The following is a 72,089-nucleotide window of genomic DNA, read 5'->3' on the forward strand; positions in this document are numbered from 1 at the left end:
GGATATTATCTTCCCTGATATCATTGATACTTGCAATTTGAGAGTTGTCCTAGTAGGATTCTAAATATTAATCCATTTTCGGTTACTGTGTGAGCGATGTGTACACTGGTTTTGAAGTGTACAATTTTACTCAGAGGAAGAGCAGATTGAACTGCTTCTAAGCGCATCGAAGAGCATGCCTGAGCGAGTATAGAACGAGAGCGATTTCCATGGAAACGCTTGGTCGTTGTCAACCACGCGGCTACTTCGCTCTTCGATGCGCCTTTGAGCCGCTCACGCGGAGATCTCGGATTCGTGCGCCGTTAAATACTGGCACATGTGCACCGACCGCGGTCAGTCATTGCACGAAGCTGAACGCGTTAGCACATTGCTCCGATTTGTTGCACGAGTACAAAAAAATTAAAAGCGAACATAATTTCCTGCAAAAAAAAAAAAAAAAACAGTTATTCAAACCCAGAACGAGGAAGTCGGAAAGTACAGCGACTTGCTTCCCGTATCACCTACAGGAGCGAGAGAAAGGTTCCTTATCAGTTGAGTGAAGAAATTCTGCGTGCATCGCGCTGTGTCCGTCGGTTGAACTCTTGACCGAAATCTAGACTAGACATTTGATATTGTGACGTGAAAGGGGGAAAGAAGTCGAAGGAATTGCAAGTTCTGATTGACGGGGATTATCAGCCTCGAATCTACATAAGTGTTTCTAATCGCGGCTGGAAGAACGAACTGAACTTGATCTACTAAGAAGAGTGGAGCACGCCGAGCACAAGACTACAGCAGCACAGTACATGTGTCCGAAGATTTGTGCAAGGAAGATTGAGGAAAGTGGTTTACTAGTTCAGTGGATGCTGGAAGATCAACCGGAAGGATGCATTTGGTGAACGGAACGGGGCTGCTGCTCCCAACGTTAATGCTGCTGTCGAACTATAACGAGGAGAGTTTGGTGACGCGATATCCGGACATCAACGAGGAGTATCGAGCAGGTGGGTTAATAATGTGTTCTTTTTAGTGTGTTGTGATAAGTGTGTTGGATATCCTTAGGATCAATCATGTACCTGGTCTCTGGTATAGATATCTGCCACTCTAAAACTTACCATAGAGGTTCTACTTAGAATTATATAACCCACTGGAATTCGTAAATTGCTGGAATCTCGAGAACCATTCCAATCAAACTATTTCGAAACATAGAACACCAGGTCTACACTTACAGCCTTTTTCACGATATTGTGCATCGTAAAATAAGCCATTATTCACTGAATCTCACTGAGGTTATATACTTTTGGGACATTCTGGTTCGTTTGAACTGTTCCGGATTTCATCATAGATTTCATCAATTGGAACTAAAATATGGCCATGCAACTGTGCATAACTTGTAGGATACATAAGCCGCTTAATGTTTCGTGGGCCATTGCGGTAATCAAACTACCTTGGAGCTCAGAACTTCAGGTCTACACCAATATGTAGTAGTAATCTTTTGCGCTACATTGAGTAACGTAACACATCCAACCATGTTCAATGAATTTTCTTAAAGATCTTTTGGCATTGGTTAATAGTTTAAAAATATTTCAAGTCGTTCAAACTTTCCTGAATTTCACTCATTGTAACTATAGCGGTAAAAGTGGCTGCTTTCGATATAAGTAGCAAGATTGCAATCTGGCATCTCTAAACCGTAAAAGCGAAAGCCATTCTAAGATCAGAGAAGAGAATTGTTGGATAAAAGAGGCACAAAACAAATGACAAAGGAGTCGCGGAGATCTTCTTTTGTTCCAACTTGTACAGATAATGACAAAATCTCGAAAACGTTTGTCTGTGATAAAATGGAAGCTAAATTTTATGCGCTCTTTTAAGCTTATGAATATGTAAATCCAATATCGAACCTGTTTGATGGTGGTCCCCAATAGTGATACAATGTTTATTAATTCGAATTAACCCTCGATATCCACAATGCAAGGCTTAAAAATCCCTAAAAACGCGGTGTACGATGTTTATCGCATTCTACTCAAGTTTGAACAAACCTATGTCGTATTGGGTGGATGGTCACAACAAATGCGACATTGTTAACCTTCCAGGACGCGCGCCATCAAGCAACCGAAACTGCACCGCGCTCGCGCTGTATATGAAAAGCGAGGTTTTTTGGTAGTGTTGTACTTTTTACAACAGCGCGCGCGCTGAAGGGTTAACATTGTTACGCGATATGACAGAAGCAAAGGCAAGAAGACTAGTAGACCAGAGGACAAGAAGTTCTGAAGACCAGAATACTAGAAGATACGAAGAGCAGGCGACCGAAAGACCGGACGACCAGCAGACAAGGATACAAAGAAGTTCAGAAGACTAGTAGATCAAAGGACAATATGATCAGAAGAGCAGATGATTAGACGATCAAAAAATCAGAAGTTCAGAAGCGCAGAAGATCAGATGATCAGAAGACCGGCAAATCAGAGGACGAGAAGAGCAGACGACAAAAGGACCAGACGATTAAAAGGCCAGACGACCCAGAGACAAAGGATACAAATAAAAACAGAGGATATGAAGTTTAGAAAACCAAAAGATCAGATGATCAGAAGGCTAGAAGATCATAATACCAGAAGAATAGAAGATAAGTAGATCAGAGGATCAGAAGACCTAAGGACCAAACGACCAAAAGACAAGAAGTTCAGAAATTCAGAAGACCAGAAGATCAGAGGACTAGAAGACCAGACGTCCAACCAATTGTCCAGAAAAATGTGACCCAGAAGATGAAAGAACAAGAAGATCTTAAGGCCAATATACCAGACGATCGAAAAATCAGACTTCTTTCACTATATAGAGGTACGTTACATAATCATCTACGGTTACTGAAGTATATAAAAAAAAATGCTGTCCTGTAATTTAGCACTCCAAGTTTCTAGGTTTAGAAAATATCAACAAATTCTTTTTCAATTTGGCAAAAAAACATTGGAAGCACAAATCTGACGAACGAAGAAGCATCGATTGAAGCTGCTTTTGTTTATCCTGGCTTTGCTCACTTACAGCTTTGCTTACGAATTTTCAAGATAAGTGCTCTTGAATACGAGAGTAGGGGTCGAAGTCGGCCATTGTGGCAGCTATATTTGAATTCTTTGATGTTTCGTCTTAACAGAAACTAGGGAATTCTTAAGCCATTCAAATATTATGGACGTTATAGGGGTTTCAAGGGGGAGTGGATTCAATGAATTTCAAGCGTGTTTCAGGCGAGTTGTGAAGGATTTTATGGCGGTTCAAGAAGGCTTTTTTGCCTTCTTTTGGGTTTCGGGGTTTCCAGAAGACTTTGAAGACCCCTCATTCCTGAAAACCTGGAACCCCATTGAAAATTACTGGAAACTGCTCTGATACACTAAACCTCTTTTTATGCAAGTAATAATGATGGTAACTTCCAGAGGACGGGGGTTCCAGAAGAGTTCCAGTGATTTTCAGGGGCGTTTCAGGAGGTTTCAGGGGGCATCAGGAGGTCTTAGAGGTGTTTAGGGGGTCTCAATGGCGTCTCAGGAAGTCTCAAAAGGGTGTCTCAGTGGTGCTGCAAAGGGTCTCAGGGGCGTTTTTAGAGTCCCATATACGTTCTGGGGGTCTGAGGGGCGTTCAGGGGATCCAAGAGATTTTTAGGGTGGCGATGGGAATGGTGTTTAAGGGGTTGGGAAAATTGTAGTCCTGGCTACTATTTTGGTTGTAGCTGATGGTACCCAAGGAACACACATGTCGCAAAAGAGTGTGGGTCCTTATCCCCACACTACTTGATCGTCCCTGTTCAGGTGTTCAGTTGAACAGATTATCTTTGCAATGCTTAAAAGGAAAGAAGCGGTTTCAAGGGTACCGATGTCTCATGAGCTTTTTAGAGGTTGCTGGGCCGCTTAAGGAGGCCTCAGAGACATTCCAGGGGCGTTATAGGGAGATTTTGGTACATTTTTCAGGAAGTTTCAGAGAATTTTCGGCGGGTTTCAGACAAACACCCTTGAAACGCATCTGAAATACTATTGAAATGCCCTTGAAATCTCCGTTATTTGTTTTGAAATGCTCTTGAAACTCCTTGAATTTAATGGTGTTTCTGAAACCTCCTGATACGAGCCTGACCTTACATGCCTCGAAACGCCCCTGAAATGCCTCTGAAACCTCCATAATCTCATTCAAACGCCCCTAAAATTATCATAATCTATTCGAAATGCCTCTGAAATCCCTTGGAAAGTCTATGAAAGGCTTCAGAAATCCCTTGAAACGCCCCTTAAAAAGCTAACAAACTCTCCCAAAACCTCTAGTAACGCCCTTAAAATGTTTCTGCAACCCCTTGGAATTATCTGAAATACTTCGGAAATTCCTTTTATCTCAAATGGAGGAGAACGTGCCTCTAGAGCGGACGTGAATCAATCCGTTTACTCTACTATTACTTTTCTGGGTGTTTGAAGGTTTTCAGCAGGCTACTTTACCGGGGCCGCGCTGCCTACATTGCACAGTGGTCCACGAACCAGATTTACGAGGAAAGGTGCACTCAACGCCTTCAAATGAGATTTTAGGCAAATATGGTCTTCTACAAAGTTGTCCCTAATAATAAGGCCCTCTTTCAAATGTGCATGAAAATTTGGGTGGTCCATATTTTCAAAGAAATTGGTAACCAATTTTTTTTATTTGCTAGAATAACTGTATACATTCTTCGGGAAAGTTGTTGATCTAGCAATTTTGAGCAAGTTTGCTGAACACACTTTTTATGTAGCTTTAAAATTGACCGATCTAGAGGTATTTTTCTGAATATGCTTAGGGTAGTTCAAGAAAATCCGGTTTTCTGGCGTTAACTTTTTCAGTTTCGGTTTTTCATCAAAGTCCAGCTATATATATACTTTTGGAAGCTCTAAAAGTGGTTCTTAGGCGACTTTGACGAGAAATTTGAAACAAAAAAGACGAAGCAATAAAACGATTTGTTCTAGCGTCACCCTATGACAACTATGGGAAAATGCTCCAAATTTGGTCAAAACAGTTTAAACGCTTTATCTTTTTTGATTCAAATTTCTCATCAAAGTCGCCTAAGAACCACTTTAGAGCTTTCAAAAACGTGCATTTTCGTGCGCTGCGAATGTTGCTACGATTTTCAAGAAAAAAATAGGCACTTTTCAAGTATTTTCACTTGAGTTACAAAAATAACACCCCTTTAATTTTTTGATATGTTTTGTAACAACATTTCTTCTTTTGAATGTGGGCAAAAGATATTTTTTTATGTTTGCCCCAACCCGTCATAGCACCTTTTTAAAAAACTATGATTTAAAAAAAACGCCTGTAACTTTTGAACCAAAATAGATAACGACCATCTCAGCGCACGAAACGACGCGTCTTCAAATGCTCTACAAGTGTTTCTTAGGCGACTTTGATGGAAAATCGAAACTGAAAAAGTTAACGCCAGAAAACCGCATTTTCTTGAACCACCCTAAGCTTATTTAGAAAAATACCTCTACATCGGTCAATTTTAAAGCTACATAAAAAGTGTCTTGAGCAAACTTGCTCAAAATTGATAGATCCACAACTTTCCCCAAGAATGTATACAGTTATTCTTGCAAATAGAAAAGTTTGGTTACCAATTTCTTTGAAAACCGGGACCACCCTAATTTTCATGAACATTTTAAAGAGGGCCTTTGTAGAAGACCATATTTGCCTAAAAACTCATTTGAAGGCGTTGAATGCATCTTTCCTCGTAAATCTGGTTCGTGGACCACTGTGCAGTGGCATTTAAGAGTGTTTCAGGGTCCTCTCAAAGGGGCTTCAGGCGATTCCATGGAGGTTTATGGGCGCTTCTGGGGGTCTCAGAGGGTTCCAAAGGTGTTTCAATAGGTCTCAGGGGCGTATCAGGAAATTTCAGAGGGTACCAGGAGGCCTCAGAGGTGTTTACGGGGGTCTCAATGGCATCTCAGGAGGTCTAAAAGGAGTTCCAAGGCAATTCATGGGGTGTTAGCGGTGCTTTAGGGGTGTTTTAGGGGATCCAAAAGGGTTCAAAATGGTAGTCCTCTGGCTTCTACATTAGTTGTAGAAGACGGTCCTTAACCCCACCCTACTTAGACCTACCTGCTCAGCTGCCAGTGGTGGGTTGAGGTTTCATGAGCAATTTTGGGGGTTCCAGCGGGTTTCTGGGGCACTTGAGGGTGTCTCAGGGGTCGTTCCAGAGGATCTCAGGTGCGTTTTTAGGGGAATTCTGGTGCAGTCTTTTGAGGAAGTTTCAGAGAATTTTCAGAGACTCCTTCACAAAAACCCTTCAAACCCCTTGAAACGCTCCTGAAATACTACGGAAATTACCTTGAAATCCTCGTTAATGGCATAAAAAGAGGTTCCAGTGTATTTCCTTCTAGTGTATACTTCTATTCGCCACTTTGACAACAGCTGTTAGCAGGAACACTTGGTTTCTTGTTTCAGGTCCTCGTTGTGAAGCTCTTGACATTTCTGGCACATCTTCGGTGATGGTCAATCTCTAGCGCACTTTTTTTCGGCTCGGTTGCAGTGGCATTAACCTTCACTCCGTTTTCCCTCGGTGGCACTTGGACATGTATCCATTTAGCCTTCATCAAGAATATCAAAAGGTGTTTTATATTCTGGGATGTTCTAGGTGTTCCAAACTGTCCTGTAGTAAAGTCCTTCAAATCTACAAGAATAATTTTATGTATTCTCGCCACAACTAATAGCACTGCATAAGATACTGGGATCCGTGAAGCTCTTGACATTTACAATGTCATTTATAGACGCTATAGGGATATTCCAGGTCAACCAAACTACCTTGGAGTTCAGGACTTCAGGTCTACACTCGTAACAGTATTTATATCTGTTATACTGAGAGACGCTACATAATCAATCGCAGTTACTGCAGCAATCTGAAGTCTAAGAGCTTATTATAAACCTTTAGGACATCTAGGGTCGTCCAAACTGTTCTATAATGAAGTCCTTCAAATCTACAAGAAAAATTTTATGCGTTTTCACCATATATAATAGTATTGTATAATCTACTGGGGTCCGCGAAGCTCTTGAAATCTCAGATGTCATTCAGAGACACTACAGGGATATTCCAGGTCAGCCAAACTTCCTTGGAGTTAAGGACTTCAGGTCTACACTCGTAACAATCCATATATGTTATACTGAGTAACGCTGCATAATCAACCGCAGTTACTGGAGCAATCTGAAGTCTACTCTTTTATTATAACCCTTTGGGACATTCACGGTCGTTCAAACTGTTCTATAATGAAGCCCTTCAAATCTATAAGAAAAATTTTATGTGTTTTCACCATAAATAATAGCACACGCTATGTCCAAAGGGAAGTATTATAAAAAGTGAATGTACCTTTAAATTTATTCGCTAGAACCGTATTTTTGGACCTCTAGATTCAGTATACGTGCGATTTAAAATAATCCATCTAGGGGTTTTTTTCCATACATTTTTATATGGGATGAAATTAACCTTAAAATAACTTTTTTCGCCATTTGTATGGAAAAATAGGAAAAAAATCAAAAAAGTCGAAAAACCCAAGATGAAATATTTTAAACCGCACAGATTCTGAAACTAGAGGTCCAAACCTACGATCTTATGGAATAACATTTGAGGTACATTCGATTTTCATAATACTTCCCTTTGGACATAGCGTGTAGCATAGCATATTCTGTTGAGATCCGTGAAGCTCTTGAAATCTCAAATATTATTTAGAGACACTACAGGGATATTCCAGGTCAGCCAAACTTCCTTGGAGTTCATGACTTCAGGTCTACACTCGTAACAGTATCTGTTATACTGAGTAACGCTGCATAATCAACCGCAGTTACTGGAACAATCTGAAGTCTAAGAGCCTATTATAAACCTTTGGAATATCTAGGGTCGTCCAAACTGTTCTATAATGAAGTCCTGCAAATCTACAAGAAAAATTTTTATGTGTTTTCGCCATAAATAATAGTATTGCATAACCTGCTGGGATTCGCGAAGCTCTTGAAATCTGAAATGACATTCAGAGCCACTACAGGGATATTCCAGGTCAGCCAAACTTCCTTGGAGTTCAGGACTTCAGGTCTACACTCGTAACAGTATCCATATCTGTTATACTGAGTAACGCTGCATAATCAACCGCAGTTACTGGAACAATCTGAAGTCTACTTTTTTTTAATTATAAACCTTTGGAGCATTCACGGTCGTCCAAACTGTTCTATAATGAAGCCCTTCAAATCTACAAGAAAAACTTTGTGTTTTCACCATGAATAATAGCATAGGATCTGCTGAGATCCGTGAAGCTCTTGAAATCTCAAATGTCATTTAGAGACACTATGGGAATGTTCCAGGTCAGCCAAACTATCCATGAGTTCAGAACTTCAGGTCTACACTCGTAACATCAGCTATATCTGACATAATCAATAGCGGTGACTGGACCAACCTAAAGTCTACTATATATTTTCATGAACCTTTGGGACATTGAGGGTCGTCCAAACTATCCTGAAGTTTAGCTCTTGATAGTATCAGTAGTTAGTCTCACAATGAACTTTAGGCTGTAATCTGTAATGATAGTTTTGAGATATTCCAGATCAACATCACTACTCCGGAGACCATAGCTTCAGGTCTACACTTGTGGTAATAGCTTGTGCCAATACGTTAAGGTGTAACATAATCCACTGTAGTTACTAAAGCAGTTAGAGGAACAATACGCGTTGTTATATATTTTTGGGATATTATGGGCGCCTTACTGTTATGAAGCTTAGTTGATAGAAACAATAACTGTAACTTTCAGAAGACTTGTTGGACATAATAGATTACAGATCATAGCTTTTAATGTAAGAAGTTACCGTTACACTCGTAAACTTTAGGATCTTAACTCAAGAACAGTTTGGATGACCTAAGATATCCCGACTGACCTGATATTGTCTATTTACCTTTCAGAAGACTTGCTGGACATGATAGATTACAAATCGCAGCTTTGTATAATGAAATCAGTTACCGTTACACCCGCAGACCTTAGGATCTAAACTCAAGAACAGTTTGGATGACCTATGATATCCCGACTGATCTGATATTGTCTATTTACTTTTCAGAAGACTTGCTGGACATGATAGATTACAAATCTCAGCTTTGTATGTAGCTTTGTATAATGAAAGAAGTTACCGTTACAGCCATAGACTTAAGGATCTAAACTCAAGAATAGTTTGGATGACCTAGGATGTCCAGAAAAAATGTTCCGCCTAATATTCTACCGTTTTTATACTATTGAATACCAAAACTACAGAAAAATATAGAAAAAAAACTCCAGAAGAACGCTTGAAAAAAATCCGGCTTCAAAGGGTTAATTCTAAATGAATTAGGTGGCAACAATGCTAAATAACCTCAAGGTATTCGTGTATGTGGATAGGGCTGAAGACCTTCGGGACATAAAATCCAGCAGCGACTTCCTTATTATCATCGAACCCAAATTCACTGCAGTAGCTGAAACTGGATTGCTTTGAACTGGTAACTGGAGTCGGAACGGCTGGAACAAAGATCTTAACATGTGGACACCGAGTTCTAGTTCACCAAAGACCTCGTTCAACAAGGTGTGCTGATTGTAGTGTACTGAGCTTCTGAGCATATGGTGCGGATACAAGTGTGGATATGCTCATCAAGCCGTTGAACAAAACTAAATTCACGAAGCATCGATCCACGGTGCACTCCCAAAGAAGGTTTGCTGGAAGGTTTTGGGGAGTGTACGAGTAAGGAATTCCAGGGGCTTCCAGGTGCGTTTAAAGTGGGTGGTATACATCACTGGGGAATCTAGGAGAGTTTCAGGCAGTTTCAGGGGGTTTTAGGGGCGTTTCAGGGGAAATCCATAGGGTTACAGACGGTTTCAGAGGCACTTCAAAGAGTTTTCCAGGGGGTTTTGAGGGAGTTTCAGGGGTAGTTTCAAGGGTTTCGTGTAGTTTCAGGGGCCTTGAATGAGCTTCTGGGGGGTTCCAGGGGTGTTACAGGAAGATCTCAAAGAGGTTCAGGCGCAGAACAGGAGCTTCGAGGTGTAACGAGGTTTAAGAGAATTTTTGGCACATTTCAGGGACGTTTACGTGGGTTTCGAAGGGTTTCAGAGACGTTACAGAAGGTCTGAGGGGACTTCAGGGAGTTCGAAAGGATTTCCAGAGCCATAAAGGGGATAGGGGTCTATAGGATTTTCATTTGAAGGAATTATTGGAGCTAGGGACGTTTTAGGGGCTAACATATGATTTCAGGGGCGTTACAGCGGATCTGACAGGTTTAAGGGAGTTTTTGGTGGTATTTCAGGAGTTTCAGAGGTGTTATAGGAGGTTTCAGAGGTGTTATAGGAGGTTTCAGATGTGTCTTTGGTGGTATGAGAGGGTTTGAAGGGCGTTACAGGGGACCTAAGGAAGTTTCTGACGTTATGGATGCATGTTTCGGAGAATTTTCAGTAAATTTCTGGGGAATTAGGATACTTTTGGGGAACCTTTACGGGTTTCAGAAGGTTGCAGGTACGTTACAGGGGGTCTGAGTTTATTTCAGGGTCTTCTCGGAGGCTTTCGAGGAGTTGCAGAGGATTTTTAGTGGGTTCAGAGGCATATAGATGATTTCAGGAGGGTTCAAGGATGTTTTAAGGTATTTCAGTGGTGTGACACTAACTTTCAGAAGGTTTTCGGAGTTAAATGCCTCCGAAGGGATCTCCGGGAGCTTAAGAGCATTTTCAGAGAATTTCAGAAGCATTTTCGTTTTTAAGGGTTTTAAGAGCACTACGGGAGGTTTATTGGAGTTTCCGGCATGTTCCGGGCCCTTCCTGAAACACCCTACAGTCCCTGAATTGTCGCTGAAACCCCGTTGAACGCCTCTGAAAATCCCCTGAAATCCCATGTAATGCCCGTTAATCCCACTAAAAATTTCTCTGAAACCCTCTGAATTACATCAGACAACCTCCTTAAAACCTGCTTAACATCCCTGAAAACACACCCCTCACCCGAGTGGCGCCCCTGAATTCTTCCAAAAATCACAAGAAACCCCTAAAACACCCATGAAACCCCTTGAAACCCCGTCCTACCTACAGAAGGCCGAACCCCCTGAAAACCTCTCTACAACGCTTTTACCTTTTCATATTAGTTCACTGGCTATAGCTGTGATACGTTATGTTTGTTACGTTAGTCAAGAAAGTGGAAAAGGCTACAGGCCTTCCTAAACGTTGACCTGCAGTTCTGAGATCCAGGCTAGTTTGGCTGTGTTGGAAGAGCCCGATGAAAATTATAAATGACAAAGTTACTCTTTGAATCGAAAACTGTTTGGAACAATTTTCTGAAGTTCAATCTACAGCATCCAACAATCTCTCTTTTCACAGACCCCAACAACCCGGTATGCTACGGAGTGTACGGATGCTTTCCCATCACGCCACCCTGGACGGATGAGCGTCGTCCGATCGCCCTCTATCCGGAAACGCCCGCCAAAATAGACGTCCGCTTCCCGGTGTTCAACCATAGGGCCCGACACTACCCGAAGTTCATCAATCTGGACGACCCGGACTACCTGCACGAGGTAGGAATCAACCCGGCCGGACGGATCTACATCATCACGCATGGGTTTCTGGAGTCGGGCAAGGCCAAATGGGTCGAACGGATGATCAACTTGATTCTGGATCAGGACGACGAGGGTACGGCGACGTGTATCGTCATCGATTGGGGCGGCGGCTCCAGCCCGCCGTATAACCAGGCCAGTGCCAACATTAGGCTGGTGGGAGCTGTGGCTGCCCACATGATCCATCTAATCGCAGTAAGTTTTCTTGGTTGCCCTGGGATATTTCAGATATCTAATCCCTATTTTTTTTGTAGGAAGAATATCGTTTGAAGAACCTGGACAACGTCCACATGATCGGTCACTCCCTTGGGGCGCATCTCGCCGGCTACACCGGATTCTACCTTCAGAAAGACTTCAATATGAAACTTGGACGAATCTCCGGTTTGGATCCCGCCGAGTTGGCGTTCACGGAAACGAATCCGATCGTACGGTTGGACGTTACGGATGCCAAATACGTGGACATCGTGCACAGCGATGCGACGCCCTTTGTTCCGAAGATCGGATTAGGTTTGTACGAGCCCATCGGGCACTTGGACTTCTACCCGAACGGAGGTTTCAACCAGCCCGGGTGCGATCAGACACTGAGGAAACGCAAGGACGGAATGTGGATCTCGAGCATGTTCCAGTTCTTCAGTTGTAGTCATGGTCGGGCGATACATCTGTTCACCGAGAGCATCCGTAGCAAGTGCCCGTTTACGGCCATCACTTGCGAAAGCTATGAGCAGTTTTTGGCCGGCGACTGCTTCGACTGCGATCAGGATGGTCACATGTGCTTCCGGTTTGGGTTCAATAGCCACAACAGCTACCGAAGTATGATGTCAGCGAACCAGATGATCGGCAGCCAGGAAATTCAGGCGTTCTTCATCACGGGTTCCGATGAGCCGTATTGCCGGACGCACTACAAGGTGCTGATCAAGATTTCCGATACGGAAGAGAGTGTCATCCACGGAGGAGAGATTGGAAGATTCCACTTGAGTATCTACGGAAGCAAGGGCGAACACTCGGATAAGATGGCGTTCACCGAAGATGCGGAGTAAGTTTCCAGGTTGGAAAATTCATAGATCAGTCTTATTAACCTTTCCTCGTTTTCTTCAGACTCTACGAACCGGGTCGGAATTACACCCGAGTTCTGGCCGGGACCAGTGTCGGTAAGCCTCGAAGGCTAACCGTAAGTTGGGAATACAACACCAGTTTCCTGAACCCGCTGACCTGGCGGATTCTGAACTCTCCGCGGGTCTACATCGAGTACATCATCCTGCAGTCTCTAGAGTACCGGAGTAAGATCCGGCTCTGTTCGAGCTACAATATGCCGGTGACGGACAATGTGGACAGTTTGTTCACGCAGGATAATTGCCGGTACTATCCGGTCCCACTGGAGCCCGTGGTCAGTTGAATGGAATCTCATGAGGAGGGGTCCGGTGGGTGACCCTTGCACCGCATCAATGCAAATCTACCAGTAAACTGTATTTAGTCTAATGCATAGCCATGTAAGCAACCATGTATTAATATTTTAAACATTGCAAACGTAAACCACGCGGTCCTCGTTCTGATTGCGAGAAGGAAAGAACGAATCCCTCGGCATTATCTCTCCTCATTCAGTGTGATCCTCGCTTCGGTTTCAAAGTTCTCTAGCGGTATTTTTTGTATGGACTTATGAAGTAGATTATCGGTTTCGTCATAACAGAACACTGATTGCGAACCGGAGGTTGATCTTGGGCCGTGAATATGCCGGGTACAAAGAACGCACAGATAAGCGTCACCGTTAAAGCTACGTATCTGACGTCAACCGGCGTAGAGAGAGGTTGTTTACGTTTGCGAATTACGATGTGAAGTCTATGGTTTTACCGGTTGGAGCAGCTAGATCTGGTTTACAGTCGTTTGGTACTGTAGGAGTGCGGATATAACCACACCCACTGACAGCCATTGATCTACTGCCCCTTGGGACCAACTTTGCGATAGGCCTCACCTGGAAGGTGTTTTCTTCGCGAAAGTTTAGCGGCTGCTGAGAGCCGTAAAAACTATTGCAACGAACAGTTAACAAGAGAGAAGTACAAATCGTATTGCTTTCGTAGGAATGACCTCAGCGAATAATAGGAAATCGCGTTTGGAAGCTTAGTACGTGCAACTGTCGTTCTCTCTACTTCATCGGGAGCACCCGCATACTTTAAACTTTAACCCTGATCGAAGTAAGGATCTATCGACGATAGTCAGTTATGATGCTAACTACCATCTGCCCTCGTTGGTTTGACCGCATCTAATCTGAACACTTTTTGATTTGACCCCCGTTAATCTGCACATCGTTCAAACTAAAAATGATTCAAACGTCATTCAACTCATGGAACGGGGTGAAACGGATCGCATAATCAAAACAAAACAGCAAAAAGGGTTACCGTCAGTGTGGTTTTTGATGCCAACAGGATTACTAGAAGTTCAAATTAGAAAATGAACCCCGTTGGTTTGCATGAGGTGTCGTTCAAACCAACGGGGGTAGACGGTATTGGAGTTGCAACGCAGTCCAATGATCATCTATGTCCTCATTGAAAGTTTATTGTCATTTGTCGCGTTTTACTGATCCGGTATTATTCACTTTCCTCGTATAAGTCAGGTTATGGGCCCAGCCACCCGAGATCGAGATTTTTTTTCTGCCAGATAAAGAAGTCATTTGCGATACTGAACGAGATTAACTACGATAATTGGAATTTTGGATAAAGAAAGGAAGTAGGTTGGGATTATTTAAGGTTCCCTGAAAACTTTCTCCACCATAAGGCATCGGATATACGCGCATATTTTGTGCGTTGGAATGAAATTCATGCTTGCATAGCCTCATGCATGCAATTATGTGCTGTCAAGTGGTGAGTTCAATGTTTGTTTGAGATTCTTCCAGAACTGCCTTGAGTATTGGCCATCCGATCCACACGCGCAATCAGACTGGAACCTGACACGCTTATTACACGCCTTAAAACGGCTCTGAAGCATCCTGAAGATGGGAACAGTACCTGTCAAAAACAATAGGCACCCTGCAATCTCCTCAAAACGCCCTGTAACGCTCCTGAGACCATTCGAAATTCCCTATAACGCCTCTGAGGTCACTGAAAATCCTCTAACATCACCGAAACCAGCTGAAAATCCTCTGAAACTTCTTGAAATAACTTCTGGAAACCCCCCGCAACCACGTCAAACTACTTCAGAAACCTCCAAAAACGCCCCTGTAACGCCTCCGAAATCCGCTGTAAATCCTCAGAATCTTCCTGAAACACCACCGAAAATTCCATGAAACTCCCTCAAACCCTCCGAAACACTTGAAAAAACCCCTGAAATTCCTCGAAACTCACTAAATATCCTCTGAAATTTCCTGAAATGCCTCCAAAAACCCCCTCGGACCCCCCACAATGCACTTGAGACCCTCCAAAACTCCCAAAAACGCCCAAGTAACGTCTCCGGTAAAACCATCATAAAACCAAAATAAAAAGTATAAGGTTTTATGACGGTTGTCAAAACTTCCACAAGACTTGGACGTAAAAATGTTACTTGAGACCCGTAACGCACCTGAGACCCTCTGATAGCCCTGAAAATGCCTCCGAATCAGCTGAAAATCCTCAGAATCTTTTTGAAACACCACGGAAAATTCCATGAAACTTCCTCGGACCCCCTGTAACGCACCTCAAATTCTCGAGAAAGTTCCTGAAAATACCTCGGACACCTCAGGGCCTTCTTCAGGGAGGTTATAGGGGTACCGCTATAACCTCCTGAAACACCACCGAAAATTCCATGAAACTCCCTCAAACCCTCCGAAACCCTTGAAAAAGCCCCTGAAATTCCTTCGAAACCCACTAAAAATCCTCTGAAATTTCCGAAAATGCCTCCGAAAACCCCCTCGGACCCCCCACAATGCGCTTGAGACCCTCCAAAGCTCCCCAAAACGCCCACGTAACGTCTCCAAAACCAACTGAAGATTCTCTGAAACTTCCTGAAACACCCTCAAAAACCTTCTGAAACCCCCTCGAATTACCTGTAACGCACCTGAGGCTCTCAGAAACCCCTGTAACGCCATTGAAACCCGCAGAAAATCATCTAAAACTTGGAAGATAATTTTATTGCGCTTTAGTGTGTAAGTGTTTGGTTTGTTAATTGGTTGTGTTGAAGGGATTTTGTATTTTTTTTTTATCCAATATATTTATTTGGTAGGCTCAATTGTGCATGACACTTTGCGGAACCGATAACTATAAATACAATTACAATAACAATTTTTAACCATGATACACTTCAATTTCATCTACACTAATATTGTACGCTGCTGCTAATCTTTGTCTGTCCGATTCTATCAGCTCCCGACGTTCGTTCTCATCGTCAAACCATTCGTACGTTGATACGCGACACCTTCTCTTCACGCAAGAAGAGTAGGGTACCGAGAAGGTCGCTGAATGGCTGCTATCTTCTTTGCTTGCCGACGAACTGATCGTGCTCGTTGTTTCGGCAGATCGTTGTGGCATAGTTTCAGATTTTTTCGCCTTTTGTTTTGATCTTTTGCTGCGCTGTGCAACCCAGCGGTGAGGATCAGCTTCCCCGCCACCAGCCGCTGCGGTTGCTTCTACGCTCTGAGGTTCTATTGTTGATTCCAAGTGAGATCCGTCCTTTTGCCGTCGTTCCTGTAGCACCGGGCATGATTTTTTCATGTGTGTTTCCGATTTACAAACGAAACATTTGGTTTTTCTTCCATCGTAGCAAACCCTAGCTTTTCTATGTTGGAAATAGATCACCTCAGGGATATCTCGCTCGATATCCATGTAGATTCCACGCACTCCGGTAAACATATCGAGCTGGAATTCAGCCGGGAACCGTTCACGCACGGTGCGCTTCACTTTCCCGTACTTCGCCATAACAGAGGTTATGTACTGGTCCGAAACCTCTGGAGGCAGGTCGAAACCCCTCACATAACGAATATTTCCTCCCGCAACGGACATGCGGTCCATCATCTTTGTTCCATTAGTGTAATGGAAGGGAATCACATTGGAGTTATTTTCCAATGAAAACTTCATCGCATCTTCATTCCGGTATCGAATAAAGACCGATTTCTCATCAGAGATTTTGTACGTGGTTTCCATCATTGCCACGTCTCCGGCAAGCGATTTGATGAAGCGGGCCATTTCAGCCAAACTTGGCTGAGCTGCATCGTCGGGAAAAACAAAAGCCAGTGTGTTTTTAACTGTAGCTTCACTGCACATTTCGACCGTGAGTACGAATACCGTGCGCGATGAAACAGAGCAACGAAAACAAGCCTACGAGAGAATAAACACGTCTATTCTGATCGAAATGTGATCGTACACTGGATTTTGTATTTGTATGTGCGGAAATGTGTTAAGGACAGGTAGATTTTGTGTTGGATATTCAGGTTTTTCCCTAGCTGACCCACCTGGCATACGAGTAGGGCACTAGTAGGCGAAACCACCCTGGCTACTACCACCTACCAGCTTAAGAAACCCACCACCAGAGGTCTGCAAGCGACCCATTCAGGCGGCCATTAGGAGGGCGAAATAGGGGCCATTACAACAAGCTCGTATGAAAGGGTAATGACCGATGGCTCAGTATGCCAATACTGAAATTCCACTTGCTCACTTGCCTAAAGACAGTTCCAGAGATTAGAAGACACGTTTAAAGCTGTGAGCAAATTTAGTAAGACAGAAGTTATAGTGGAAAGAGTGGAAAGAGAGGAGGAAGAAGTGAGCTGAAAGTGGACATCAGGACCTCGCCGTTTTTGGTATAGAATCCACTATATTTCTATTACCGCCCGACACTGTCCTAGTACCCCATTCCGGGTGAATCCGGCATCGTTGTTGGCCGAAGACCGATCTGCCATTATCGGTAGTCTAGGACGTGTAGGAGGGTCCCGGAAAGCTGTAGCGGGAACCTCTAGAGCCATCGCGGAAGCTGAAAGCCGTGAAACACGCGAGAAAGACATCGGCGGCCATTGACAGGCTGCAAGGAAAGCGTGGTCAGGTGGTTGGTGAGGAGCAGAGGGGCCCCGACGAAGAAAAGAAAAAGGTCAGATTAGTACATAAGAAAGTGGGAGAAAATGAAAGATAAGGAGTAGGCCAAACTTGTGTCAGAATAAAGGTTAAGAAAGATAGAATGAAGTGAGAGTTTTGACTAGTGAAGTGCTTGAGGTTTTCCTGGGTCTAGTATGAAATTTCCCTGTCCCACGATAAATCAACGGTAAGCGTGCCGACCCTGAGGCAGTTGAGTCGGGGAGCCTCTTGGACGCTCCCGATTGGCTTACCCGATACTTACAAGTGGTTGTACCAGTCAGCTAGTTTGTCTGAAATAGACGAAAAACACTCGTTTTTTAAAGACACAGTGTGTGTTTTATTGACAAATTGAGAATCCATCTGAAACTTCTTTAAGTACCTCTGGAATCCCCATGAAACCTAGTCGAACAACCCGTGACGCATAAGAGGCCCCTGTAACATCTCCGGAATCTACTGAAAATCCTTTGATTCTTCCTGAAACGCCACCTCAAACCCTCCGAAACCCTCGAAAACACTTTGGAACACTTTCGAAACCTGCTGAAAATGCTTTGAAACTTCTTGAAATACATCTGGAAACCCCCTGAAACCTTGTCTGACAACCTCAAGCAACATTTTTTTAGTCAAATAGACTAGAAGAGGTGCGTAAAACTATCATAAATTAAAAAAAAAGTATGAGGTTTTATGACGGTTTTCTAAACTTCTACAAGACTAATTGGTCATAAACATGTTACTTGGGACCCGTAACGCACCTGAGACTCTCTGATAGCCTCGAAAATACCCCTGTAATGAATCCGAATTAGCTGTAAACCCTCTGAATCTTCTGAAACACCACGGAAATCCCCCTGAAACTGCCTCGGACCCCCTTGTAACGCTCCTCAAACCCTCCAAAATCTTCGAGAAACCCCCTTAAACCACCTCGGAGAACCCATAATGCACCTGAGACCCTCCAAAACGCCTCAAAACATCCAAGTAACGTCTACGAAACCCACTAAAGATTCCTAAAACTCCCTTGAAAATCCTCTGAAACACCCTCGAGTTCACTGTAAATGCACCTGAGGCCCTCAGAAACCCCAGTATGTCTCCAAAACCTGCTGAAAATAATCTGAAAATTCTTGAAACACCTTTGGAAGCCCCCTTATACTTCATTAATCGCCGATGTGATGTCTACGTCACCCGCTGCAAATCTCCTTAAACTCCCTAAGCATGATCCCCTATAAATTCTCTTTACCACCTGGATGTAATAAACTGAATCCATTTAGGAATTGAAACCATTTACATACAGGGGATGGTCAAAATGTTTGGGATAGGCAACTTTTTTTCTCCCACAAAAAAATTCAACATGCTGTAACTTTTCATAAAGTGCATCAAAAAATCTCAAATTTTGACTGTTTGTCAACCTATTATATGTGCATCATTGGTACAAATTTGGGCTCGAATGATTAATTTTTCGCGAAGTAAGAACCGTTCGGGTAAAACACTATTATTTAGACAACTAATTTTTGAACTGTCATATCTCGGAAACCAGTGAACCGAATTGAATGATTTTTTTAACGTTTATCAACAATATATTGATACTTAATACGACGTTATAAAATGTAATATTTTCTCACGACGAATTAAGTTATACCGGGTTTAAATTTTTACCCATATAGAGGAAAATAAGTCAAATTTACAATACCACACAAAAATTATTAAATGTGTTCTACTTTCAATCTAAATAGGCTCTAATATATCTGATTAGAGATAATTTGAGAACAGAAGTGGAAAATCTTTGGATATCAACACGAAAATTTATTGACATTGATGTAAAAAAATACATTTTTTTCGAGAAAAATCCAAAAAGTGTCATTCCATGATAACTTTTTCAACGTTTAAAAAGTACCTATGTTTTAATAGTTTGTGAAGCATTTACATATTGTTAGTGTACGTTCAAAATTTCATTCAATTCGGTTCACTGATTTCCGAGATATGACAGCTCAAAAATGAGTTGCCTCAAAAATAGTGTTTTACCCGAACGGTTCTAACTTTGCGAAATATTAATCAATCGAGCCCAAAATTGTACCAATGATGCACATATAGTAGGTTGACAAACAGTCAAAATTTGAGATTTTTTGATGCGCTCTATGAAAAGTTATAGCAGGTTGAACTTTTTTGTGAGAGAAAAAAAAGTTGCCTATCCCAAACATTTTGGCCATCCCCTGTATGTCAAAATTGTATACAGGCAGTCCGTCCCGACTCATTACCTAAACGGAGGTTTCAGTGTGCACAGTAGTCTACGTCCTTGGGAACAAATCTGGAGCCTTGGACAAACTGACGGAACACCTTGAGTTGGTGGAGCCACAGTTCGACATGCGACCCAAAGTAATTCGTGTACCAATAACGGAGATGAAATCAAATGCTGAATCATATGATAATGATCACGAGTTGAAATAACTAAGAGACGCTGGATGACGTATGGAAGTGAACGATCCTGTAACCCGGCGATCCGAAATCAAAGAAAATCACCAGAAATATACGTGTACAACATAGATGGTTCATTGATTTAGGAGGAGGAGCCGAAGACTTTCAAGAAGGCAATATCCTGACCCGAGAGATTGGAGTGGAAAAGTCAAAGCAAAAGGTGAAGTCAATTCGATGGACTGCATTAAAATTTGGGGCCCGGTCGACCTGCCCAGAGGAAGGCCTGAAAGGGCCTTCGATGTGAAGCACGGCAAGAACGGTGTGATCATCCGGTAGCAGGCAGAGTTAGTAGCTCAAGGTTAGTCGCCCGAGGTATAGATCCGACATGGTGGCTCCTCACAAGCTTTCCTTTTGTTTCCGGCCAAACCACCCGACCCTCCCAAAACAAGCGCGTTGATCCGGTAAACCGCCAGCGTCAGGGTCCCTCCATACCGTTCTGTCCATCCAAAAGTAGCGTGTAGATCCGGTTGACTGCAAGGGTCCCTCTATACCATGCGGGTTATAGAGGAGGAACGCTCCAATCTGTCTCCAGGGACCCTTCATATCACCAGACCCATCCAAAAAGATCGTGTCGGTCCGGCAAACCACCAGGGTTTACCATGCCGCCCGATCAGGAGATATGGACAAGGAGCAGGTCTATCCAACAAACCGCCAGAAAGAGCGTGTCGATCTAACTATCTGCCAGGGTTTCTCTGCACCACCCAGCGCATCCACAAGGAGCACGTCTATCCGACAAACCACAAGCGTCCCTCAATACCGTTCGACTCATCCAAAAGGAGCGCATAGATCTGGCAAATCGCCAGAGTATCTCTGAACCACTGCACAGTGCACAGTGGTCCACGAACCAGATTTACGAGGAAAGATGCATTCAACGCCTTCAAATGAGTTTTTCGGCAAATATGGTCTACTACAAAGTTGTCCCTAATAATAAGGCCCTCCTTAAAATGTGCATGAAAATTGGGTGGTCCATATGTTCAAAGAAGTTGGTAACCAAACTTTCTTATTTGCAAGAATAACTGTATACATTCTTCGGGATAGTTGTAGATCCATCAATTTTGAGCAAGTTTGCTGAAGACACTTTTTATGCAGCTTTAAAATTGACCGATCTAGAGGTATTTTTCTGAATAAGCTTAGGGTGGTTCAAGAAAAACCGGTTTTCTGGCGTTAACTTTTTCAGTTTTTTAAAAGAAAAACACCTGTAACTTTTGAACCAAAAGAGATAACGACCATCTCAGCGCACGAAACGACGCGTCTTCAAATGCTCTACAAGTGTTTCTTGGGCGACTTTGTTGAAAAATCGAAACTGAAAAAGTTAACGCCAGAAAACCGGTTTTTCTTGAACCACACTAAGCTTATTCAGAAAAATACCTCTAAATCGGTCAATTTTAAAGCTACATAAAAAGTGTCTTCAGCAAACTTGCTCAAAATTGATAGATCTACAACTATCCTGAAGAATGTATAGTTATTCTTGCAAATAAAAAAGTTCGGTTCCCAATTTCTTTAAAAAAATGTAGACCACCCTAATTTTCAAGTATATTGAAAAAAAGGGCCATATTTTTAGGAACAACTTTGTAGAAGACCATATTAATCTAGAAAGTCATTTGAAGGTGCTGAATGCATCTTTCCTCGTAAATTTGTTTCGTGGACCATTGTGCAGTGTCAGGGTCCCTCCATACCGCTCGGTCCATCTAAAAGGAGCATGGTGATCTAACATACCGCCAGAGTCCCTCCATAGTCCATTCCGTCCGGCCAATTCACAAGAAACACGTCAATACCATCAGCAGCGTTTCTCTATTACGCTCGGCCCATCCAAAAGAAGCATGTAGATCCGTTTCACTGCCAGGTTCGAGAATCGAGAAGGATCACTCTGATCTGTCTCCAGGGACCCTCCATACCGCCAGTCTATCCAAAATGATCACGTCATCCTGCAAACCACCAGGGTGTTGCTACACCGCCAGGCTCATCCCTAAGGAGCAGGTTAGTCCGGAAAACCGCCAGAGTTTCACTATACCATCTGGACCACCCAGAAGGAGTGCTTCGCTCCAGCAAACAGCCAGGGTCTCCATACCGCCCACATCATCCACAAGGAGTACGTCTATCCAACAAACCACAAGGGTCAGAATATCTCTAAACCGCATACCGTACGGCGATCTTTCACTTCGTCACTAACAACCACGACCTGAGATTAGTCAACTTTACTGCTGCTAGGGGGATGGGCATTAGTAGCACCTGCTTTACACGCAAGGATATCCGCAAGAACACCTGGAGACACCCAAACGGCGAAGTTTGCAATAAAATCGACCATGTTCTGATAGATAGTTGACACTTCTCGGACGTCATTGATGTTAGAGCTTTTAAGGGTCCCAAAAATCGTCTTAGATCACTATCTCGTGGATAGTAGGATTCGAGTTCGTTTATAATCAGTTTAGAACTCTAGGAACCAGCGATCGATGTGTTTCCAACATCCAGCGGTTTTCACCAGATGGTGCGGTAGCTGTGTATCACCGGAAGCTGGACTACCGTCTACCCCCGTTTGTGTGAACGACACCTCATGCAAACCATCGGGGTTCGTTTTTAATTTGAACTTCTGGGAACAGTCAGAAAAACACACACTAGCAACCTTATTTGTTATTTTGTTTTTATTCTGCGCTTCGTTTCACTCCGTTCCATTAGCAGAATTACGTTTGAACAGTTTTTAGTTTAAGCGATGTGCAGATCAGCGGAGGTGAAATTGAAAGGTGTTCAGATTACATGCGGTCAAACCAACGGGGTTAGACGGTAGCGGAAAAGTGAAATTAACGAGAGCGATAATCTCAACACTCTGTGGGAGTCTATCCACAGAGCGATGAGTACGGCAGCACGGGAGGCGTAAGGCACTGCTCAAAGACGACCTAGGAATGGAAGGTTCGACGAGGAGTGGGTAACGGATGAGAAGAATGTCGGCAGAAGCCAGGATGCTGGTGTCTGGAACCCAGCAGAGCAGGGAGCGATACAGAGAAGCGAGAGCAGAAAAAAAATGCCATTACGAAAATGTGATTCTCCCGGTCACTTTATACCAAGCTTTATACGGTCATGAAACGTGGACGATGAATAAGTTGATCGGAGAGCCTTTGAAGTCTTCAAACGTTAAGTGCTGCGAACAATACTTGGCGGTAAACTGGAGGATGGCATTTGGCGGCGTCGCATGAACTACAATTGCAAGAGATGGATCTAGTGAAGCGAATAAAACACGGCAGGCTGCGGTGGGCTGGGCATGAAGCTCATATGCCGGAAAAACGACAAGATAGAATCATATTTAGCAGAGAACCAGGAAGGGGTCGTCAGCTTCATGGAAGTCCGCGCGCACGTTGGCTTTCTGCAGTTGAGGAGGACCTCAGGACTCTAAATGTTCAGGATGGCCCAGAACCGAGACCAGTGAAGGTGGATACTGCATTCGGCGTAGACTCACCGCTACGAGTTGTAGCCCATCAAGTATCAAGTGTCATTGACTCTCTAAGACAGTATTGACACAATCCTCCAACAGTTCTGGCCACGTCCTTACGACAGCTGAGAGATGGGAAATGGGAAAGGGATATTAGTTAGACACCTAAGAAAGGTAGAGACCTCTAAGGCCTCTCAGGCCTAGGTGTTACAGGAATTTGGTTGTTGATAGCGGAAGGGTGAACCACAAAGATAAGTTTGGTCAATGTTTAGGGAGTTTCAAGACGATATGCAGGAACAAATTTTACGAGTTACTGTTATGTGATTCTTGAGACGAAATTGTTGACTTTCATTTGCGTCTCCTAGACATCCAGCAGCGTCCAAAATCACATGGAAATAACACGAAAAAAAAAAGACGAATTCCAACACCTCTATAGGAAAAAGATAAACTATTTCAATCATGAAATATCCTATTCTACACTACGTGATCCGCCCAATTGTCAGATATGCGAAATACGTTGAATACCGACCCGACTAGAAAAATCTATCAAGTTTATAACACATTGTATTATGATGTTATAATTTTTTTTCTAAAACTTATTGTGTTATAAACTAGGTGCAGGATGATGCTAAAATAACTAAAATTGTAACAAAAAGTACACCGGTATAATCAAAATAATAACGTATTTTGTTATGATCTGATCAATATTATAACAAAATATGATATAAGTTTTAGCTTCAAGAAAACTAGTTCCTATCATATTTTGATACATATATACAAAATGATTTTCTGAATATCAAGTAATTGAAACTAAATTATTTCACAATGAGTTATTAAACAACCTTTATAGCATAATATGATTTAATTGAGATATAATATTTTTAAACCCCAAAGATATTATAACTTGATTATATCACAATGAGTTATAAATATCAGGGTTTGTTATAATAATGTTATATTTTTGTTAGAATCTTCTAGTCGCAAACACTTTTCAATGTAAAACAGCCGGAAGGCGTAGCACCATCAGAACTCAATTTGGCCGGCCAAGTTCAAAACAACGCGGGCCAATGAAAACGCGTGTCAGACAGTTTAAAAAACGCAGCCGCTCGCGCGCACAGCCTGTTAATATCCCGTTGAAGTCATCACATATTGATGTACAGCATAGATTCTACACTAGACTGCATTATTTTATTCTAAAAATACTCAATTCCTACCACTTAACAATCATTTGCTGCAATACTCCTCCCGGAACTCGTTGTCCTGATCGGCCTTCACCGGCAGCTCGTTCAGCGGGCAAAACTTCTGCCTGGACCGGTGCTCCAGCGTCTGCACGACAATGTAGGCCACGTACACCCGAGGCGTATTCATCACCCGCCACGTAAACGGATTCATTGGGTTCGTCTTGTACTCCCAGCTGAGGAAGGCTCGCGCAGGCATTCCCACGTCCTTCCCGGCTGCTACGGCCGAGTAGTTTCTACCCGGCTCGAAATAGAGCGGTTCCTGGGACAGTTCCATCCGGCTGGAACGCTCCCGCTTACTGCCGATCATCTCCACGGCCATCTTGCCGATTTCGCCACCGTGGACGAGGCTCTCTTCGCTGTCCGATATGAACATTGTCACCTTGTAGTGAGTTCCTGTGGGAAAATCATGGTTAAATTGAGAAGGTTAATTGTTAGAATTCAATCTTACGACAAAACGGTGCATCATCTCCGGTAATCATGTAGGCTCGGATGGGCCTGGGTTCCATCATCACTCCGTTCTCGATCAGTCTCCGGTACGTGTTCCAAGCATTGGGTCCAAAGTCGATACAGTAGTGTCCGTCTTCGTCACACTCGAAGCAATCCCCCGCCAGGAACTTCTCATACGACTCGCATCCGATGGCCACGAATGGACACCGCTGCGGAATGGCATCCGTGTAGAGCTGGTGACACCGTAGATGGTTGCAACCGAAAAACTCCTGAAAGCCCCAGAAGAACGAGTCGTTCTGTTTGTTGATGAACTTCTGCATCGGATCATTGCAACCGGCCTGATTGCTGCCTCCGTTCGGGTAGAAATCGACGTGTCCAATCGCTTGGTACATTCCAAGTCCGCCAGGACGTGGCCAGCGCTCTACCCACGGAGTGGCGTCCGTGTGGATGATGTCCACGAATTTGGCATCCGAAAGATCCAAGCGAACGATTGGATCCGTATCGGAGAACATCGGTTCGGCAGGATCCATCCCGGTGATGCGACCCAGCTTCAGACCGAAGTCTCGCTGTAGATAGTACCCTACGTAGCCGCAGACGTGAGCTCCCAGTGAGTGGCCCAGCAGATGCACTTTGTCCAGGTTCCGCATCCCGAGTTCCTGGTAGAGCATGTGGATCACGTGAGCCGTTATGGCACCGACCAGGCGAATGTCCGCTACGCACTGAGTGTACGGAGGCGTTGAAGCCTTGCGCCAGTCGATGATCATTACGCTTGCCGTACCGTCGGGGTCATTTTCCAGGAAGGTGTGGACCAAGTCCTGAACCTACAAGGTTGTATATCGGTTAATAGCTGGATCTCAACTGAAGATATGAGATACATTACCCAAGGTCGATCACCCGACTCGATATAACCGTGTGTAACCACGTACAACCTCCCATTACCCTTAACGCCCAAGTGTTTGACGTCGTCCGGGTCGTTGATGTCAACGAACTTCGGGTGCTCCCGAATGGGTTTGTTGAATATGGGAAACCGAACGTCCACCTGGGCCGGTGACCTCGGGTGGTAGGCTAGGGGACGCTTTTCGTCCACCCAAGGATATCCTAGCGGAAAGCATCCGTAAACGCCGTAACAGCGGGTTAGGTTGTCGTCCAGAGCTGGAAAGAAGAATAACCATTTAGATTCTAAATTCCTGTTAAGAGTTCAGTATGAATTCCTGTAAAGATTCCTGTGAGAATTCATTTGGAATGTATTGCTTTTCATGTACTTCTTTAATTTTTACCCACGATGATCTCCCAAGGACCACCTGAGATTCCTTAAGGAATTCTTTCAAAATTATCAGAAAATATCCGGAATTTTCATATTAGCAAAACTTTTGGAGGATTTCCTAGAATGATATCAGCGATATTTGTTCCAGAAATTCCTCCAGGTATCTCTTTAAAGTGAATTATCTCCCATGTTTTTCTTTGAAAATCTCACCTGGGAAACCTCCTAAAATTCTTAGAGGAATTCCTCCAGAAATGTTCGTTGGGTGTTCTTCAGGAGTTTCTGAAGAAATTTCTTAAAAGGTTCATCCTTAATCTATCTCACAGGTTTTTAATACAAAACCCCCTGGAGTTTATTCGGGCATTCTTTAGGAAATTACTTCAGGATTGGGTCTCCAGTTAGCCTAGTTATTAAGGCTATGGATCGCCAATTCGAAGATGGCGGGTTCGATTCCCGTTCCAATCGGGATACTTTTCTCGACTCCCTGGGTATAGTGTAACATTGTACTTCCCACATAATGTACAAATTCATGCAATGGCAGGCAAAGAAAGCCCTTCAATTAATAACTGTGGAAGTGCTCATAGAACACTAAGTTGAAGAAAGGCAGACCAAGTTCCAATGTGAACGTCGAGCCACAAAGAAGAAGAATAAGAGTTCAAGGATTGCTACAGAAGTTCTTGCATGCATTTATTAAAGCATTTTTGAGAGTACTGAGTCCTCTCAAAAGTTATCAGATTTTCCTTCAAAAGTTCTTTTTTCGGGACTTCTTCTAGATATTTCCAAAAATTTCTTCAAAAGTTACAATTCCAGGAGAAAATGTTTATTGATATTAGGAAATTATTGTTTGGAAACTTCGTCTAGGGTTTTCCATCAGAATTTCAGAAATTTCTCAAGGAAATCTTTTAGATTTTTTTTGGTATTTCTTCAGAGATTCCTTCAGTTATTACTTCAAATATTCAAGCATTCTTTCAGGCATTTATTCAGCAATTCTTCAAGAAAATTTTCAATAGATTCTTCTGAAAGTCTCTCAAGGGTTTCTACAGGAGTTTCTACAGGTATGCCTTCAGCAAAGATTGCTAAGGATTTATTCAGACCTGTCTGCAGGGATTCTTTCAGTTTTTTTTTCCGGTGATGAATTAGAGATTCCTCCAAAGATTCGTGCAGAAATAAGAATGCATTCCTTGGCATTTTTCAAGAAATTCTTCTATGAATACTTCCAGACAGTTCTCCAATTCATCTCGGTATTCTTTCCAAGATGCCTTCAACAGTTCATTTTTATTCAGAAATTTCTTCAGTGGTTCTCTAAAAAAACGTCCAGGATTTCTTCTTTGTTCCTGCAGGATTTACCACTGAAATTTCTCCAGGCAGTACTTCCCTGGGCTTGGATTATATCTTCCAGGAAGCTTAGATTTCAGGCATGTAGTCGATGTGCTTTGCAGTAATGATTGGAATAGCTGAATGTATAATCAATGGCAAACAATTCTGTAAAAATCAGATCTTCAAATCATCTGATATAGTTATACTGATCATGCTACTACATAATATATCGAACATTTGTCGGAAAAATATAACTCCAAGTTGGTGAGAATATTACAAACTGAGGGAGGGTAATAGGCCCAGTCAGACCCCTGAATGGGCAATGTGGGTTAGTGTATGGGAATGCCATTGAAGGTTTGTAATATTCTCCGAGGCTTTCGAAATCCAACAGGGCGCGTCCCCGGGTTGCGGATAGGGGGAAAAGGGAGATTTTTCGCATTTGTACTGTAATCAGCCAATGCGATATTATCTCCTATGGTGTTGTAGTGCGAATGAATGATCTCATTCTATGGGAATTCGAACCTTGTAATGTATTGTTTATTAACTCCAATTTTCTAAGCTTGACAAGGTTTTGAAGACAAACATGAGATGAGAGAATTGCCTAATAGGAAAGTCACATCAGCAAAGCTTTTACATATGCAAATGCTATCCATGGGGTCATGTCTAGCATTTAATATGTATGGCAATGACTGGTTCTTAACTAGCAGGGGTACTACAAGACCACGCGGACAATTCGATTAAAGGCCTAATTGGGGATATCATATTTTCCAGAACTGAAGGGACATTTTTTCCGGGATGACTGGCGAGTCGGAGAGGGTAGAAGTTTCCGTTTGTTATAATTGACAAAACAAACAATCGGGCGCTTTTTCTTTCTTTGACTTGCTTGGTATTTTGTGGATTATTGTTTTTTGGTTTTGGAAGCTATGCGATTCACTATTGAGCCTTAAAATTAAAATTATTTTACATCTGAATAGCATTGATACTGTCAAGTCTGTACCAACACCCTAATCCCACACCAAAATACCCTTTTCCTATCCCATGGCGTTTATGTGGTCAGCAAAGACTATTCAGCCATTACCCCTCCTTATCATCGGCTTTGGACTGACTTGCGCTCTCATTGCCCCACCAAATGCTGCAAAATGAAAATGAAAAATGAAATTTCTCCAGGCAGTACTTAGAGCAAATTTTTGTATACTAATTCCTTCACAAATTGTATTGGCAATTCTCATAAAAAATTCAGCTGAAGTATCACCACATGAATTGCATGAGATTTTTTTAATACTTTTTCTATAGAAATAAATCTACGGATATCTTCTGGAATCCTTTGAGAATCTCTCCAGAAATTTCTCAAGCAACTTTTACTTGGAATTGAGGAAATATCTTAAGAAGTTTTTGACAGGATTTCTTTCAGGCATTCATTTCGAAATTCATCCAGAGATAACTTCGAAAATTGTTTTAAGATTGTTTTGTTCAAGAAACTCTCCAGAAAATTATCAAAAATTGTTTTTGAGAATCTCCAAAGGTATCACCAAAATTATTCAAGAGATTCTTTCAAGAATTGTTCCAGCAATATTTAGAAATCTTTGAAAAAAAAAATCAGAAGGAATACCAGAAACAGTTCTTGCACGAATCCCTGCTAAAATTTTTCAACGAATTCTTGGAGGAACCCTGGGAGGTATTTGCGAACATTCCGCAGGATTCAGAAAAAGTTTTGTGGTATTTCCAAAAAAAATATTGGAAAAACTTTTGAGAAAGTCTGAGAAAATTTCTCAAATTCTAAAAAAAATCTCTAGTTAAAGTTTTAAACGAATCCGAGCAGGAATTTCTGAAAAAAAAAATCTATGAAGCAATTTCCAGTACAATACCCGTAGACATCCCAGAAAATACTTTCGAATGAATTATAGAAAAATGTCTGAAAAAAAATCAGGAAAATTTATAAAGGAATCCCTGATATTCCTTGAGAAAACTTTGGAAACATTTCTGAAGGAGACTGTGGAATATTCTCAAAAGAAATGCATGAAGCAATTTCTTGGGATTTTCTGACATTTAGAAAAAACCGAAGATGATTTCCTGAACGATTTTTTGTATGGATTTCTATAAAAAATATGGAGAATCTTCTGAGGAAACCAATAGACACTTTTCCTGTGTAATTCTGGGAAAAGCTTCAGGAGGATCTGGGGGAAATTATGGAAGAAATCTGAAACGAATCCATTGAAGATGTGTCAGAAGAATTTTGAAAAGGAATCCACGTAAGACTTTTTGACAGGAATTCCTCGAGGGATTCTATGGAGTAATTTTAGAAATAATCTAAGGAAGTCCTTGTAATAGAATTCTTTATTTAATTTTGTGATTAATCTCTAGAATACTTTGGAGAAAATTGTGAATAAAAAGAATTCATAGAGGATTTCCTGCAGGGATTCTTACAAAAAATTCCCGATGGCATTTCAAACAAAAATTCTTAGTAATTTCCTGGAAGATTTCTGTAGGAATCGCCGGAGGAATTCCTGAAGAAATTGCGGAAGATTTTTTTTACTGAGGAATTTCTTAAAATTTACACTGTGAAAAAAATCCCCTGTTTTTGGTATTTTTAGGTATAGTCACCAACAAAAAATAGCTCAACGAGTTGTGGGTTTGGTATTGAGGACTGCCTAAAGTATTGGGGATTTTTTTTATTTATTATCGTACAAAGTGGGCCGAAGGGTCTCAGATTTTCAAGAAACTTTTTCCACAGGTAGGGCTCATGGATATATGAACATAAAAATGAGAAAATTCAGGGTCGCCTATTTGCCCGGAAAAATCAGGTGGAAATTGTTTATTCTCCCTTGACACTACTTACTTTGAAAAATCATAACTCAAGAACGAAGCATCGTAGATACAAAGTTTTTTTTTAGAAAAAGAAAGCAAATTTTCTCTGGAATCCAAAAAAAGTTTTCCACAAAATTTTCTACACTTGATAAAATTTATATGGAAAAACCAGAAAAACTATGCCCGCACTCATGAAAAAATTTCAAAAAAGTATTTTTGAGAAGGTTATTTCATAAGCTTTAATCACTGAAGTTAATGGAATGCACTTTTTTTTATCGTTTTTGAGTTATGGCCAATTTTGTTGAAAAATGTCCAAATGTGCCATATAAGCCTTTTCTTTGAAAAATCATAACTCAAAAACGAAGCATCGTAAAAACAAAGTTTTTTAATGAATTTGAAAGCAAATTGACTCAGAATACAGGCTTACATGGTCGTTTTTCACAAAATTGGCAATAATTCAGGAAAAAAAGTGCATTCCAAAAATTTCAGCGATTAAAGCTTATAAAATCTCCTTCTCAAAAATATTTTTTTGAAAATTTTCCGCGAATTCGTGCATAGTTTATTCGGCTTTTTTTTTATGAATTTTCTCATCGGTGAAAAAAATTGTGGAAAACATTGTTCAGTTCATATTTTTTTTGGATTCCTGAGACAATTTGCCTTCATTTTCATTAAAAAACTTTGTTTCTACGATGCTTCGTTCTTGAGTTATGATTTTTCAAAGTAAGTAGTGTCAGGGGAAAACGAATAATTTCCACCTGAGTTTTCCGGGCAAATAGGCGACCCTGAATTTTTCTCATTTTTTTGTTCATATATCCATCCATGAGCCCTGCCTGTGGAAAAAGTTTCATGAAAATCTGAGACCCTTCGGCCCAAACCCATACGATAATAAAAAAAATCCCCTATTATAGAATTATGTGAAATTTATATTTGTATGGAAACATCGCCAATTACACAAGTTTACAAAATAAAACGAAAGTCGTGAACTTCTGTCAACGACCAAAATTTTTAAAGCACAATTTAGCACTGATTTCGAAACCGTGCTTCAAAAAATTTTAAGTAGAACGGTTTTTGAGTTTTAGCTCAATATCGAGTTTTACAATTTTTAAAAATATGGAATTTACTAAAATTCAAATATCTTGCGTTTTGTTCAACCAATTTCAATTCTTTTTCCATAAATTAAAAGCTGGAAACAATACCATTCGATCATCTGAATGCAGGTTTTGCGTCAGATAGATGAAATTCAAAATATTGGCGAGTTTTAGGGACGATCTCCTTAAATTTTAGCCAAATTTCCAAAAAAATATGAAGAAATGTATTTTTTTCAATAAGAAAAAAAAACAATGTAAAAATTCTTTCTCAACGTTTATTTGACATTATATACAGTGTATCAAACAATTGTCCGTACAGCAAATGTTTTGTCATAATAATTTTTCATTTAAATGTTTATAACTTTTTTATACGTCATTCAAAAACGCTGAAATTTTGACCAATTATAACCCGTATATTAAAGCGTCATTGGTAAAATTTTGAGCGAGATCGAATAAGTTTTCTGAAAGTTATGGAACTTTTGGTAAAACTTTTAAGATTTTTGAACACATTTTTAAAACATTATATCTCAATATGTACTCGATGAATTTTTTTCAATTTTTTTTTGTGTTACATCTTATACCTAAGGCTTTTATAAGGCTTTTATATGAATGTGTGAAGTGAGCGACGTTGCTTAAAAATAGAACAAAAATCGATGTCGAATCATCAACCTTATATGGAAAGTCGAAAAAATTTCCGCTCTACTGAAATTTTTTTCCTTTGCGATTTCGAACTCAGGGCATTATTCTACACCATAAATGATCATCAGCTTACCGAGTTCAAAAATGCTGTAAACTAGTGTTATTATTTAGGCATTGCAATATGTACCTGATGTCATTATTCACATCGAATGCACACCAGTTATTTTTTTTAGATATTTACCTCTTATGTGGGGCATAAGGTCATACAGGTTGTTAGTATTGGGTTTTGCAAAATAAACGTGCACAGCCCACACTCCGGAAGCACTGATCATGGCAAGGACGTAGCTACACGCAGCTCTAACGCGAGTATGATAGCTGTCCAAAACACGACATCAAGATCATCATAGGAGATTTAAACGCTCAGGTTGGCCAGGAGGCGGAATTCAGACCGACAATTGGAAAGTTCAGCGCGCACCAGCAGACGAACGAAAACGGCCTACGACTCATTGATTTCGCCGCCTCTAAGAACATGGCCATATGTAATACCTATTTCCAGCACAGCCTTCCTTATCGTTACACCTGGAGATCACCACAGCAGACGGAATCCGAAATTGACTACGTCCTGATTGACGGACGTGATCAACTACGTACGGTACCGACGGCCGCCTCGCCTCGGTATAATCTGGAGCGATTAAAGCAGCCGGATGTCGCCACCGCATACCCGCAGAATCTCGAGGCATCGTTGCCGGGCGAAGACGAGCTCAATGAAGCCCCTCTCGAGGACTGCTGGAGTACAGTGAAAGCAGCCATCAACAACGTAGCAGAGACCAACGTTGGCTATGTGGAACGGAGCCGAAAGAACCATTGGTTCGACGATGAGTGTAGAGAGATTTTGGAAGAGAAGAACGCAGCAAGGGCGGTCATGCTGCAGCACGGGACCCGGCAGAACGTGGAGCCAATACAAAAGAACGTAGATACCCGGGTAGACGTGAATATCATAATCATATCTTAAAACGATCAAATTTTGATGTCATATCTTAATATGATATTGATGAGATATTCAAAAAGTTGCCAAATATCTGCTCAATATCTCATCGTGATATGATTTCAAAATTAGTATTTAATTTGATCTTTGGAAAGCCTAGTGCAACCCGCTGTATAAATGTCGAAATTTCCTTACATTGCGCATAAAAACTATTTTAAGTTTTCAACTTTCATTATGTGCCGTCCCCAAATAACGTACCCAACTAACAATCACTCATTTAACAGGCACCATTATGACGAATTAATTCAGCATAATGTTGAATAACATTTGAATTATTTTCACGTACAACCTATGTTCGGGTTTTGTTCACACAAATTTGGAGAAGTTGTAAAGCATCATGTTGTGCACCAGCTTAATTTTTTGTTGTTCAAAGCGTTTTACAAATGTACAAGAAAGTTGTTATTCAGCTTTGGCAAAAATAAAATGCAAAAATGTTGAACTCTCACGTGAGTAATTATTTGCTCTCATGTTGAGAACACCTATTATGAAATAAGAATTACATATAAAAGTACCTAAATCCGGATTAGATCTCGAGACCTGTCGATTGCCAGCCGCATGCCTTCCTATCTGCGCCATCCTAGAGATGGTGAGATACAGCACCCAAAGCAAAACATAATCTTCCCTCGAATCTTCCCATGACTCAATAATGATCACCCCTGAACTTGTGTTCAGCAGTGGTGAATTAGCACAGCACGTGGTAATCGACTGAACAACGCCTTATACTTCAACAGCTGTTCAGCTCAAAACACGTGTTTTCCATTCTGATTTCGCTGTCAGTATTTTTATCGCACGGTGAGAAAACTTGTATCGAATGCGGCCAAAAAGTGTTGGTCCTTTTTGAAGATATTGTTTCTAGACGAACTAATTGTGATATTAATATGTTTTTATTTTTATTATTAAATATCGATCTTTAAAATGTATGACAATATGTGGTGCGGTATGGTCTTGGACATGGTGCAGTCACAGCATCTGTTCAGGTAATGTACTCATGCTCAGTCGAAGATCCGTTAAGCATTTTTTTTTATTTATGCTTTTGTCATGGAATCTTGATATTATGTTCAATAAATAGTGCATAAGGATGTTTAGGGATGCTTGAAATGTGTTGATTTCTGAATGCTGTTTGATTATCTAGGTGAATGTGGGAACAATATCTTGTAAATACGACGGGACTGCAATGTCAAATGCATCGATCCACCGTCTCGTACAATCGAACTGCTGCGGAAATAAAAAAAAATATAATAATCAAGGTACACGTTCTCCTTGTTACAGACTAATCATAATAAATAAATGCCTCATTTTTAAATTGATTACGTCTCTTGGCACTCAATGTTAAACTACATAATTCTATTCTGTTTTATTTTATGTGATTCGATTAAAATTTTGGTTCTTCAATAACTTGATATTGATTGATTTGTCTTTATTAGAGAGACTTTCAGCAATAACTTGATAGTCTAAACAGTTTTAGCCATGATTTATCCCATAATCCGAACAAAGTTCCGAGTCAAACTATGACGGGCTGAAGGCGTTTATTTGACAAGTGAAAAGCACATTGTTCAGGAGCATATGCTTAACGATGCATCAGCTTAATAAGATGCAGACAAATGTTTTGTTAAACTCTTTTGTTAAGGAATCAATGCTTGTCGAATAAATTTCTTGTTAAACTTTTCAAAAGTGTTTTAATTTATCATTGTTGATACCTATGAGGAAAGTCGAACATTGACTATTTTCTCAATTGAAAAATCATTTAAACAGTAATGTGTAGAGCATAATTTTAGTTCAGCTATCATTACTATTATTAAGCAACAATTCAGCAAGCTTGCTTGTTTGTGACTTGCAATTGTTAGTTGGGTAACGCTTCAGGAGATAGGGGTTTAATAAATTCCGTAACGCTCCAGGGGAATAGGGAATACAGCCTAGCGTTACGACCCATACAAAAAAGTTGGAGTTATCATACAAAGGCACATTATGGATTCCGCCAGATCCTGATAAACCAACCACCGAGTTCAAAAATATCGAATTTAGCGTTACATAATAAATAGATGTTCCCTTATGTAACCACAAATTTTACAAACGAGCACTGGGACAAAAAGGAAGTAGAAGTGGCCTTCATTTTCAATAAGCGGTTTTATGGATGCGGCAATTGAACAAAAAAAAAAAAACAGAGTAATCGGCACAAAAAAATGCATATAATCGATATTTGCTTTTCTTTAAAAAAGGCATAAAAATATATACCGATTTTATCTGATAGATTTCTTAATCCCAGTTTATAATTATTTTATTTCACTGTCAGTAAACCAGCAGAGGCTTTCCAATTGAGCCCGATGACAACATGAGCTGGACCTCGATGTCGAGCTTGCATTTGTGGTACGAATCCAATAAATGAATCACCGGACAATTTGGAAACTTTATCGGCCCGCTAAGCAAAATACGTCCATTTCGAAAAACGGACCGTTTGATTCTAGATTCAACAAAACATACCGCTGTAGACGACAAGCTTTTTGAGCTTCAACCAACGAATTGCGCAGCGATTCTGCCTCGGGTATACGAACAGACGACAGTCGTGACGACTACGATCTTCTTAATGTTTCCAAAGCTTCTCTGGGCGACAGTTCACAATAGCGCACGTTCAGTGAAGTACATACTAGATTTTTAGCTGTTTTTTATGGCTATAAGGCAAATTCTCCGTTTCTGCAACGAAATTATGCAGGAGGCGTGGGTATTATGATTCCTTGCCTTATTTGGTGCTGTTGGAATAAAACTTTGGAAAACTTTGTTGCAAGAAATGGAGAAAACAATAACACAGTAACCTAAAGTTTTGCTCAAACATCATTAGGTTAGGCAAGGAATCAGGCAGGAGCCAGGCTTTTTGCGTCATTTCGTTGCAGATATTGAGAATTTACCTTCTCACCATACAAAGATTCAGCTCATTACTACAATCTAGTACTTCACTGATTGCGTCCTATTGGTGGAAAATTCGTCCTGTTTTAGGCACAAAATAAACCAAACATGTTTCTACGCATATCGTGTTTAATGTTTGGATCACAAGCTTTGTTAACAATTCAGAGAAAGAGCATAAAATGTGAAATCATCTATAGATAGAGAAAAGTGCTCTCTTAGTTTAGGAAAATATGCAATTCCTAATTGAGCCTTAATTCATTTTTATTTTCCATACCATCACGTCAGTTTGTAAATTTTGGGTGCAAACTGTATTAATATTCTACAATAGAACATTTATCATTGAGAAATCTTAAAAATACTGCTCAAGAACAAAATTATCTCTTCACATTCCCATCTGCAACATCCAGAAATCGAAATATCTGAAAATTACTGCTCAAGATCAAAATCAGTTCTTTGACACATTCAAAATTGTAAAATTGTAAGATCTGAAAACTACTATTGAAGATCATAATTAGTTCTTTCACATACTCATCTACAACATGGCGCGACCAAACCAACACAACTACCATTAACCGCAAACACCTTGGAAAACGTTGAACTTGATGCTCTTGTTACTTCATATTTTCAGATATGAGTCGTAGTGTAGTGGTAATGTGACTGCTCATAAATCACAAGGTCATAAGTTCGATTCTGGTCGCGGCCATTTTTCTTTTTTTTTTTACTCTAATCCATCTGTCAGATCATTTTATGATATTGGTTAGATGTGCTACAGCCCAGATCTCCCCAGATATTGGTCTGATCTTATAACATCAAAATGAGATATTATTATGTTCTTCCCCATACTAATTTTTGATCTTATTTTTGATCTTTTATCTCTTATGTCAAACAAACCAATAGCTAATTATGATCTTGAGTACTTCACTGAGGAATATCAAATAATGATATTGTTCTGATTTTCACTTCTACTCGGGATAGAATACATGTCAATTGCATAAGATGTTATCATTTCAAAATATGCCATTTGCTTGCCATTTAGTAAATGATTAACAAATTAGTATAATAACAACTGAATGTCTAATCTTGCTATCATAACTAATTTTACAACTAGTGAAATATTGTCAATCTCTTACGAATTTAATGAAACATTGTCGTTTTGGAACTGATTAACAAAATAATGACAAAACTTGAAATTTGATCATTCTTATGGAAATATTTGACATTTGTTTGCTATTACTTCCCATCCGAAAACTTGCAATAAATAACTAAATTTACACTTCTTTTGTTTGCTATGAGAATAAGTAATTGTGTTATTGTTCTGTTCTCAATAACTTTATAATGGTATATTTTGCAACCCCCAACCTTATTTTTTTTGTCCTTGGTTTGCCATTGTAATGTCAAAATTTGACATTCTTTAGTTATTTCATCGAACAATGTCAGTTATTATTTTTGCCCTTTTGTCACTTATTTCAAACAAACCAATAGTGAATTTTGCATTCAGTAATTCTGTTTTAATGAAAAAACTTGCCATTATTTTGCAATTCTCTTCTACCCGGGCAGGGAGCAACAACGAGCCAACACCCACTTTGAGGGAAGTTAAGGAAGCTATCCAGCAGCTCAAGACTCTCAAGATGGGCCCGGAAAAGGTGGCCACCTAGGTGCCAGCTGCCTGCACCGGCTAATAGTCCGTACCTACAAAGTGATATTCCAGATCATTTTCCGTCGTCTTTCACTTAAAGTGAATGACTTTGTAGGAAGTTATCAAGCCGGCTTTGTCGACGGCCGCTCGACAACGGACCAGATCTTAACCGTGCGGCAAATCCCCCAAAAATGCCGCGTATACCAGATCCCAACGCACCACCTGTTCTTCGACTGCAAGGAAGCACAGAGTTATAGGAGAATCATGGATGAGAACGGCTTCTCCGGGAAGCTCATTAGATTGATCAAAGCGACGATGGACGGTGTAAGAAGGGTTACAGGCGATCTGTCTAGTTCGTTTGAGTCTCGCCGGGGACTGCGACAAGGTGATGGACTTCCATGCCTGCTTTTCTACATCGCCCTGGAAAGATGAGCCGGGCATAACAGCCGAGGTACGATTTTCACGAAATCCGGCCAATTTGTTTGTTTTGCGGATGATATGGATATATAGCTATTTGGAATGCGACCAGGGTTTCTATAAATTATCCCTCTCTTATTGGTTATTTTCGGTCAAAATTGGTTTTAGGCGGAATTACTTAATAGCTTCTAACGTTTCGGCTATAACTTCCCTGATGAAGGCTTAAACCAAGGGCCAAAACGTTGGAAGCTATTAAGTAACTCCGCCTAAAACCAATTTTGACCGAAAATAGCCAATAACAGAGGGACAATTTATGGATATATAGTTAAAGCATTTGGAACGGTGGCAGAACTGTACAACCGCCCTAAACTCACGATGAACGCGTCGAAAACGAAGTACATGCATGCAGGCGGAACCACGAACGACAGGGCAAGCCTAGGCAGCAGTGTTACGATAGACGGGAAATCTTTGGAGATGTTTTGGGACTTCGTCCACCTAGGGTCCTTATTAACGGCAGACAACAACGTTAGCCGCGAAGTACGAAGGCTTTGGACTCCACAAAAATCTGCGGTCGAAATTGCATGTTGCGTGTAAAGTGTGAATACTTTAGTTATGTTTCCTATGTTTTTACTTACAGGGTTTGTTCAATTGTGAAACGAAAGATTATGTGGTATTCTTGTTCAATTAGATTAGGGGTTCGGCACGTGTGAAAAACTAAAAAAAAAACAAACAATAGTAGTAACAACGGAGCGGCCACGAATCCTCCGGCTGGCGTAGGAACTCTGGACCGTGAAACCATATACCACTACCACTCATATCAAGACCCGTTCCTCATTTCGTTGCAAGGTTCACTACGTTTGATTTGGTAGGAATCCACCGTCACTCGTCCACTCCTGTCGTCGATTTCTGCTACACGGAAGCCCACGAACTGATGATATTTTCGATGATCAGAGTTTATCCATGCCAGCACTGTCCGAGAGTCAGTCCAGAGAACCCGCTTGCTTACTTGAAGACCATGCATTTCTATGACGCTGTTTAATAGGCGCGACCCTAGCACCGCCGCCTGAAGTTCCAACCGGGGAATGGTGAGCATTTTTAGCGGCGCTACCTTTGACTTCGCTGATACTAAAGCGGTGTCCACGCTGTATGGAGTTGTCACTCGGAAGTACAAAACACTAGAATACGCTAATTCACTCGCGTCAATGAAAACGTGTATTTGCAGGCCGGCATATGTTCCTTGGTTGGCACCTACGAAATAGCAGCGGGGAATGCGGATCGAACTTAACTGCGGTAGATATCCCGACCACAATCTCCATCGTTCGTACAAGTCACTGTTGATTGTATTATCCCAGGCAATGCCAGTGGCCCATATGTCCTGCATAAGGATTCTTCCATGGATTAAGAAGAACGTTATCAAAGCTAAAGGGTCGAAAAGGCTCATAACAACCCGTAATACTTCACGTTTTGTTGGAATGTGTTTCTCGGCCAGCACCTCTTGCAGGTTTCAGCGCAACTCTAGAGAGTATGTGAAGTGATCGCTTCCAGGTATTCATCTCATGCCGAGAATAGATTCCACATATGCGTCTTTCCCTGTTTGGAATACTTTATCCATCGCAGTTGACTGCGCACCCACACTTTCGGAAATTTCAGGTTTGTTGGACAGGAAATTCCGTATTTCAAAACCACCTCTCTGTGGCATACCAGTTTAGCACCCTATGCGCAGAGATGCGAATAGTCAGCATTCGCGCATCATCGAACACCGCGACACAACCGCGACAACAATATTCGCGCTCCATCAGACATCGCGACTTCGCGACGTCGCGACGCGCACGTCGTCGGTCGTCAGCGACACGAAGACTCGAGCCGGTCGGACAGGAGAGACCGCACCGCCGACGATCGGCCTCTTTCCCATCGCAGCAACCGGGCGGCAAGCACGTGTCATCCAAAACAGGCTGGAGGCAATTTTGCGGCCATCGGCCGAAACTGTAGTGCGGAAATTTACATTCTCTTGTGAATTTTAGTCACTTGTCGGCCGACGGTTATGTCTGCCGTCCCGAAACTGTCCAGATAGTCGTCGACGTAATGATGATGAACGATAGCATCAGCTGCTCTTGGATAGGCATCGGCGAAGTCTTGTGCGTTGCGATTCTTTACATATTGAGCCGAACTCGGAGAACACGTTGACCCAAAGATGGCCGCGTCCATTACGTATATTGTCGGTTCTACTTCAGGTTGATCTCACCAAAGGAACCTCTGGAACTGTCGATCTTCCTCTCGTATCTTGATACGATGGAACATTTCCTTTCTGTCAGCAGTTAGAGCATACTGGAACATCCGGAAATTGCTGTGGACCGCTGGCAATGACGCTAACATGTCTGGACCTTTAAGCATCAACGAGTTGAAGGACACACCGTCCACGGTCGCTCTCGCATCCATGATCAATCGAACTTTGTTCTTTCTAGAGTTGACGACTATTCCGAGAGGCAAGTACCAACATTTCTCTGGCTTTGTGATTGTGAGCTCGTGTTCCGTGGCTTTGTGCGCATACTGCTTTTCGACGTAATCTAGTATAATCGCCCGCACATCTAAATAGGCTCAGTGTACCAGTTATGGCTATAGTACCTCAAATTCACCATAGTTGATTTTCAACCTTTAATCATGCAAATCAACAAGAAAAAAATCGTGAATAACAGATCACATTCACAAAAGATGGTTGCAATAATTCAAACTTAACAATTCGCTACAATTATGAGAGAAATAAATCATTTTCCTTAACTTTTCGGCTTCTTTGCACCCTATTTCGCCATAGTGTACCAGTTATGGCTAATCCCATAAAGAATGCATGTAAATAGTGCGAAGTGGAAACCAAATTAACAAATGTGTCCATATTTGGTACAGGGTTCCTATCATTAGTACACGCTGAAATAAATACCAAAAGTAGTTTTGGCTCCATTTCTATATTTTTTCTGTAAAGTATGAAAACTAATCAATCATTTGACATATCGATGACGTTCGCCGGTCTTCTTCTTATTATTGTAGAAATAGTTTTCTTTAGGTAGTGCGATAACTGGTACAGGCACCCTAAATAAAAATGGAAAGGTGTTTGTATATCACGAATAGGCTCGGGAACGGGCTAACAGATCGGCATGATTCTTTCACTGTTGCATTCCGCCAGGGCTCCGACGGGTTCGTACGAAAAAATAAGTAGGCAGGTAGGACGACGTTTGTCGGAACTGCTAGTGTTAAATAAATGAATGAACCACGTCGTAGATTACATTCCCTAATACCGAATCCAGGAAGCAATACGATCGCATATGTTGTTGAATAGGATCCAAAGTTAAGGCGATATGAGTACAATTTACACGCGGTTCAATGGAAGCATGTACGCATATGGCCTCCACTTTAGCATCTTATTCCACATCATATACGACTTCGTGTTGGCTGGGTTACGGAACTGAGGTTATGTGAAAGCACTTCCACCACGCCTCTTATTTATCGTAAACTAGTACTCGATTCTGGAAGTAACTTCCGAGATTCTTGTACAGGTACCCGGGACCCTACCAATTCCAAATCTCTGGGAAAGTAAGCCGGTGGTCTCCCATTTCTAAGGTGGACTTGCCAAGGCATGGTCGCATCCAGAGTTGCATCTTTAGGCTGAACGCCGAAGGAGAAACCAGATGGATAAACCACATCAACACTAGGTTCGGGATTTGACATAATATGGGATCATCAAAGTAAAGATGCTGGCTGACTTACTGATGAAGCGTCAGGCTCAACACATAGAAAAAACGAGAAGAATCATCCTTGTGGATGAGTGTTTAAGAAGACATATATAGATATAAGCAAATGTGATGCTTACTTGGATGCTCAGCAATCTATGGTGCTAATTAGACTTTTGACTTGGGGTTAGTTTTATGTTTGCTATTCCAATATATTTAGGAAAATGCTTCTTATTTCTTCTAGCATTGTTCTATACAATATTCATTATTTTGCGTTCATCGTAATCTTCTCTTACATGGGCTAATATGAAAGGGTTTAGCTATTTTTAGTATTATTTTTCAATTATTATGATCTTATTTTACTTTTTGATAAGAAACACAAACAACCTTAGGTCATGGCCGCCTGTCGCCAGCAACAAACAATCACCAAAACTTACGCAGTGTGTTATTACTAGTTAACGTCACATTATGGATCGTGTTGAACAGGCTGTTGTTCCACTGATGGTTGGCCATATACAGCATGGTTTGCAGCAAAAACCCGGTATGGTTAGTAACTTCCATGGCGTCACTTCTTTGTCGTATCCCTCGCGAGCTTATCAGTTATACGTCATCTGATGACGGTCCACCACTTTTCACCCTTTACCCTCACTATTCACTCTATGTACTTGATACACTCGCCACAAACACCCAATTGACAGACCGCAATTTGACTTTTGACCGCTAATTCCTCCGACTATTTAACAATTAACAATGCTCATCTCCGACTTAATCCAACTTGGTACCGCACTTGCCGACTTGTATGGTAAGACTGCGCCATCGACTGACTGATCATCGTACTCGCCGTTGTCTTCGACAACTCTCCTCCATTATCAATTATAAAAAGCTATGTGTGGCAAAACGAAATCATAACTAATAACAATTATGATTCGCTTCGCTGTAAAGGAGGTCCTCCTAGTAAATCAACAGTGCAGAAATTACGTTACGATTTCTTCCATCCTTCCTTTAAGCCCTTTTCTGCAAGTTCTATATCGATAGATACGCTCAATTACATCTTGCTTCCTTTAAAACGTTGCGTAATTTTTGAACAGCCTTCCAGTTGTTGTTCCGACGCATGAATGAATATCTTCGCTCGACAAAGTCCGGGACGCTCGAGCGTTGCCCCAAATTCGCGACGATGAGTAATGAAAAATCGCGAAAACGGTAACGCTTAGCGCGAAATATTCGCTCACATAACACAGCACAGCTTCCGATAAGGCGAAGGTCAGCGTGACAGACATGTGCGCCGGCAGAGGCTGCATGTTCTAGAAGATTATTCGTGTTGTAGGGAGGGGGTGCAATGGACGAAATCGCGTGTTTGCATCAAATGCACCCAAATCGTGCTTGCTCGGATTTTAGAATTTGTAAACTTGAACCCGACCCTACCCTAAAAATCGACTTTGTGTCGTCGAAGACCAACTTCACAAAGGATAAAAAATGAAAAATGACGCGTGTTTGCCCTTTCCTACCTCGTGAAGTGATAAAAGTGGATGCACACTTAGTAGCAATCAGTATTGCAGAAAATTGAAGGAGTTAAGGAGTGGTTGCGGTCATCCGACGCCATGGAACTGCACAGATCGAAAAAAGAGTGTAAAATTATGTGACATATAATGCACATGATTGGAGCGTGGGATATCACAGAAGTTTACATGACATATCATGTAAAAGTCACAAAATATCATGTAAACTTCCATTATATTATATGTAATTCAGCATGACTCTGTGTGTTTACATGACATCTATATACAGGGTGTTAGGTTCCCGAGTGCAAACTTTTTAAAGGGTGATAGAGGACCATAAATGGAGAAAAAAATTGTTCTACGCATATGGTCAAATCTCAACCGTTACGTAGTTATTGAACTTCCCATGTTTATGACTCTTATTGCCTTAACTGGCAATAACTTGAAAATGGTCAAACATATCGAAGTTTTTTTACCCTTATTCGAAAGATTATTGAATTTTCTAACAAATGGCATCTTTGAATCGATTGGCTTAGTTAAATAACTAAGTTTTCTAGAGCAAAATGGCTTAAAATACTGTATTTTTATTGGTTGTTGTCAATTATCTTTGAAACATGCGTAATAAATAAAAATTCTTTCTTTGGCAAAGTTGTGGCCCCTGTTACACTCTACAATTCGTTCTTTGACACCAAACTTCTAACTCTTATCGTTTTTTTGTAATTTTGATTTAAATGTGCAGCACAATGCGCAAAAAAGTGCTTTCCATTAGAGTTGCAAATTTATGATCTGAAATGCGATGTTAAAATCAAAATTGCAACACAACGATAAGAGATAGAAGTTTGGTGTCAAAGAACGAATTGTAGAGTGTAACAGGAGCCACAACTTTGCCAAAGAAAGAATTTTTATTTATTACGCATGTTTCAAAGATAATTGACAAAAACCAATAAAAATACACTATTTTTAGCTATTTTGCTCCAGAAAACTTAGTTATTCAACCAAACCAATCGATTCAAAGATGCCATTTGTTAGAAAATTCAATAATCTTTCAAATAAGGGTAAAAAAACTTCGATAAGTTCGACCATTGTCAAGTTATTGCCAGTTAAGGCAATAAGAGTCATAAACATGGGAAGTTCAATAACTACGTAACGATTGAGATTTGACCATATGCGTAGAACAATTTTTTTCTCCATTTATGGTCCTCTATCATCCTTTAAAAAGTTTGCACTCGGGAACCTAACACCCTGTATATAAAAATGCAATGGCATACGTGGGACCGCGCATAACTTTCGAACGGAAGGTTCAATTTTGGTCGTCTTAGTTTTGTTCTGTTAGTTTTTACCCAAGGAAGGTTTATGAGGCATAAAACATGGAAAAATTGAGAATTTTTGAAAATCGATCTTCCATACATTTTGACCGGGGACTTGGTCTTGGCTAAAAACATGAAACGTCAAAAAACGCAGTAGGCAAGACAAAGTTTGCCGGGTACAGCTAGTATACCATAAATTTACATGATATATCATGTAAACCATAATAACACTAAATTTACATGACTAAACTAAAATTTACATGACGTGAAAATCTCATTATTTTTATCTGTGTGGGTGAGATCATTCCGAGTTTTTTTTTCTTTATATATTAAAGGAAGTTGTGGTAATTTTGCCAATGCGTTTTCATGAGGACTCCTGGAGTCTGTAATATCTGTATATTAATCTTGTAGTTCTGATGCAGGCCTAATATTGAAGCGATAAAAATGATAGAAGAAAGTGATTGCAGTTCACAAACAATTATTGAGCAAATTTATTACCATTTATTATTATTCATTGATTCTCTGTGCAACTTCGATTGTATGGTCAATCACAGAGTAGCAACCACGATGTGTAGGTACGGTTATCTTTGCTTTGCTTTGCTTTTGATGGCTTATAATGCAGGGGTTTTCTGCCTTTTGACACGCGAAGCACTTCATATCAATAAATTGTTTTGTAAAGCATCAATATTAGCGCCAAAGCATACCTCATGACATACTTAGTTCTATATATTTACCTTAATCTAATACTTCCCTTTTTGACTTCATTTTTTTTATAAATATCCCTGGCTTTGTCGATGATCACGATGAGCGGAGTATGTGGTGATTTTCTGGCGATAATTTTTACAGATGTCTTAGCAATGACAACATTTTTGGTGGGTGCTTGCAAACTGCTCATTCATTCTGACCTCGGTTCAGACTTCCTCACCGAGAATTGTATTATATTCCTGATATTTTTGGCAGATGCCTGCTGATTGAATTCCAAAATTTGTAGCGAATTCTATTAAAAGGCCATTGTAATACTTCGTCTGAAAAAAATGTATGATAAATTATTTCTAGTGCTGTCATGGTAGAAAGATTCGATCAACATTCAGAAGAACTGTGGTCGAGACAATGTCTGTATACCGGACCTTCGCCTGCAAGTCAACATGGTTGACGAGTACTTGCTGAGATCTGGAAAACATCTAGGCATCAAACGTTGGCAAGGACGCTTTCGAGGCAAGTTTCTACATGACTATCCCCTCGGAGCTGAATTTCCGTCGCGTTGAAAAGGTCGGCGAGATCAAAGACACACCCATTCTCTGCACAACTCCTCCCGGAGCCACCAATGGAACTTTGAAGTGTGACATTGAAAACCCTCTGTCCAGCGGCAAGGTCGTCAACTTCACCTGTACGTTATCAAGAATTTTTGGAGGAGTCTTTGAAGGAACTGCTGGAACAACTTCTAAAAGAATCCATGGAATAACTTTCGATATAAATAAAAATGAAATGGTGTTTGTATGTCACTAATAGGCTGCGGAACGGGTCAACAGATCGACATAAGTCTTTCACTGTTATATTCGTGCAAGGCCCCGACGTGTTTGCACGGAAACATTATTGCATAAATCAACCGCAAAAGCAACAAAACCGAGAAAATTTGAAATTCCACTTTGTGGACCATTTTCTTCCAGAAATTAATGTCAAGAAACATAGTAGGCAGACGGAATGTCGTTTGCCGGAACAGCTAGTTATAAATGAATTCCCAAAAGAAATTCTGAAATTTTTTTTTAGAATTCATGGATGGAATTCTGAATTCATGGATGGATTTTCTGAAAATGTTCCGGAAGGAATAACTGGAAACTCCTGGTGGAATTCCTAACAAAACCTCTTGAGATATTAGAAAAAATCCTAGAGAAATCCCAAAATAAAAATCTTGAACAATTTTGAATTGGAGTTATGAATTACTTAAGCAACCCATAGAGGAATTCTTAGAGGTACGCTTGGAGAATACCCTGGAGGAATTTCTTAAAAAATATATAGAGGACTAGCTGTTCCGGCAAACTTTGTCTTGCCAAGCTGTGGTGGTTTGACAACTGTTGAGGTCATAACGTCACCGCACTCTAGATTGGTTTCAATTCAATCGTGTTGATTTCCTTCCCAGTTCACGAAAATCAGTACTTTATCAATTTTCTTACTTTTGCAGTTGATTTTCGTAACTTTTTTGTACATATAAACACAGCCAACACGAATACGAACCGAACTGTGCAAGAATCAAGCTGATCGGTTCATCCGTTCTTGAGTTTTGTTGCCTCAAAGGGACTTCAAACTCATTTTTATATATAGGGGAGACTGGGGAGACTTGATCCCTTTTTCTTAATTTGCCTGTAACTTAAAGAAAAAATACAAAACTAGATCCATTTTTCGTACAGAATTGCAGGTAAACATCTATTGCACGTTTATACAAAACAGAAGGACTTTAAATTATTGTTAAAGTTTTCAAAACTGTGTTTTTATGGAGGCATGTCTTATGATGTATTTTTCAAAAATGGGTCAAAATTGATCCCCTTTTGAGCACATGATTAATTTAAAGGGAAAATATCTCCAGAAGTTTCCTATTCATTTTCTTTTCAAGTTTTCTTGCATTTTTGATGCTTATCGTGTATTTGAAATTATATGAATTCCTTAAATTGTTAAGGATATGCCGTATCTTGAAAATGGGGAGACTTGATCCCCCTTTTCATGGTTTGTACTAAAATAATAATTATCTGACACGTTTTATCATTGAATATACTAGAGTTCCGAGTAAATAGAGGCTTCCAAATTGAATTTTATTTTTCACATGTATAATGTGTGTGTAATCCTCGAGGGATCAAGTCTCCCCATGTCACTGTTGTATACACTAAGCTACATTAATTGAAATATTTATATATCAGCCTTATTTGAATAAATACGTTTGATAGTACTTTATTTATACTATGTGCTGTGAAATTTTGACACGATTTGGTTCAATTTTCACAAAGTTATTGAGATTTTTCGGAATCACCTAAAAGATTTCTGAAAGACTGAAAACAAACCATCAGCCATTAAAAAATAATGCAATACACAATCAAAATCAATTGTAGCCAAAACATTGTCGTCTGTCCAGATGTCGTTTTGGAAAAAATATGCTGGAAGAAAACTGTTTTTGATTCCGAGAAAATATGGGGGGAACAAGTCTCCCCAGGGATCAAGTCTCCTCAGTCTCCCCTATAGATAGATTAACCGGCGGAATTTCTGACGAAATCTCTGTGCCAATTTCTGCAGGAATCTCTGCAAGAATGCAATCCATAGCAATCCTCCGTAAAAGTCTGCAAAATCTATAGAAAAATTTCTGACGTAATCCTTGGAGGATTTCCTTAGATTTTCATAAGAAATTCGTGGAGCAATTTCTAAAGGGATGTGAATAAATTTGGGAATCCCTAATAATAATATTCTCTTGTAGAATTTCTAAAGCAATTCTTCACACTTACAAATTCTGAAATTTCCACGAAACGGAATCACCAAAACACGTAAACGTTTTCAAGACTGAATCACAAATTGGACTCAATTTTAAGTGCATCAAGTAAGTGCTGGTTGGTTGCGTTAGATGTCAACAAATCCGTTTCACCAGAAACGTAGAATCAGTATCACGTTCATCAGTCACTATCTAACTCGGTGAAATAGCCGAGAGGGAAGCGACGTGGCTCACGATCAGCAGATCCGGTGTTCGAATCCCATGGCTGACAATATTTTTCTTTTCTATGTTTTATCTGTCAAATAGGTTCTAGCGATTGCTAGACGCTAAGAAAAAACAAGTTTTATTTTGGGGTGTCTTGAAAGACGTGAATTTACATGTTATAACCTCTTAATTTGTGTTTTTGAAGATGCTCGTATATGTCAGGTTCAGGACACTTGAAATTACATGATATTTTCTAGGTGTGTGTGTAATCACCGCGATTTGATATATCGCATGAATGGGTTTGCTTCACTTTTACTTCTTACCACTTTCGAAGCCACAGCTGAACCCGCAACACTACCAGGAATCTAATGTGGTCTGACCCTATTTTTCCATCAGGTTGTCGATAAGTCGTGATCAGTCTTGTTAGAGATCACAGGCATTTGAACCTTTTCGTCGATATTCGGCTTCCTTTGTCTCCGACATTCGCAACACAAGCAATCAAACTACTGTTCGAAACAAAAATGTCAAACGAATGCACTTCACACACGCACTTCAGACACCCGACTGCGGCAACGAAATGAAGGTAGTAAAAAGTGTCGAATGTTTACAAGACTGGTCGTGATTTGATGTACCGCATCCATGGGTTTGGTTAAATTTTACATTTTACTACCCGGATCTGATTCCGGGTAACTACCGGCTGAACCAAATATGGTCTAACATTATTGTCTTGTTAACTGCTCATCGGTTAACCAAAAACGCTGCAAATTGAAGGTGTCACATGCAGGGTTTGACAATTTCGACGGGACTCTCGGAACCAATTCTGGAACACTACCAGTTGTCTTTAGTGTGACGTAAGGCTATTTTCTAGCTAACTGTTCATCAGGTTATCGCAAAAGCCACGATTTGATGTGTCACATGCCTGGATTTGGTTTACTTTTACATTTGGCCTCTTCCGGCCACTCAAAACCGATTCCGAAACACTTGCTGGCCGTTCATTAGGTAATCTAAAAAGCCGCTATTTGATGTGACGCATGTACGGGTTTGTTTCTCTTTCAGATTTAACCACTTCGGCGGGAACCCCGGAACGGGTTCTGGAACACTACTGGTTCAGATATGGTCTGAGATGGTTTTCCTGCTCATTGCCCATCAGGTCATCGAAATGCCGTGGTTTGATGTGTCGCATACATGGGCTTGGTTCAATTGTATATTTGGCTACTTCCAGCGGGACGCCTAGAACCGGTTTCGGAACACTACCGGTTCAAATATGATCTAAGACTATTTTCCTGCTTACCGCTCATCAGGTTATCGAAAATGCCGTGGTTTGATGTGTCGCGTGCATGGGTTTGGTTCAATTGTATATTTGGCCACTTCCAGCGGGACGCCGAGAACCGGTTCCGGAACACTACCGGTTCAGATATGGTCTGAGATGGTTTTCCTGCTCATTGTCCATCAGGTTATCGAAAATGCCGTGGTTTGATGTGTCGCTTGCATGGGTTTGGTACAATTGTATTTTTGGCCACTTCTAGCGGGACGCCCAGAACCGGTTCGGGAACACTACCGGTTAAGATATGGTCTGAGACTATTTTCCTGCTTACCGCTCATCAGGTTATCGAAAATGCCGTTATTTGATGTGTCTCATGCATGGGTTTGGTTCACTTTGATATTTGCCACTTCCGGCGGGACACCCGGAACCGGTTCCGGAACACTACCGGTTCAGATATGGTCTTAGACTATTTTTCTGCTTACCGCTCATCAGGTTATCGAAAATGCCGTGGTTTGATGTGTCGCATGCATAGGTTTGATGCATTTTCATATCTGGTCCCTTCCTGGGGTACCGTTCCGGAACACCTAAATGGCCATATCTCCGGAACGGCTGAACCGATCCGAACCATTTTCAATAGGAAACAATGGGACCAGATTCCGCGTCGAATGAACCGTCGGTCATTGAAATCGGATGAGGTTTACTGCCAAAAAGTTATGTGAGTTTTTTTGTACACACACATACAGACACACACACACGCACACACATACACACACACACATACACACACACAGACATCACCTCAATTCGTCGAGCTGAGTCGATTGGTATATGTGATTTCTATCAAAAAATCATTTTTGGAGTGAACATATAGCCTTTCCAGTACACTTGGTGTACGAGAAAGGCAAAAAGTTCATGGAATATTTTTGAGAAACTTCAAGGAAGGTTTTCGAGATGAATGCTTTAAAAAAACTTCTGGAGGAATCTCTATTAAAGAAATCCAAAGAAATTCGTAGATGCATTTCTAGAATAATCTAATCAAAATTTTTTGAACCCTTGCAACATTTTTGGAAGCTATCCGTGCAAGACTGTCTTAAGTTCTTGTAGAGTTCTTGTAGAAATTTCTAAATGACATTCTAGAAGATTTTGTAAAAAAAAACCCAAATTAATCCACCTAGAGGTGATAGTGCCTTTCTCGTCGTATATGTTCTCACGATCTTTCCGTCGACGTAAGTCAAAGTGTTCCTGAATCCTGATATTTTTTAAGAAAAGCAAGCATTTTATCAAAGTCATCATTGAATTGACTTAAAACTTATTGATGGCACATACTCCGACGTTATGTTCAGCGTAAAAGCAGAGCTGAATAATATCAGATTTCTCAGTTGACTGCTTGAGTACCTTCACTAACATTGGGAGCTGATCAATATCAAGACGATACTAACAAGCTAATATATAACTTTTTACACATTCACAAATCACTTTGCGGTCTTCGATAAAGTTTTTTTTTGCACATTCTAGGTTATATTTTATTGACCCTTAAAAACAAGAACGTAGTGAGTATAGTGAGACGTCTGTTTGTATGTGGGTTTAATATGTCAAGATTTTGTTCTCTTACACATATTTATCGCTTGCATTGATTTTATTTACTTTCGTAGTTCCGGCGAAGCATCAAACGCTGGTTGTGCAACCCTACCAGTAGTCTCTAATGTGGTATGAGCCTATTTTCTAGTTAACCGTTCCTCAGGTTATTAAAAAAGCCGTGATGTGATATGTCGCATGGTATATTTGGTTACTTTCCGGAACAGGTTCCGGAGCACCATCAGGTCTCCCAAATATAGTCTGAGGCAATATCATTGCTAACGTACATCAGGTTACCTAAAAAAACACGATTTGATTTATCTTATGCATGGGTATAAATCACTTTTACATTTGACCACTTCCTGTGGGACACCCAGAACTAGTTTCGGGACACTACCGGTTGTCTAAAATATGGTCTGAGGCTATGTTCTTACGAATCGATCATCGTGTTATCAAAAAAGGGTCTCCAGTTGGCATAGTGGTTAAGGCCAAGGGGTTGGCCATTCAGCACACTTCGTTTGTGCCATTATTTTTGAGCGTGTGCCAATGTGTGCCAAAACTGTGCCGGATAATTTTCAGTGTGTGCCCAAGTGTGCCGAACGTGCCGAAGGTGTGCCGCACGTGCCCAGTGGGGTTTTTTCTTTGAATGTTTTTGCGCTAATGAAGCACCCTGTCAATTTTTGTCGAATGTTGTTGATCTGATTGGTGTTTACAAACAAAATCCAACCCAGCATACTTGATAAAAATGTAAATAAACGGTTTTTTTCAATCGTGAGTATTTTGACAGGTTGATTCTATAGAGCAACGTTGGATTTTATTGTTGTGCCCATGTGTGCCGAATTGTGCCGGCATGTGTGCCGAGATGTGCCGGCATGTGTGCCGAGATGTGCCGGGCACAATGTGCCGAGTGACCAACCCCTTGGGTTAAGGCTATGAATCGCCAATCCGGAAACGGCGGGTTTGATTCCCGTTCCGGTCGGGAACATTTTCTCGACTTCCTGAGCATAGTGTATCATTGAACTTGCCTCACAACATACAAATTCATGCAATGGCGGGCAAAGAAAACCCTTCATTTATTAACTGTGGAAGTGCTCTAAAGAACACTAAGTAGAAGAGAGGCAGGCCAAGTTCCAATGCGAACGTCGAGCTATAAAGAAGAAGAAGAAGTTATCAAAAAAGCTGCTATTTGATGTACTGTCAAACCCCGCGTATTCATCACTCTTTAATAAGACACTTTTTAACTTGTACCACGCTCATTCGAAATTTGTGAAATACACTGTAAATACGAATGAAACGATATTGTGATGTTACTTACACACCCGCAGCGGCTCCTCGTGCAGCTGCTACTTCCGAAAGTTCTAATTTGGTGCGTTCCGACACCTGATCCGTTTGGTGATCAACCGCAGTGAACCTCGTAAAAATGAACCACCACAATATCTATAAGATTTGTGTTCAAAAACAAATCACACAATCTAAATAAAACTAAAATAGAGTTAGTTTATCGAATTGAAAGTTTACACAGGTAATTTGACAGCAATCATTGCCGAATCAGCGTGGTTTTATGGTACGACACGCATGGATTTGATTCAATTTCACATTTACAACTTTCGGTTCACATTTTACCACTTACCGATTGTCCCTGATGTGGTCTTAGACTAGTTTCATGCAAATTATTAATTAGTTCTCCTACAAAGTCGCAAATTTATGTAATGCATGTATGGGTTTGGTTCATTCGTGCATTTCGCCAGTTCCGGCGAGGCACTCGAATCTGGTTCCGGAACACTACTGACCTGAGACTATTTTCTTGCTGACCGTTCTTCGCGTTATCGAAGAAGCCGTTATTTAGTGTGCTGCGTGTATGCGTTTGATTTTTTTTCTACATTGGACCACTTCCGTCGGGGCACCTGGAACCGGTTTCGGCACACTATTGGTTTTCCAAAGTATGGTCTATGATTTTTTTTTGTTAACCGTTCATCAACTTACCTAAAAAGTCATTAAATGTGTTTCGAATTTATGGGTTTGGTTCTCCTTTACATTTGACCACTTCCGATGGAGCAACCGTAATCGGTTGCGGAACACTACCGGTTGTCCCCAATATGGCCGGAAACTTTTTTTCTGTTAAATCAAGATGCCTTAAAATCCGGGATTTGATGTGTCGCTTGCATGGGTTTGGTTCCCTTTTATATTTGGTCATTTCCGGCGGGACACCCGGAACCGGTTCTGGATCACAACCGATTCAGATATGTTCTGAAAATATTTTCCTGCTTACTGTTTATCAGGATATAAAAAAATCCACGATTTGATACTTGATTTGATATGTCCCTTGCATGGGTTTAATTAACTTTTATACTATGCCACCTCCGGCGGAACATCTGGAACCGGTTCCGATATGGTCTGAGAATGCTTTCCTGCTAACTGTTCATCAGGTTATTTAAAAAGCTGTGGTTTGATATGTCACATGCATGGTTTTATTTCAATTTTATATTTGGCCACTTCCGACGGAACACCCGGAACCGGTTCCGGGACACAACCGGTTCAGATATGGTCGGAGAATATTATCCTGCTTACTGTTCATCAGGATATCAAAAAAGACACTATTTGATATGTCGCATGCATGGGTTTGGTTAACTTTAATACTTGGCCACTTCCGGCGGGACATTTGCAACCGGTTCCGGAACACTACCGGTTCCGATATGGTCTGAGAATGTTTTCCTGCTTACTGTTCACCACGTTATCGAAAAAGCCGCGGTTTGATATGTCGCATGCATGGGATTAGTTCACTTTTATGTTTGGTCACTTCCGGCGGGACACCCGGAACCGGTTCCGGGACACTACCGGTTCAGATATGGTCTGATACTATTTTTCTGCTTACCATTCATCAAGTTATCGAAAATGCCGTAGTTTGATGTGCCGCATGGATGGGTTTGTTGCGTTTTCATATCTGGCCCCTTCCTGGGGTACCGGTCCGGAACACCTAAATGGCCATAACTCCGGAACGGCTGGACCGATCTGATCCATTTTCAATAGGAAACAATGGGACCAGATTCCGCGTCGAATGAACCGTCGGTCAATAAAATCGGTTGAGGTTTACTGCCAAAAAGTGATGTGAGTTTTTTGTACACACACATACACACACACACATACACACACACACACACATACACACACACAGACATCACCTCAATTCGTCGAGCTGAGTCGATTGGTATATAAGACTTGACCCCTCCGGAGGCTCTATCAAATTTTCGTTTTTGGAGTGAACATATAGCCTTTCGGTACACCTTGGTGTACGAGAAAGGCAAAAAATGCTGAATGAATTTCTTTCGCATTTCCTTGATGATTTTTTAATGTAAATCTATGAGCAGTTTCCAAAGATGTTTCCAGGAACTCGTGAAATATTTTTTAAACAAATCCTAGGATGGATTTCAGCAAGGGTCCATGACAGAATTATCGAAAAATCTGTGGAATTTTTTTCAAAGTAATGGAGAAATTTGTAAGGAAATCTCTGGAGGAAAATCTGTAGTTATTTTTGAAGAAATTATTAGTTGAATTTATAACAAAAGTCTTGGGAGATTTTTTGAAGGAACCCCCTGGGTAGTTTCTACAGGAATCCCTGCAAAAAATCCCAAATGTATATCACATTTTTTAAATAGTCCCTGGAAGAATTTCTGACAGAAATTCAGAAAAAAAATCCCTGGAGAAATTTTTAAAGCAAACCCCTAAGAATGTTTTGAAATAAATACTTGGGGATCATTCGAGAGAATGCTTAAAGGAATTTCCGAAGGATTTTCCGAAAAAAAATCTAAAAATGTCTCGCAAAAAGGTAAATCTCTGAAAGATTTTCTGAAGCAATCCTTGGAGGAATTCTTACAAAAAATCATACCGTATTACCCCGCTAATACGACACCGACTGTTGTCGAATAACCGGGGTAAGCTTTTAATTCGACAAACTGGTCACCCTACACCATCTTGCTCATTGCAATTTGGCAACTCTATTTTTGTTTTTGGTTTTGATTTCCGGATTTGTTATGAAACAAAATTTCAATATATATTGCGGTGGTACGAAAGAAAAGCTAGTTCTTTCTACGATTGTTTCCATCCTCAGTACATTCCGATTGGTCTCCAGGCGGTTTCGGTGTCGAATACCACCAACTCAAAACTTCCGGAATTATCGGCTGCAAGAGGAGCTGCTGCGGGTGACAGTATAAGAACAATATCAAACTGTTTTGCATTTACAGTGTACATCACTGTGACATTTGAACACTTTTTAATTCGACATTTGTCGAATAAGCGGGGTACGAATTAAAAAGTGTCGTATTAAAACGTGTCGAACCAGCGGGGTAAGACGGTACAAAACTTTTTTTCTGAAACTTTTGGGGAAATCACTGTAGAAATTGAAGGTTGCTGTGGGAATTTATTGGTGAAAACCTTGGGAGAATTTCCAATCTAACCCCAGTTCAAATGTTTGCAGGAACTCTTGAAACATTTTCTGAAAAATGGTTTCTAAAAGCATAGCTGAAATTTTTTTTAAAGGAATCTCTCGAGAAATTTCTAAAGATATATCTGAACAAATTTTTGTAAGAATCCCTAAAGTAATTTCCACTTAAATTCATATTTTTTTCAATTGGAATAGTTCTGAAATAGTTAATTATAAAAGATGTTAATCATTAAAGAATTCTTTGAGAAATTTATAGAATAGAAGGAATTTCTAAACAAATCACTGAAGAAATTTTCCAAATGAATCCACGAAAGATTTTTTGAAAGAATTCGTGAAGGATTTTTTGGCCGAATACTCGGACAAGTTTCCGCAAACAATAATAGAAAGATGTTTTTCAAGAATTTCTGAAGAAATTTTTGGAAGAAAAGAAATCTCCAAAAGATTCTCCGAACGAATGGCTTGAGAAATTTATAAAAAAAAATAACTAGAGGAATTTCTGGTGTAATCCCTGGCAGAATTTCTCAAACAATCTTTGAAATGATTTGTGAAAAATCATGTAGGAATTGGTGAAGTAATTCTTGTCAAATTTCGTTAAATATTTTTTTGTGACTCCTCTGGAGGAACGCATGGAAGATTTTATGAAATATTCTGTAACATGATGATTTAAGGTAGGCAGTTTTATTCGGAGGCCGTTGTAATAGAGTTGAATATTCTGGGTTCACTTAATTTTATTTAACACCTCAGAATTGCAACAAAAGGCGAGCGAGTAGATAGCGGCACAAGCTTATACTACTCAAACAGAAAGATCGTTCGGCGAATACAGCGCAACCAGTAACCACGTTTTATCAAGTCCTTGTCACGAATCTCTAAATTTCCGGAGGAACACCTTGAGGAATTTCAGATGGGATCCTTGGAGGAATTTATGAAGCAATGGGGTTTTTAAATTAAGAAAAATGTATTGATTTTTTGATTTTCTACGAACGAGCACCTTTTTCTGAACCACTATGATTTTTTTCAGATTTTTAGAACTTTATTTTAGTACCTAAAATCGATTTCGAAGAGATTTATCGAAATCACCTTTTGACAGCTGGGCAACTGCTTGACAGCTCCGCCCAGTACAAAATGCGACGAGGGGTGATTCGGCAAATCGCTCCCATACAAACTTCAAATTGATTTTCAAATAGGTTCCCGGGCACCAAAATTCATGAAAATTTGGATTTCGGCTCAGTTTTGCATGCAGATTCAGAATATGGAATTATCTCAACACCGTTAAAGAAGCCAATTGGTGAAGAAATTCCAGGGTAAATAAATCCTCAGAGACATTTTCATGAATTTCTGATTTTTTTTCAATTTTTTGGGACATTTATGCAAATATCGTTATTTTGTATGTCCATTGCTCAAAATATTGGCTTTTCAATCAACCATACATAGTTTTGGAGACAAAAGATTTCGATCGTAACAAAATAGCGAGATAGGGGTTTGTTCGTTCTGGTGCATTTTGGTATAAAATTTAAAATAAAAATAAAATAAAAAAAAATGCTTCGAGTTTATGTAAAATTCGATTTTATAAACATTTCAAAAACTGAAATGTCCACTTAATCGAGGTATACCTGTATTAGTAGTTCTGTGCCAAAATTTGAGCTCAATCCATCGACGCAAACCATAGTTACAGCATCTCAAACTTGGCCATTTTGTATGAAAATCGGCGTATGTCTGATCAATTATGCACCACAGTGTAGTTTTCTCTAGGATTATTCCCGGATTTCTTCTGAGATTCTCAGAAAGACATAATTCTTCCAGGATTTCTCCAGGAGTTTCGAGAATTTTTCACACAGCAAGAATTTTTGAAAATTACACGCCATGTACAAAAAAGCATGTAAATTTCAATTCGATTTAACTGAATTTTAAATCAAATATTTGTTGTATAAAATGTTGAAAGCCATATTTATGCTGAGAGAGAGAGAGAGATGTAAACTTATAGACTGATGGAAAAATGTGTGCGGGTTCTTTTCGTTACAGGCTATAAGGTAACATTTTTTAACTGGGCAACACAGACAAACAGACGTCTCACTTTATCCACTTCCCATCGTTTCCCTTTTAAACGGACTATTCAAATATTCTGTAGTTCGCAAATTTCTCCTTCATGGCGCTCGCATCGTTTTTGCTCCTGTTTGACGTTTTCTTACTACCGACATCAGTGGGTTCTCGAAACACAGCGTAATTAGCATTGGGCGATTATGTTTTGTGACGATGCGCACTTTGCTCCAAGTGATACGTCTGTTTGTCTGTGTGGGCAGTATTAGTTTTCTTAATTCTCCTAATATTTTCCTTTGGAATGTCTTCAGAAGTTTTATTTCTGAGTTTTATAGAAAGAATTTCTGAAAAATGGAATCCGGAAATGAACTATTGGAAGAAACCAACAAGAAACTCCAGGAAGATTTTCTTACAAAGCTTATGGAAGAATTGTTGAAGCAATTTCTCAAGGAACTTCTGTAAGAACTTCATAAGCAACTCCATGAAAATCTCCGATGGAGGAAGGCCAGGAATCTCGGAAAGAGTTCCCGGAGGAACCCCAGAAGGAATTCCTGGATGAATATCAACAGTAATTCTTGAGGCAATTCTGGTAGTAGTTCCTGAGAGAACCCCCGAAGCAAGCTCCTGGAGGAATCTCAGAAGAATTCACGAAACACTGGTAGAACACCCTGGAGGAATCTTGAAAAGAGTTTTTGAATGAATCCCATAAGGTAGGAGGATTCCCGGAAGAAATTCCCGAATGAATCCCGGAGGGAGTTTTTAAAGGAATCCAGGAAGGAGTTCATGACTAAGGAGGAACCCCGGAAGTATGTCCTGAAAGATTTCCCGAAGGAGTTCCTGAAGAATCCTTGAATTCCTGGAGGAATATCTGAAGAGGTCCTTGGAAGAATCTCGGTAGGAGTTCATGAGAGATCTCGGAATAGTTCCTGAAAGAATTGCGGAGGTAGTTCTTTCGAGAATCCTGGGAGAAGTTTTTGGTGGATTCTAGGAAGCATTTCCTTGTTGATTCTCAAAATTCTTGAAGAAATTTCTTAAGAAATCGCAGAAGAAACTCCTGGAGGAAAATTTCATGGAGTTCCTGGAGGAGTCTTGAAGTAACCAAGAGAAGAACTTCTAAATCCTGGAAAACATCTCCGGTGTATTTCTTGCAGAAAATTCTTATGGAATTTGTAAGAGTTGGATATTTCGTGTCGTGAGTGTTACTGAGAAGTTTGTGATTTCTTTTGCGTAAAAATTGAAATTGTTTGGCAGGTAATACTCGTGTTTAGCACAGGTACCACCCAGCTAGAAGCTCCCGATAGGACAAGGATAGGGCACAGTCAAGCTCCACCATCCTAAAACCAACCTCCATCAACTACACACCGTAGTTGCAAAACCCACCACCAGAGCGACTGGTTACAACCCATTGGGTAGTCATGAGGGGTGACGAAGAGGGGCCATTGTGAAATGGGACGGCTGGAGAGGGTAATGACCGAGGAACGAGGTCATGAAGCTCAAGACAGTCGACAACTCAGTATGATTTTACTTGCCCAGAGTACGTCGACCAAGACAGATTGAAGGCTAAAACTTGGAGCAAAAGAATTCGAAGAAAAAGTTTCAATAGTTTTAAGAAGAGTTATTGGAGAAGATTGAAAAGTGGAAGAAATGACAGCGAAGTAGACTTCAGGTAATACCGTAATCGTAACATTTGAACCTGTGAGTAATGCACTCCCTGTGCTACAGGACCTCACCGTTATTGTGTGAAAGTACCCGACCGATTTCCCGTGCGGCGTAAACGCAATCCCTCATCCCCCCAATCCGCAGGTCGTCACCATCGTCGATAGCGGTGTAAAGTACCGTGCGTTGCCATCGCGTACGTCAAGGCTACTGTGGTTTTTAGTAGATCAGGATCCTTGGGTACGTACCGGTGATGTACTGGCGAGCGTTCGCATGTCGGAAAGTCGAAAAATTCGACGGGGCACTTCCTAAGATTGTGCCTTTGGATGAGGAGAACAATCCGTGTGTTGAAAGCGTGATTTCTTGCCAGGAACCCCTCATGTTGAACGGCAGTAGAATGTAGAAAGCTGCCGAAAATGCCGCAGTTACCAAATAATTCTGAATTCTAATATATAACTTCGGTCAAAATCAATTTAATATGGTCGATATTTTTCTTCAAATTAAATCACTGTCGCCCACTGTATGCTACATCAAACGGATACAACTAAAAGGAAAACTGTTGCAGGAGATGGATCGCATGCGACCGAGATATGTTGTATGATTCAGTCTACGCGCTATTCGCCACCAGATGGCGAGCGTGCGACGGTTCCTACGTGTTGCATGCCTATGATACACAACACAGCAGGAAAATCGTCATGTACTCGTGCATATGCGACATGAGGTGAATCTCGTGCAATGCGTTGTTCCGTTTAGCTGGGCTTGGGAGCACGTGATTGGCAAGTAAAACTTTGGTGGAAACGAACAATATTATATGTATTGAATTTTATTCATTATTCCATTTACTGCCGTGTGCAGCATAGTTGTCCCATAATTCTATGGGAATCCCTATTAAAATGGGACGACTATGCTGCACACGGCAGTTTAGTCATTTTAAATAAAAAGTTATTTATTGCTTAATCTTAGATACCTATGTATATCGTCCCATTCAACAGTTATTTAGCTATTTGGTTATTTGGTTTAGGCTTGGAATTTCATCCATTATACTAACAAATAATTGATACATTTCACCGATGTTAAAATTACGTTTTGTTAAACTTATCTGCAATATTCCTCCCTAAATTCATTCACCGGATTCCGCACGTAATCCTCGTTAATCGCTTTCACCGGTTCTCGATTGGGAGGGCAAAACTTTTGCCATGATCGGTGCCCCAAACTCTGCACGAGAATATGATCCACATAGATTCGAGGCGTTCTCGTCACTTGCCAGTTTTTCCGCGAGTGTCCTGGATGCTTCTTGTACTCCCAGGTCAGGAGCACCCGTTTCGGAATTCCGACATCCTTCCCGGCTACCACAGAGGAATAGCTTTTACCAGGCTCGAAATAGAGCGGATTCTTGGAGAGCTCCATCAAACCGGAATGGTTTCGGTGTTTTCCGATGATTTCCACAGCCAATTTGCCGATTTCACCCCCGTGGACGAGGCTTTCCTCGCCGTCCGAGACATGTAGCGTCACTCTGAAATGGTTTCCTTGAAGAAAAAACAAAACAAGATTGAAAATTAGCTTTATTTTCACAGAATGAATTACACTGAGCAGTGTTAGTAATCTTCAAGATCCAGTCATTTCTTACGCTTGCCCAAATGTTGAACGCATCCGCTAGCTCATCGTAGTGTTGACTGATTCTCGTTGATTTCCATTATAAAGTTTCATGGGAGTTTTAGAAAGTTTTAAGACTTTATAGGGGAATTCAGAAGAGTTCCGAAAGGATATTTGTTGGATTAAGGGGACGCCCTGAATTCCCTGAGATCCTCTGAACATCCCTGGAACATCCTGAAACCACCAAAAAAACCGGAAATCTTCTGAAATCCCCTAAGCTGTCCTTGCAATTTAATGGAACCTCCTTCGAACACCCCTGGCAGTGGCGTAGCAAGGGGGGTGCGATGGGTGCGGTCCGCACCGGGCCCCGCGAACTCAGGGGGCCTCCAAATCAAGGAAGATTTCTAACACTACAAAGATAAAAATAATGAGATCTACACGTCATGTAAACTTCATTTTACTCATGTAAACTTAATGTTATGATGGTTTACATGATATATCATGTAAATTTGTGTTATATGTCATGTAAACTATCAGAGTCATGCTGAATTACATTACAAATAATGGAAGTTTACATGATATTTCATGAACTTTACATGATATGTCATGTAAACTTCTGTGATATCCCACGCTCCAATTATGTGCATCATATGTCACATAATTTTACACTCTTTTTTCGATCTGTGTAGTTTGAATTAAGTTCTTCAAATAGCGAAAGTTTCCTATAAGTAGAAGTTCAACACTTCGCAGAACTGCTGATAGGTATGTGGGGGCCCCTTCGTGGTTATCATGGGGAACATGGATGTCCCCAAAATTACAGTAAAAATGTGTTAAAAATTAAAATTAGATTTTACGAAATTAATCACCGATTTGGAAGTAAAATTTATGAGCATTGTGAAAACGTCCCTGATATCCTGATAACAGGACCAAATATAGTCTGACTCAGCTTAAGATAGCAGCTAAATTTCAGGGGCCGCATTTATGAAAATTATGATCTAAACACATGCTAAGTCAAAACCGTAATTGCTTTCGTATAAAAAAAAAGTGCAATCAACGTATTTCAACAAATTTATCAAGTATTTCTTTCAAGTATTCCTTGAAGGGTTTCTATGAGAATTCCTTTGTGCAAGGTAAATACTTACATACCTTGCCTTCGGGAATATGTATTGTAATACGATTTATCTAGCAGTTACTTTAACCGTTATGTGGCCGGCAAACTTTTTGCTTTTTTCTACACCGTGTATTTTAAATGGGTGCTGTGTATTTTGAAATTCTTGAACAATGCTTCGTAATAAATACTTGAAAGGGCTTGACTTTAAGAAAAACCGCTTGAGGCACTGCAAAAAAAACCCTTGCAGAAATTTCTAAAAACAAATCTTAAAGGAATTTTTAAAATAACATCTTGGTGGAATTTGTTAAGAAGTCTTTGAAGTAATTCCTAGATGAATCGTAATAGATAACTCTTGGAGTTCCTCGTTTGGAACAAATGCTTGATGGAATCGTTAAAAAAAAATATTAAAAGCTTCGTGAAGGAAATCCGGACGGAATTGGTGTTATCGCTAAGTAAATCTTCAATGGTATCAGTAGATGGAAACCTTGGAAGAATACCTAAAGAATTCATTGAAAGAATTCCAATAAAATTTCTTGGAGGAATTTCTTGAAATATTTCTTACAATTTTCCATCGGAAATTTCTGTTGGATCTTTTTCAGTAATTGCTTTGGAAATCCGTGCAGCAGTTGTTCTGAACATTTCCTTCGGAAATGGGTTTGTGTATTCCTTAAGTATTTTTTTTCTGAATTATTTTTTCTTTTTTTTAATAAATTCTTTGGTAACTCTTTTGAAAAATGTATCAGCTATTGTGTTCTCAATTCCTTTGGTAAAAATATTCAAGATTTTTTCTAGGAACTCGGTTATAAGTTTTATTTAAAATTCCTACGACAACTCTTTTGAGAAATTGTTAGGCAATTCCTTTTGAAATTTCTTTAACCAGTTATTGGAAATGCTTCAGAAATGGCTTTGCGAACTTTTTCAGATTTTTTTTTCTACGGAAATTTCTTCAGAAAATCTATTCACAACTTCTCGTTGGTTTTTTTTTTTTTGAAAATTCGTTTGAAAAGTTCTCTGGTAATCACTTTGGAAATAACTTGAAACTTCTTCCGGGAAATTCTCACGGAATTTGATTGGCAAATTCATTTGACATTTACTTCAGAAATGCATTCGGCGAATTTCCTGTGAGCTACCCCGTGAACATTTTTCATATTACATATTTGGCGGAGTTTTTTTTTTGCAAAACCTTTACAAATCCTTTTAGCATTTTTTTTAAATTCCTATGAGATTATTTTTGGGATTTTCTTGCACATTTTTTTTGAAAACTATTTCGGCAATTTATTTGAAATTTGGTTCGATAACTCATTCGGAAATTTCTGGGAAATAATATTCGAAATTGATGTAGGTTTTTATTTTAGAAAATATCTAGGGCATTACTTTTCGAAATACTGCGGGATTCCCTTCAGCAATTTCTTTGGAAGTTTCACTGGCAGTCCCTTTGCTAATATACCTGACAATTATTTTTGTAATTATTTCAATAGTTCCTTTCAAATTTCAATCGGCAGGTAATCTGAAAATTCTTCAGTCAATTCGTTTGTAAATTGAAACGGTAATTTAAAAAAAGACACTACACCGTCTTCAACCAGAGGTTGTACAGACTGAACAGGCACTTACATAAGACAATGGACAACGACAACACACATAACACCCAGTGACCCAGTGGAGAATTTTCCGTTCGAAAAGTTGTGGGAATCGAACCCACATTCCTGAGGCTTACGAAACGTCTAGATGACTGACGCCTCTAGCCGCACGGCCACGAAACCCACGAAAGAAAATGTATCCGGTAATTATCAGAAAATTTGAGGTTCTGTGAGATACACCCTTGCGAATTAAAAAAAAAACAAGAATTTACAATGGAACGGCTGAAGATTTTTTTTATATAACTTTATTATCGAGAGCCGAAAGCTGAAGAAAATCTCAAAAGAATTATCTAAGAAAAATGTTTGAAGGAATACCAGTATAATTTCTTTGGGAAATTTCTGTGACAATTAAAAGATTTCTTAATTATTTTTTTTAAATTTGAATCTGTTGTATCCTTGGAGAAATGGCAAGAGAATTTATTGGATGAACTATTAAAGAAACCTTTTCAAAAACTCCTGAAGGAAGTTTGGGAGGAATTTGTAAAGGCCTTTTTGAAAGAATTGCTTTAGAATTTTGAATAAAACCTTGGTAGGATTCCTAAAGCGATCCCTGGAAAAAGCCCAAAAGTAATCCTCTGTAGAGCTCTTGGAGAAATTATTGAATGAATTAAGCAAGGAATGCTTTATTTGATTGATGAAACCTTTGCAGAGGTTCCTAACAATATTTTTTGATGAAATTCCGAAAGATTTTTTTTTTGACGAAATATTTATGAAATCCTTGGAAAAATCCCGTAGGTATTCTTGAAGCGATTCCTGAAGAATTGTCGATGGAAATCCTAAATGAAATCTTTAACTTCCATTAATCACTTAAAAGATGCTTCAAGGCATTCTTAAAGAATTCTTAAAGGAAGTGGCAAAACAGTAATCCTTGGAGAAACTTCTGAAGAAATTATTCGATTTTATCTTATCAAATCAGGTACTTGTTCCTCTACTATTTTCATTCTTCTGAAAACAAAGGACTGAAGCACTTTTTTTGATTTTTGTTAGAAGTGTTTACGAATGATTACAAAAATTACGTAATCAATCGGTGCGGTAATCGCTTTGTTTTCGAATATTATGAATTGGGGATTGTATGATTACTAAGGAACGTTGACCCTACTAGGAATCCTTAGAGATTGTTTTAAACGAATTTTCGGAGGAATTTCTTGAGGAATCAATCATAAATCCTGAAGAAATTCCTGACTGAGATGCTTGATGGAAACTTAGAATGATTTTTGAAAGGTTTTGCGAAAGAATTTTAAGGAGTCTTATCATAAGATAGATATTTTTAGAAGATCTCCTAGAGGAATTCTAGTGAAAATTCCTGAAGAAATCCTTGGGAAACTCCTAGAGTAGATGAATATTAAAGAATTCGTTGGAAGAATTCCAGAAGGATTTTTGAAAGGAATTTCTACCAAAGTTACTCCAAGAATTTTCTTAGAGGAACTTCTGTAGGGATCCTTGAAGGATTTTTTTTAATTATTATTCAATGGATTCTTTGGAAATTTTTTGGAGGATATCTAGGATGAAACTCTTAATAAAACTTTATCCTTGCAGATATTTTTTTTTTTGAAAAAAAAAAAGCGTTGCAGTTATTATTGGAGGAATCCGTGGAGGAATTTTTAAAGGAATCCTTGGAAGAAATTCTTAAGAAATCTTCAAAGGAACGCCAAGATGAGTAACTGAATGCTTGAGGAAATGCCAAGATAAATTCTTGGATATATCTATGGAGAAATGCTTGACTTCCGTGGAAAAATCATTAAAGGGATATTTGGAGGATCTCCTGAAAGAAACCATGGAAGAATGTTTGAAGAAATTCTAGAAGGACTTTTCTTCCTCTGACGGAATTCCGATGTAATTTCTTGGAAAAATATCTGGTTCCAAAAAAATCATTGGAAAACTTTTGTAGTGGTTTTCTAAAATTTCTAAGAATTCTTTGATCTTATAGATGAATCCTTAGAGATATTATTGAACCCCTGATGGATTTCCTGAATAAATGTTTCGAGAAATACTTGATAAAGCCTTTGCATGAATCTTTCAAAGTACTCTAAAGTACTTTTGAAAACAAGCTCGGAGACAACACTGTAAGAATACCTGATGGAGTGTTTAGCGAAATACTGAATGACACACTTATTATGATTTAGAAAGGTTTTTTTTTTAAGAAAACGGTAAAGCAATCTTTGAAAGACTTCCTAAGAGATTACTTGATGAAATTTCTGAATAAATTCGACATTATTCTTAGAAAATAATCTCACGCTCATTGATGGAACTCCAAGATGTATCCTTGCAGAAATCCTCGAAGAAATTCATAAAAGAATAAAGAAAATAATTGTTAACCTTCCGTCAGTCAGTTGGCCACCACCGCCAGCATCACGCTAATGCTGAGTTCAAAAGTCGAAATTTTTTCAACGTTTTGTACAAAATACAAAATACGGCGTGATCATTTGAGAGTTAGAAGGATAGACTTATCATTGTAAAATAAGTACATCTGTAATTTTCATGGGGGCCCACAAATTCGGTTTCGCACCGGGCCCTCAACTTCCTAGCTACGCCACTGACCCCTGGAACTCTTCTGAAAGCGCTTGAAAAAGGGGTTCAAGCGCTTTCAGAAGAGTTCCAAGCGTGTAAGAACGTTTGAAATCTTTTTGAAACTTCTTGAGATCCCCAGGAAAGTCCTGAAACTCCCAGAACACTCTTGGAACGCTCTAAAATCCCTTAGAACATTGAAACATCTTAAAACCTAAAATCACCCGATTCTCACCTGAAACTCCTTGAAAACTTCTTGGAAAACCCTCTCTAACACCCCTGAAACACCTTTAGCTCCACTGAACACCCTTAAATGAACAATCCGCATGAAAATCATTGAAACACCCCTATAACCCCTGGAAATCCCCTGAAATGCCATTGAAATCCCCTTGAGCAGCCCTAAAACTCCTGGAGCACCGATGATATCCCTTGGAACGCCCCTGAAACCCCATGAAACCCTCTGATTCGACGCTGAAACGACACATCCGGAATACCCCTGAAACCCCTTGAAATTCCCTGAGACATTCTGGAATACCCCTGGAACTGGAACGGCCATGAAAACGAAAAAAAACTGGCAGTCTTGCTAACAGTTTAGGTAATGCCAGTGTTCAGTAATCATTGCTGCATAATGATGTTCGATATGAGAAATAGTTATTTATGTAGTAGCAAAAAGATGATTTTTACAGCACAAGTTGTACATTTATCCAACGAGGCTTGCCAAGACAAAATAAGTAATGGAGACCAATGTTAAGCGAATTCCCTTCGAATGGGTTTCATGGAGTTTCAGGGATTTGCAAGAAGTTTCGGTAGTTTCAGGAAGCTTCGGGTGTGTTTTTGAGGGTAATTTTAGAACGTTTAAGGCGTTTCAGAGAGGTTTCCGGGGATTTAAGAGAATTTGAGGGAGATTCCAGTGGTCGTTTAAGTGTTTTTCAAGGGGTTCAAGAAAGTTTCAATGGAGTTTCAAGGATTTACAGGAGGCGTAAAAGAGCGTTTGAGGGCTTTTAGGATACTTTGTGGGATTTCAGGGCCGTTTCAGTGTATTTTCTGGGGTTTGTGAGGGCGTTTAAAGTGGTTTCGGAAGAGTTTTAATGGAAGTCTCAGAACGTTTCAGGGAGACCAAGGGATTTTGGAACATTTCATCCGGTTGCAGGAATTTAAAGGGGTTTCAGGATCTCAAAAAGTTTCAAGGGGGCGTCAGGTGTGCTATTTAGTTGATATCATCAATCTGTAGTAAAACACCTCTGCATCCCCCTGAAACCCTCTGAAGCTCACCCAAAACCTGTAGACCCTCTGAAATTCCCTAAAACGCACTGAAATGCCCTGATACGCCTTAAAATTTCCTGGAAACGCATTGAAACGTGCAGCAATACATTGAAATAACCCTCTTGAGTCCCCCAGAGACCCCCTTGAAGGTCACCTGAAAATTTTCCAAGTCGCTTGAACTCTCTCTGAAACCCCCTGAAACGCTTTAAAACGCCCTGAAACATCTTGAAACGCTTCTGAAATACTACCGAAACCTCTTTGGGATTCCCCTCCTCTCAAAACCTCTTTGAAACCCCTAATAACCTCTTTGAAACCTCCTAAAACGCATACTGAAATCCCCTTGAAGTTCATCCAAAATCTGTGAAATCCTCTAAACTCCACTGGAATCCTCTGATACCCCCTGAAACGCCTTGAAATTCCTGGAAACGTCTTGAAACGCATTGAAATGCTCTGAAATGCATAGCTTCAACGCTTCCGTGGACCGGGTGGTTCGTCGAGGAGTGCCAGAGGGTAACGGACGATGTAGGAAATTGATAATGTTATTCTAAAATAATGAGTAGATGATTTGCTTCGGTGTCCCGAGACATGTGCTCGTTGTTAGGGGCAACGAGAAGAAACGGTCATAGCAGTCGGGAACCTACTTGGAAGGCAGAATTTACTGAGACGTGGTGAAGAATTAGATTTTCTGTTCATCATCTGATCGTGGTTTATTGAATCCAGGATTGAATCTTATTTTGGATTCGAGCTAGACCCTACAGACGAGAAGAATGTTGGCAGAAGCCGGATGTTGGTGTCGGGGACCCGGCAGAGCAGGGAGCGATATAGGGAAGGAAGAGTAGCCGAAAAACGAATCCACCGCAAAAAGAAAAAAAGAGCACGAGGAAAATGTGATTGCTCAGGCGCAAGGGAGTATGGAACAAAATGATATGCGGAGATTTTACGAAACTGTCAATGTCGTGCGGAGAAAAACAGCGCCTTCTCTCGTCATGTGCAACGACCGTAATGGAAACTTACTGACAGACAGGACAATGGTGGCTGCCAGGTGGAGAGAGCACTTCGAGGTATTGTCTAACAGTGGGAGTGGAAGAGCGATGAACAGAATTCGAATCGACGACGACGGACAAGCTGTGGAACCTCCAACGCTAGACGAGGTTGAGACAGCCATTAGGGGACTGAAGAATAACAAGGCTACTTGGAAGGACGAACTCCCGGCCGAGCTTCTCAAGCACGGTAGTGAGCAGCTGTAGATATGGGAGAAGGAAGAACTGCGTGCTAGTTGGTTGGATGGTCTCGTTTGCCCTCTATATTAGAAAGGACATCGACTGGAGTGCGCGAATTATTGAGGAATAACACTCCTCAATTCAGCGTACAATATTTTGTCCGGAGTTCTGTTCTACAGGCTGAGGCCGATTGAGGAGTCCTTCGTCGGCGAATATCAGGCAGTGTTCCGTACGGAACGTACCGCAAAAGAGTCCGATGGAAGTTCCCTACAACGTACCAGACGCACGCTACTATCATCCACCAATTCGCCGCACTCACCAGAATGGAACACTCAACACGACCCACCCTGTCTACGCCGCTGCGACTGTGAGATCCCACCGCAACCGTGAGTGTCACCTGTGAGTGGCAGTGAGAGGCTCCCGCCATCGTCTTCGTCACCAGTGTGGTAACTCACACGAAACTCACCACAATAGTGTGGTGAATACGAATTAGAGAAGCTTCGAGATGTTTTCTCCCGCGTCTGGAACACGTGTCGCGATATTGCGCGAATGTTCCAGACTGCCAACGTGCGCATATAAATACGTGACAGGTTCGACCGCACAAGTTAGTCTTGTTTCAACCGCCGCGAATACAACCCGAGTGCAAAGTAATAGTGAAAGTGAACCAAAAGTGACTAGTAGTGAAAATTATAGTAAGATAGTCAACAGTAAAGTGTAGTAGAAAAGTGTAGTAGTAAAAAGTAAATAGTTAAGAGAAAATAAAGTGTAGTTTTATAGTTATCAGCAGAAAAAGTGCAGTGTTGATTCTTTCCATATCCCCGAGTGATACAGTCCACCTGACCTGACCGGAGTTGGCCACGGTTAACGCGCCAACAGGCAGGATTTCGTGAGGGCCGATCAACGACGGATCAGTGGTTCACCCTGCGGCAGATTCTCGATAAATTTCGGGAGTACAACTTGCAGACCCATCATCTGTATATTGATTTCAAGGCGGCGTACGATTCAGTGAAGAGAAACGAGTTATAGCAGACTATGATCGAACATGGACTTCCGGCGAAGCTGATTAGACTGATTCGTGCGACGCTTGACGGATCGAAATCAAGTGTACGGGTTGTGGATGAAATTTCGTCATCGTTCGTAACCTTTGACGGACTGAATCAGGGCGATGCTTTTTCGAACTTACTGTTCAACATAGCACTGGAAGGAGCGATAAGGAGTGCTGATGTGCACAGGAGCGGAACCATTGTCACGAAGTCGCATATGCTCCTGGGCTTCGCGGACGATATCGATATCATCGGAATCGACCGTCGGGCCGTGGAAGAGGCGTTCGTACCTTTTAAGATGGAGACAGCGAGGATTGGACTTGCGACTAACACCACAAAGACTAAGTACATGATTGCTGGTGGTCAACGTCGGTCCGGCCGTGGTAGTGGTGACAAAGTGGTGCTAGGTGGGGAAAAGTTTGAAGTTGTGAATGAACTTATTTATCTTGGTACTCTAGTGACGTGCGATAATGATGTTACCCGCGAGGTGAAAAGACGGATTGTGGCTGCGAATCAGGCTTTTTTCGGTCTGCGAAACCAGCTGAAGTCCCGCAGGCTGCAAACGAAGACAAAACTCGCGTTGTACAAGTCTCTGATTCTTCCGGTCGCCTTATACGGTCATGAAGCGTGGACGTCGAAAGAAGTCATACAACACGGCAGGCTGCAGTGGGCTGGACACGTAGCTCGTATGCCGGAGGAACGACAAGCTAAAATTATATTCAGCAGAGAACCAGGAAGGGGTCGTCGGCTTCGTGGAAGGCCGCGCACACGTTGGCTTTTTGCAGTTGAGGAGGACCTGTAGCCCATCAAGTATCAATTATCACTTAAGTATCTGTGGGGTGTGAACAATGATTAGTGACATTCCCCTTGCATGTCCTTTCCCTAGTAAGCATCGACGACAGTAGGCATCGTGACGGCATAGTCAGTATGTTGCTGCCTCATTGAGGAGTAGAGCTTTAGCGGAGCAAGCCGCCTGCACTGGCAGGTCCCGTATCATGCCAAGTGATTCTGCAGTAGTTTACAAAGATGGCTGGTGAACAGATTGTTACAATGCGTTACGCAATATTCACAGTATCCTAAATAAATGCCTCTAAAAATCAGATAAGGAGATCCCTGAGGAATCCCATGATAGACTCCTAGAGGAAAATTCTGGGTTTTTAAGTTGAAAAGCTTTCAATATGTTTTCAAAATAAAAATGAAGGTTGTACTTTGGTATTCAGATCCTCCCCATAATTAGACTTTAAATTTTTACTTGAGGTGGGAATTCTACCAGATATTTTTCCAGCAGCTCTGAATGAAGGCTAAGAGGTTATTTATATATCTTCATAAAACATGCCAATAAGTACCTATAGATAAAAAGACACTTTGCAACATCATCCAGATCAAAATTTGATCTGTATTTAATACTTACTGCAATATGATTCATCCTCTCCAGTGATCATAAACGCTCGCACTTGTCCCGGCACAGTCATAACTCCGTTTTCGATCAACCCCCGATAGCTATTCCAAGCATTAAGCCCAAAGTCGATGCAATAATGTCCGTCCTCGTTGCACTCGAAGCAATCACCGGCCAAAAACTGCTCAAACGACTGGCACCCAATGGCTACGGCTGAACAGTTCCTTCGAACGGCATTGATGAACAAATCGGGGCTCCTCATGTGATCGCAGCTGCGATCTTGGTTCTGGTAGATGTGATCCCGCATCGACTCGTTACATCCTGGCTGATCGTGTCCCCCGTTCGGATAGAAATCAACGTGTCCAATCGATTGATAGATTTCCGCACGCCCGTGGATGACGTCCACGAACTTCGCGTCCGAATTGTCCAACCGCACGATCGGATCCGCGCCGAAGAACATTTCCTCGGCCGGATCCATCCCGGTGATGCGACCCAACTGCAGGCCAAAATCCTTCTGCAAGTGATAGCCAACGTAGCCGCAGAGATGCGCTCCCACCGAGTGACCCAGAAGGTGAACCTTGTCCAGATTTGGCATCCCCGTTTCCTCGTAGATCATGTGGATCATGTGGGCAGTAATGGCGCCCACTACGCGGATGTCTGATGCGTGCTGGGTGTAGCCAAGGGTCGAGGCCTTTCGCCAGTCTACGGTTATGATGGATGACGTACCGTGGGGGTCGTTTTGTAGAAGAGTGTTCACAAGCCGTTGAACCTGCATATAATTTTCCATATATTAGTAACATTAAGCATAACTGTTTAGCAACTTACCCAAGGTTCCGTCCCCGAGGTGATATGCCCTTGAGCGATGACATACAGGCACCCTTTGCGATCAATGCCCAACTGCTGAACCCCATCCGGATCGTCAACGTCC

At 40.6% G+C, this 72,089-nt stretch overlaps 3 protein-coding genes across 3 annotated transcripts in view; 1 reads left to right on the forward strand and 2 right to left on the reverse strand.

The window, feature by feature from the left end:
* Positions 1–325: 325 nt before the first annotated feature.
* On the forward strand, positions 326–13,066 carry LOC109428377 (pancreatic lipase-related protein 2). Its single transcript, XM_029855065.2, has 4 exons — positions 326–977; positions 11,301–11,728; positions 11,788–12,566; positions 12,629–13,066. The coding sequence occupies exons 1-4, from the start codon at positions 863–865 to the stop codon at positions 12,924–12,926; spliced, it is 1,620 nt and encodes a 539-aa protein (XP_029710925.1). The 5' UTR covers positions 326–862; the 3' UTR covers positions 12,927–13,066.
* An 11,537-nt stretch (positions 13,067–24,603) lies between these two features.
* On the reverse strand, positions 24,604–42,935 carry LOC109428378 (pancreatic triacylglycerol lipase-like). The gene is made up of 4 exons (XM_019704101.3): positions 42,388–42,935; positions 26,006–26,277; positions 25,127–25,946; positions 24,604–25,071 (listed from the first exon to the last, which is right to left on the reverse strand). Exons 1-4 carry the CDS (start codon positions 42,509–42,511, stop codon positions 24,662–24,664), a joined length of 1,626 nt encoding a protein of 541 aa, XP_019559646.3. The 5' UTR covers positions 42,512–42,935; the 3' UTR covers positions 24,604–24,661.
* A 17,343-nt stretch (positions 42,936–60,278) lies between these two features.
* Positions 60,279–72,089, reverse strand: part of LOC109415212 (pancreatic lipase-related protein 2) — a 12,595-nt gene continuing 784 nt past the window's right edge. The window contains exons 2-4 of the mRNA XM_019689101.3: positions 71,987–72,089; positions 71,177–71,930; positions 60,279–60,919 (exon numbers count right to left, since the gene is read on the reverse strand). The exon at positions 71,987–72,089 is cut by the window's right edge and continues 160 nt beyond it. Coding sequence (XP_019544646.2) covers positions 60,489–60,919; positions 71,177–71,930; positions 71,987–72,089 — 1,288 coding nt within the window. The 3' untranslated portion in view covers positions 60,279–60,488. The remainder of the gene's footprint in view (positions 60,920–71,176; positions 71,931–71,986) is intronic.

The sequence above is a fragment of the Aedes albopictus genome, chromosome 1 (genome assembly GCF_035046485.1).
Source record: "Aedes albopictus strain Foshan chromosome 1, AalbF5, whole genome shotgun sequence".
NCBI lineage: Eukaryota > Metazoa > Arthropoda > Insecta > Diptera > Culicidae > Aedes > Aedes albopictus.

Coding starts and splice junctions, on each gene's coding strand:
- LOC109428377 (XM_029855065.2), top strand. CDS start 863: ATGCATTTGGTGAACGGAACGGGGCTGCTGCTCCCAACGTTAATGCTG. Junction 11,729..11,787: donor ACATGATCCATCTAATCGCA/GTAAGTTTTCTT, acceptor TTTTTTTTGTAG/GAAGAATATCGTTTGAAGAA. Junction 12,567..12,628: donor GCGTTCACCGAAGATGCGGA/GTAAGTTTCCAG, acceptor CGTTTTCTTCAG/ACTCTACGAACCGGGTCGGA.
- LOC109428378 (XM_019704101.3), bottom strand. CDS start 42,511: ATGGAAGTTACTAACCATACCGGGTTTTTGCTGCAAACCATGCTGTAT. Junction 26,278..42,387: donor AACTAGTAATAACACACTGC/GTAAGTTTTGGT, acceptor TCTTCTTTCCAG/CTCTGGACGACAACCTAACC. Junction 25,947..26,005: donor AGTCGGGTGATCGACCTTGG/GTAATGTATCTC, acceptor ACAACCTTGTAG/GTTCAGGACTTGGTCCACAC.